Raw genomic sequence first — 72,089 nt, 5'->3', positions numbered from 1 at the left:
ATGATAGGCATCTGAAGGGAATATACTGACGAGGATGGAATGCGAATTTTATGATATAATATACAACTTGGATCGAAGGAAGGAACCTAATTCTTTATATATATAAGATATAAATCACGTTTTTTTTAAGATGAAAGATTTCTCCAGACCTAATAGCTAACGATACTATTAAAATTTGTTCCGGGGCCGCTTCGGAGTCCAACAAAATGGCACTTGCGATAAGAAGGATGACGAACGTTTGAAGAGAATATGCTTGACTCTAAAGTAATGGAAAGAGATTTTTGCGATATGATACATAGGACAGCTCAAAGATAAGAATCTGATACTTTGTATATATGTAAATCAGGTTTTTTCTTAAGACAAAAGGCGTCTTTCTCGACGCCTCATAGCTAATGAAACTATTACAAATTTGTTCCGAGATCGCTCGGGATTCGATAAAGTGATATTTGCGATAAGAAAGATGAGGGGCATCTGAAAGAAATATACTTGACCTGACGAGAATGGAATGTGATAGGAAAACAGGAATAAACAGATTTGCACTAGATGTTTTTCTAACGAATTCAGAGTTATATGCAGCTTTTATCCTATAACAAACGCAATGTCTGAAAAATGTTTTTAATATTTCGAGTTCGAAGTAACGTAGCTAGAATTAATTTTAGGTCGAAGTGAAAAGAAAATAAGAGGGACAAAGACTGAAATTTAAGTTACAAAGTCATTAAGTTTATTGTTATATCATTGTACATATTATATCAATTCATAAATAAAAGTTACAAATTACAATTTGAGAAAATAATACGAAGAATTTCATTAAATCTGAGAGAAATTAATTCCACAAATATTATATCATATCCAGAGAAATACATATCCAGAAATATTAAATTTATTTGTGTACATACATTGCGCGCAATTTCGTGATAATTTCCTTTTAAACTGAGTTTTATAATATCACTATTCATGTAACTTTTTGGAAGGTTTAATTCTATTTCTTTTATAAGATATTGCGCGCATTTGTTAACATTATCGGTCATTATCAAACTTTGTAAATGTTTTAAATGCGCGTCGACATATTTCACAATATTTTCCAATCCGTGAAAAGTACTCTTCTGCATCACAATTGCGACAGCAAAGGTTTTACGTCTCTTCGACGGTGGCTGCGCATAGTCGTTCCTCGATGTTGAATTTCAGTATTTTCCATAGCGATCTCTTCATTTTCTTTATACGTCAGCAATATGAACCGCGCACTATAAGAGATGATAAAATTGATCGCAACATTCTTGACAATGATAGGTCTCGATTTATTGTTAGCGTTTAAATACTCGCCGATGTTGTTTATTGTTGCTAGGAATCGGCGTCGAAATAAATTCCTTCTATATAATTACCGGTTAATTTAACCACGAAAACTCCTTCGTTTGTTGTTTGCAATCCAATGTATTCTTTTCGTGTGAGAGATGTTGAGTCCATATGTTGTCGAGAGTAACATATGGAACTTATCGTTTCGTTCCTCGTTACAATTTCTCTTCAGAATATCGTAGATGTACTTGCGCTTCTCGGAATCGGGGACATTGCTCGGCTCTGGAGTATCGCACTTCTCGGTACCGGGAGCTTTTCGGTTCGCCATTATTCCTGCTTTCTTCTCAAATATAACTAATAATCACAAATGTCGAAATGAGAAGTAAAAAACTACTTTATGAAGTTGAAATCTCAAAATACGAGACTCGAATGAACTGAGGCTGATAAAATCGTCGAGCTCATCGACTTATCTACTAAGAAAAAGAACTGCGTGCGCAGATGGGGAAATGAAAAAATTATAAAATTTAAAAAATTTTTAAATTTTCAAAATTAAAAAAAGAAATTTAAAAACTTTTTAAATTTTAAATTATAAAATTATAAAATTTTTTGAACTTTAGATTTGACTTTTAGATTTTTTTAGGCTTTTAAAACTTTTTTGCAAAATATTTTTTAATAAACCTAGAAACTACAAAATAGAAAAGGAGGGGGTCAGAGGTATTTCTTGGGTGGGGAGCTCGTTTTCTTTTAGCTATGTTTTAGCTGTGAGAGAATAGAAAAGATATAAGCTGTATTAAGAAAAATTTTGACCTGTCCAATAGCGCGGTATTTTTTACATGCCATCCTCCTTTTCGGAGTATATGGTAAGATTTTCAAAGTATAAATACCGCGCGGAGTTATAAAAAAGGTCTATTTCCGAGATTATACTTTCTCGAGGTGACTTGGCCGGTTTTTACATTACTGTGCCGATTCGTTCGCTGTTTTAAATTTCTAAAATAGTGAAAAAATGGCGCTTCGTGAAAAATTGAGAAAATTTTTTATCGTGTGCGCGAATATCAACCCGACGATAAACGCGGGTGTTTATATTTCATTATTAAAAGATGATAAAGAAATAAATTATAACACCTTTGACAAATTCGTACCGGAGTGCTCGGAAATCCTATTAAGCATCATGTTAGGGTATTTCAATAATAAAAAACTTTTAAATATTATAAAAGAATTTATAACCGGTGCGATGGCGGGTGTGGGGGAGGATAATGCTGGCGGACATATCGCTTATTTTACAAGGCGAATCGAAGGAGGTAAATATTTATTTTTAAGGAAATTGAAATTAGAATATGTAAGTATAAAAAATTCTAATTTAAATATTTTTTAAGCGGGAGATAACATCGCGGTTGTGCATCCTTACCAATTATGGGGATTGAGATAAGGAAAAAGTAAACGAGCGTGAGTAAAATAATAGAAAATTTATATAATTAAAAATCTAGATTCTAAATTTTCAGATTTTAAATTAAAATATCGGATTTTTAGGATGAGTGCGAATGCGGATAGACGCGCGGCCTGAGGAGGATATCCCAATGGTTGATCTGGTTTCAGATAAGAAAATAGCAAATATTGCTTTCAAAATTAGCTCACTGAATATCGAAATCAATTAATAAAAACTTAATTTTATTTCAGATGTGGAAGAAAATATTGATGATGAGGAGACGGCAAAGTCGTCGGTGAGCAAAGCCAACACCGAAATTTACACATCGAATAAGTAATTATTTAAAATAATAAAAGTAAAAATAAATAATAAAAAATAAATAATAATAAAAATAAATAATAATAAAAATAAATAATAAATAATAAAATAATAAAAGTAAAAATAAAAATAATAAAAGTTACAAAATTCGTATTAGCTAATTCTTGAAAAAAATGATAATAATAACGATGTTTCTTTTTTAATACAAATAAACGATTTGAATGAACCCAAATATGAGGAAGAAGAAAATGAAGAAGAAAATGAAAAAGAAGAAGATATAAATGAAGAAGGAGAAGAAGGTGTTGACAAAAAAAGGCAAGAAGATGAAGAAGGAGAAAAAGATGTCGATGACGAAGAAGAAACTAATGACGAAGATGAAGAAAATAAAAACAGAAGAAGAGCCTTTGAGCAGATGCGCGATAAGCTTTTAGAAGAAGAGATCGAGGTTTTTCATCAGTGCAAAACACGGTCGGACTATTCTCCAGAAAATTACGAGGGTAAATTTCATATTATTTAAAATTTTAAAATAATTTATTCTTTCCGATAAATTTATAATAAACATTTTATGCTAGATTGACATGGTCTGTAAAAAGCGAAGAGAAAACTGCTCAAGATAAGAGATATTTTTGATATGCTGGAATCTATTCACTAACATAAAAAATTGAATATAATTAAAATATTTATCATTAATATTTTTTTTGTTTCCTATTTTCAATACAGACAGGAGAAGGAGACATTTCACAAAGAAGAAGATCTTTATTTACACCGGTTTCAGAATCATTTGTCGGATCTTCATCAACAGCATCACCAGCAGCATCAGCAACAGCATCAACAGCAGCAGTACCAGTATCGCTTAACCGACGAGGACGCTGAGGACGACGACGACAGGGTCAGTGAAAGTTTCACATATATCGAATTATAGGCGGAAAATTTCGAAAATTTGAAATAGTAGACAGGGAGGCGATATTTGCGATACGTCCTCTCGCGGAAGGTGCTAATAATATCGCGAGTTATTTCGAAAATGCGAAATCCATGCGTATGCGATACGTTTGAGCAGACCGGACGATTACGTGGGGTTATTCTTTGATTCGGTAAATTTAACGCATGGCCCAGCAGTCCTTTGTTTCGTCCGGCGCGAGACTTGACTCACGAGGACATATGGAAATTCATGAGTTTGATAGCGCAAAGCGCCGAGGATTTCGATATCGCGATGGATTTCACCATACGCGTTTTTAATGTAACGGTATTTTTGGGGCGAGGGGATGTATCAAATAAATTTAACGCACGAAGGCGTCGCGAAACAGGCGTCGATTTTAAAAATAAAAAATTCTGACAATCTGTGCCTTCCTCGCTCCCTCGCGGCGAGGATTTAGCTGCGAACGTGGTACTCTGCGCACGGGAGAATTGCACGAACGGTGGGAATCGGTAAGATACGCGACTTCTTCGTTACAGCGTGAGTTGGCGATTGGTTAACGAGGAGCGCGGATATCACGATCCCCAAGGAAGGTTGCAGATGATGATATAATGAAATCGAACGTTTTCAACGGTTTCTCGCTGCCGAAAATATCACTATAGTAATTTATATTTTTAATAATTTTGGTCGAAGTGGAAAACCGAGGTACGATGATCGCGCATTACTCGCTTCCCTCGGACGCGACCTTCATATACATTAAATATAACCCTATATTAAATTTAAGAGCGGCAGCAGGTTTGCGTGGCAGTTATTGCGAAGCGTGTATACGGGCTTTCGAAACGATAGGAGACATCGTTGCGCGAAAAAATGTCCGCGTTGTCGCTACTGTGCGTAAATCACGGTAGGGAAATAATTAGGTGCGAAGCGTGTAACCGTACATTTTTTGGTAATTCTTATTTCGAGCGTCATCGAGCGGAAAAATTATTAACGGAAATCTCGCGCATATGTAATTCTATTAAAATTTGTAGTAATTGCGCTCGATTTATACGCGCAAACACGGCACATAAATGCGACACGGCCTTTTGTAAAACATATCGTTCGTTATAGTCGTCGAATTATTTGTGTTTCATGCGACCTCTTGTTCGTAAAGCTGGTGACTTCGACTAGGATATAAATACCGTAATAATGCGAGCAGAAAAGTCGTGTGAAAATGAAAATGATAATCGCGGCGATAAACGAACAAACAAATGGTCGTGTCGTGTTTATATTTTATGATTTTGAAACGCGGCAAGACGAGACGCTCGTAAGTATCAAAAACGTGAGTATCCATTCTTTGCATAGCGCAACAAATTTGCGAAGCAAATGTGCAAACGAAAATGACATGACGATGCGCTGCCAATGGTGCGGAGTGTGCGAATTCGTATTTCGTCCAACATCTCCGTGAAACAATTTGTCGATTTCGCAACGCGAACAACAAAATGTTTCAAACAAATTATTTATATCGCACATAATGCGAAAGCGTTAATTCGACGCGCAATTTATCTAAAAATATTTAGTAGAAAATTCGAAAAGCATCCATGAACCGCGCATTATTTTGAATGAAACAAAAATCATCGTAATGACGGTCGGACATATGAAATTTATCAATAACATTAATTATATGCCAATGCGTTTATCCGATTTACCTAAGGCCTTTGGTCTGAGCGATACGTCAAATAAAGGCTGTTTCCCTGTACTTATTTAATACTATCGATAACAGTAGCAATATAAGGTCGGTTCTAACTCGGGAGCTCCGAGGAGAGTAGAGGGGCAGAGTTTCATGATACGGGACACTCTATAAGCGATGGATGCGGAACAAGAGATGGAGGAAGTGCGTCACTAGGTGCGGAGTCCATGGGGCGAAGAAGTGAAATATGGCGCGGGGTCCGTGAAGCGAGGGGTGCTCGGCATAACGTCACACGGTGCGAGGTCCGCCGCCGCTGCCGCTGCCGCCGCCGCCGCCACAATGTTTTCTCTCCATTTTTTCTCTCTCCATTTTTTCTTCTCTCTTCCTTCCTCTTTTCTTAAGTTTCTCTCTCTTTCCACCAAGATATCTCGTTTTGTTTTGATATTTTTTTGTAATTTTAATTTTTTAAATTAATTATTTTATTTAAAATTAATTATTTATTTAAAATTAATTATTTTTTCAAAGGAGATTTTTTTAAATATTACTTAGTAGTTTAAATTTATTATTATGAGTGATATTATTATTCGCGACAAGATGCGTCGGCACGCGATTCATTATCGCAACGCCTGAAATCGCGAAATTGAAAGGAAGAATGGAGAATAAACCGAGTAATATTTATCATAATATACATTTATTGGTCATGTAATACATAGTGTACAATAGTATCTATTGCGTACGTTAATGATTCACATCTATAATCGAAGTTTTGTTTTTAATTTTATGGTTGATATTATTTATTTTTTATCTACTTTATATCATCATTTGATACACTCCGAAATTAGATATCACATGCGAAAATATTCCACAGGTCGACGATATGAAATATTGTATATATATATATATATTTTTTTTTTAAAGCGGTAAAATCATTTTATCACGTGTTAAAAATTACAAACTTGCAATTTTACGTAGGTCAATGAAATATTTTATTAAACATAAATAACATAACAAAACATAACGAAATATAAAAAACATTAATTTAAGAATGTAATATGATAGAATACAACATGTACAATATGTTAGAAAATAAATTCTAATGTTACGTCCTGCGTACTTCACAATTCCTCCCTTTCGAACAATCACGAAGGGCTTCAAAATATCTCGAAAAATTCGTTTCTCAGCGAAAGTTATATTGCCTATTAAATGTTTTTTCGCTTCCTTGAATAAATAATTTCGGCGTCAACAGGACGGGAAAACTTGATAAAAGAAATTTTCCTATCGGGCCCATAAAACGGGATAATAAACGATTGAAATTCCATCATGTAACGGAAATTGTAAATCTTTTTTTTTATACTTTTATTTTCCCCTTCCCAAAAGTCGGAGGCGGGAACTCAATTTAATCAACCGGAAGAGCCGAGAGACATTTTTCGAGATATGTACCACCTTAGTTGATAAGTTAGATTTAATACACCGAAAGGCCGTTAAGGCCAAAAATCCAAAATTTTAATTAGACGTAAGGAACACACCCTAGAACCTCCTCCGTATCTCCAAGATACATAATCCGTGACTCCGACCGGCTCTCTCGCTCGCTGACTCTCAACCACTCTGTCGCCGTGCAACCTCTGTGAAACTTCTCCGTCCACCCTGCCTTTATGCTCTGCTGCAACCAGCCTGTGTTCTCCAACTTTGGCAACTGCAAGGTTTCTACCATCCAAAATCCTCACCACGGACCCTTCCTAAAAGTTGAAAGTGAAAAGTTCTCGAAGTGAAGACAAGTTCTTCGTGTTTATAAATCCGAGTGAATGTCCGGCGGGCCAGAGTCTCTAGCATCTGAGCTGTCACCACATCCAAAAGTAAGTGGAACTGTTATTTCCTTGCGGTTTCCCTCCGAGCATATCTTCGCAACCCGAATTATATTTTAACATCTGTAACTTATATTCACTTAATAGTGAACAATGAGAGAATCAATAGAAAGACGGCAAGACGGCGGGAAGCTAGGTTCCGAGCGCGAAGCCTGTTGGATCAGGCCTACCGGGAATTCTTCCAATCCATCAATCGCGTCGGAGCTTCATCAATGGAGAGCAGTCACACATCACCGCCGCGAGTTCCAACGCCTCGCACTCCATCCCCCATTTTCTGCCGAACCTCCTCTTTACCCTCACGAGTCTCAACGCTTCGCGCTCCATCACCTGCCTCCTCTCCATCAATTTCGCGGGCTTCGACGCCTCGCGTTCCATCACCATCACGCCCACAGACTTCCCCTTTACCAGCGAATTCCACGTCGAGCGTGGAATTCGTTGGCGACGTTCCACCAATATCGCCCGTACTCTTCGAGGAGGAACTCACATTTCGCGACATCCTCGCACAGATCTCCACCGAGACTCTTCCCCGGGAGACATTTACAATAGGCCCCGAATCTATCAATCTCACCGCACTCCGGGATCATGTAACTCGCAACTGTCCTGATAACACCATCCCCACATATATTCCTGGAGTTCCTTATCCGTATCTAGTTTCTGTCCGATATTTCTATAAAATCTTCCCACCCTCAATCTTGAGAATCCGCGAACTCCACTAACAATCCCACCGAATCTTCCTTTCGTTTCACATACATATACACATACATAAACACACATCGAAATATGATATGTAAAAGTTCACGCCAGTATTGAATGTATAAGTTATTTTTATGTATAAGTTATTTTTATAAACATCTTTACTCGAATGTAATTTTTATTTTGATTATTTTTAATTTTTTTGGGTTATTTTTATTTTGATATATTTGTTTACCCGAATGTAATTTTTAATTGATTATAATACCCTTGCTTATTATGTTACATTAAATTTAATGTTAAAATTAAAATTCGTATATTTCATTTAGAATAAAACCTCGACCATTCCCCCGCTCCAAAAATTGCGCGAGGTCCTATCCCGGGTTAAAGAGATTCGATTCTCTGACCCAAAAACGGATCGCCGATCGCACTAGCGCAGGCACGAGTTATAGCGTCATCGACGTTGACTCGTTACACTGTGTTCAAAAGGCGCGCTCGACTCACAGGTTGTTGTCTTAGAGATGATCTGAGAGAACAAAGCTAGTTCCGTGTGTCCACCCAAGCTTACTCTTTCTCTTAAACAAATTGATCTTTCCTTTCCTTCGGAGTTCGGACATAACACTAAAATACTGAAATTTTAAAATGTAACATATAAAATATAAAATATAAAATATAAAATGTAAAAAATATTATAAAATATTATTTATTTATTAATTTAAATTTAATTTTCTTCGTCTTGTAATATATCTATCTCATCTAACCAATAATATTTTTCATTATTATTTATAAACTCTTTAATACACTCGCGACAATCTGAAACTATATTATATTCCATTAAAAGTTTTTAGCAAATAAAACATTTTTTTTTAATTCATAATTTTCTGGCACTACTTTACATAACATGTGTCAGTTTGTTATTGCTACTCGAACACGATTAAAGTCTTGCACTTCTGCATGAAAGCAGTCTTCGCATATCCTTCGAAAAGGAGCGTCACCTTCTCTGTAGATGACACTGGCAGAGTTTATAGCTTTTACGCATGTTCCCAGCAGAAGTGGCACGTAAGTTTCCGGATACTCCTCCGGGATGACTCCGTCGACTGGATTCATACTTTTTTGGCTCGTTGGCGGTTTCATCTTTTGATTTTATTTCACAATTAATATTATATTTTATTTAACTCACTTAATTTTTTTTCTTTTACAATATTTACCTTATAAGTTATTCGCATGCACTTAGTATTCAGTCAGTAGAACTTGCACTTAATACTTGATGAATCGAGTCTGAACGTCTACTGACGGTTAAGGATGACACTCCTTCGTCTTGCCGCTGATACTAATACGCTTTGCATCTTTCTTATCTTTTAGAAACACGGGTTGACACCGCGAGATTTATGTTAATGTCTTCTTTTTCCACTGACTATAATAAATAAAAACAAAAAAGTTATTTAAAATTTAAAAAATTATTATAAATTTAAAATAAATATTCATACGTATCTTTATAGTTTATATGTAGCATTTATGTGCTCCATAGTTTTAATTTACACATATAGGACACATATCACACAACATTATTTGATATAGCGGAGTTCTACACTCGGTACAAAATAGTCCTTCCATTGTGCCAAAGAGTCAATTTCATGTACGAAGAACATTAATGTGAGAATACAAGTCTCTAATTTTCATAAAACATTCTGTATAAAATCTCGAACTAGAATTTTCTGCTGAATAATAAAATGTAACGCGGCACATTCTTCTTAATTCATTTACTGCATTAATTTCACGTTGATTCAAGAATTTACGTTTGAAATTCATATTAAACTTACTCATATTAAAGTCAGTATCACTGTCATAATCAGAGTTTTTGAACATTTCTTCATCAATATTCATTGCATCATCGTCGTCATCATCAACAATATCATCAACAACATTATCATCATCACCATCATCTTCATTTTCAATGTCCATAATTTCATCCTCAATATTATCTTCATCTACCAAATCAATCAGTTCAATTTCTTCTTGATTTGCTACTATCACTTCTTCATTCATTAAATCTATCACTTCGATTTCGTTTTGATTATTTGCCATTACTTCTTCATTGTTAATTAATATAACATTATTATCAGCCATAATATCTTTAATTTCTAACAATAGATTCAAAAGTCTCGTTCTCTCTTCCGTTTATATATCTCAATTACTGACAAAAGTCTCAATCTCTTTCGTTTATATATCTCTTTCATATGTTATATATGTGTACTATCACATTTGTGACAAGCTAGCTTTTCGCTCGTCGGATGCCGGGTTCGTATCGGTATGCGCGTTGCCAGGCAACCGGGCCCGTGCGTGTACGTTGCTAGGCAACCGCTGACGCTCGCCGTGACACGTGGGGCGGACGTCGCGGGAAAGTCCGAGAACGCTCCGACTTTCGATATTTGATGGAGTGACAATACTGAGAACTCTCGGTATTGTCGGGAGGAGGAAAATCTGAGAACACTTTGATTTTCCTCAGCAGTTTTTGCATTTATACTTATATTTAGCATCTAAACTACAATATATACATGAATAGGGTAAAGGAATACAACATATTAATGTTTAAATATTTTTTATTTAAAAAATTTTTTTTCTGGCGTTGTAACCACCAGTTAAATATTTTAAATATATTTTGTAATGCGCAATGTTTCGAATGTTTTACACATCGAAAAATATTGCTAACATCTAGATTATTCTAAATCTTTATAATCAATATCCAATTTCGATGATGACATCATCCCTCGCTATCGAGCATATTTGTCAACCATTCTTTCTTCTGACATCCTTTAACGTATAGCTTAACGAAAGTTTCATCTTCTATGTCAATCACAGCTGTTATAATCAAACGTTCCGCCATGCTATACGGAATCATTCCGTCTTCTCATCGCAATCCATGATGATTTGCAATCAGGAAGCGCAAGATTTGTCGGATTTTGTAAGGAGATGCCATGGTATAAGACTTGTAAAAATATAATGAGAGAGAATTGTCCCCTTTCTCAACATAGCCACTTCCTTCACGACAAATCTCCTTCCGACGACGAATCCTTGCAGATCCGCAAACGTTGGAACGATCATGACGAAAAAACAATTCCTTTGAGACTACGCTCCATCGACAAATACGAATTATCAAATTTTTATTCCTTTCTTATATTAAAAAAAGAGGAGATATTTGCAAACGCAGTTTACATAATCTTGCGCACTACATTAGATAATAGGCAATACTCGATAACGTGCAAGATGCAATAAGCAGTAGTATTCGGCGGTACATTTTTTTTTTATCAAATTCTATTCGTACATCTACAGTCTCTTGATGGACTCGTTTTGTCGCGAACAGTCAATGACTACAATAGGTCCTTTTGTCAAAAATGTTCCTACGGTGAAAAGCATTTCGTAACAATCGTATCCGTAATATGATTTATGAAAACGTGCATACATATCAAAGAGGATGGCGTATCTATTTTTGTTAAAATCTAGATTTAAGTCGTCGTACGGAAAATTCGGAATTTAAATAAAGTTTCACATTGGTCAATTTACAGTCATCGAATATCATAACATTTTCAGACACGTTATTCTTTCGACCCGTCTGCAGAGCAAAGATAACGTACCGCGGTTTCTTTAGCTGACGTCTAGCTTCTAGTCGACGTTTTTACAGCCCACGAATGTTTGGTTATACTTTGTAATAAAGGATACTCATATAAATCCCACGAACGAAAACTCATGCTCAGATATCGCCCACTTTTCAAAGCTCGCAACAAAAATAGTTTATTGATTTCATTCAATATTACATGAGCCACTGTGAATAATTCTATTTCCGGTTTTATCATCGAAACTCCCACCATACAGTTGTTGTCGCTGCGCGCTCGTATCAGTATCAATTCGTGACGAGCGTTAACAACCACACGTTTGTAATCTTTGCAAAAACCAAACAACAGATTGAGCAATACGCAAAAATTAAAGTATCCTTCCGATATGGTCGATGAAATGTCCCATCCTGCGTTTCGCAAAATTAGCGCCTTGTCATACGTCAGCGATACATAATTCTTGATTGTACTAGTTATTCCAACGTTACTGTTGCGATCAATCTCCACATCATTGAGTTCATATCGAATTTCATCAAATATAAATGCAATTATTTCCAAGAATTGTCACTGATTCATTATTTTTCTTTTTTGTGGTCAATTTTCCTTCGACATAGAGAAAGCTTTCGCATGGCAAGGTGTATAAATCTTGCTATTGTATAGGTATTCTTATTTCATCATTATGTCCAAACGTCGTGTTTGCATACGGATTGTACGTGTGAGTCTCAATCTTGATGACGCGATCGTCAAAGACCGGCTCACTTCCAATATTTAAGATATCAATCATTTCGAACGATGAATCCTAATGATCTTAAAAATTTAACGTTGGATATGTTGAGTTTCTTTCTACCGTGTGATTTAGTACTCTTGGTCGTCGCTTCAAAAATTGTGTCCTTTATTTGTTTCATCTGCTCGTTCAATACTAGCATTTCATTCAACACCCTTGTTATCACTGTCGTCTGCGTACATGCAATCTAACGGTGATTTCCTCTCCGCGAAAATCGAGCAATCGGCCGTCTTGATCCACAATGCGTATAAATCAAATAATGTCGTTAAATCTGCAATGCTCCGTGCAATGATCGGAAGGTAAATAATTTGCGTCGACATTTCCGATATTTTATATCCTGGCGGCACGCTCGGTGAAAACTCATGTATCGTATGTACCTACTTGTCGTTGCTGTACGCATCAGCGATCATATTGCATTCTGTGCGAATAATATTTATCGATACATCTGATTCGTGCCATTGTTGCGGCTCCAGCATGCGATTCGACGAAAATCCAAGCAGCGGTCCAATATTGTCAGATTTGGCGAAATTTATTCGATAGCGCATTTGATCTCGCTCTTCATCGTATTGTTATTAGCTCGAATAATCAGTGGATACTCGTTCCCTTCATCTTCTTTTTCGAGCATCTTCTTTTTCACAACATTTGAGACGAGGATATTGTTGTAATAATGCACGTTTTAAATATCTGCTTATGTCATGCAGTTCGTACGATCCTTCGGAAATGACAATTTTTTTGTCATCTTTGTCAAAGTAAAATTTGTTATTAGACAATGTTACATTCGATATCGCGTGGTACGTTTCAAAATCTGCCAGACCGAGTTTGTAATCACCATCGCTCAAATCTATGGCTGGAAAGGACCGAGAGCAGACTACTCTTACCGGTCAACGTAAACGTTAGTGACATGTTTGATCGAATACTGACTTTATACAACGCAACGGTTCTTAAATTGATTATCAACCTCCTTCAGAAACTGCAGGCATAGTTGTCCACAATTGTTTTGATCGTTGATATGTTATGTGATTATACTCGATGTATGTTTTTTTTAGATATCGTACCAATTCCTTTGGTAGTCGAAGATTGCCAAAATTATCAAAATAAATAGCTCCCTCTTTGCATACGCTACCCAATGAGTACCTGATCCCTCAGCAATCCCTCAGCTTATCCAAATTCAAGATACCGCTCTCGTTTCGATATACTCCTGTAGGTAAGGCAGTACGCATAAAAACACCTGTAAAATACGGAATGCGCATTGCCAATTGTAGTTGTACATTGGTAATTATACCTTTAGGAATTTTTTACGTCTCTTTGACATTTTTTTTTTCTTGAAGAGGCAGCTCGTCCACGCTTGTACGGAGCGAGATAAAGTCCATGACCTTCCATAGCACGATTATGACGTTTCAATTCTTTTAATTGATGTTGCGCAGTTTTGTTATCGTTCACTGCCTTGGCGACTCCCACTCCACCAATCAATAAACCGAAAACTCCCAACAATGGCAGGATATCACCGCATTTTGCTACCGGAAATATTCTTTTATTGCTTTCTTCATCGGCTTTTTTTTCCTTTTCAAACCCATGCCGACTTTTGTCTTGACCTTCATGGCCGCCCAGACGGCTGCGGCGGCAGCTCTTTCATCCAGAGTCGAATTTCTCGCGATGATGCGTTTTCGCGCTTTCGCGGCGAGTATATTGTCGGCTACATGTCGTTTAGCGAGATCGTTGCTTTGTGAGTAAGTTATATCGTATTCGCGGCACGCAGCATCTAATATATTAATTCCTTGATCGCCTCTAACCAACCGCTTTTCTAAATGCGTTCCAGGACCGCAAAATTGATATCCGGGGATATGCAATTCGAAAGGAAATGCATTTATCACTCGATTTGACAGACCTCTGCTTCATTCTAACTCGCTAACATTCGTCACACTTCTTTATCAACGATGCTGGACCGTCGATGTGTGTGCGTTGTCACAGTTGGTTATAATGTTCGACGTAGCGATGATAGGTTCGAACCTTCAAATCCGTCTTTATATGCTCGGGCAGCTTGTCTCATAAGAGATCTATGCAGTTTTGAAATTCTCGTAGCAAAACAACTTTCGGTATATATTGTGTTCGGATGTTATATTGTAAATATCGCAGCTATCTGACACGATAAGAAACATTTGATTACTGAGCGGTTTCGCTCCTATATAAATAAATCCGCTTTTTCTATACCATTTTCAGTTATTGTCGTTATAGGGAGACAAAATGCAACTCGTGCGACAATCACAGACGATCAGAGTGATTAATTTAGACGATAAAGTACAACTTGAAAGGAAAACACGCAAACATGGAAACATGCTACCACTTCTATACGTATCATATGTGGGTCGTCAAATTGTGGCAAAACAAACGTGTTGATAAGTTTGCTGGAGAGTCCGCACGGTGTGCGCTTTGAAAACGTGTACATATTTCTAAATCGCTGCACCAACCGAAATATCGATACTTGGAAAATTTACTAACATCGATAGAAGAAATTGGTTATTTTACATTCTCCAATAATAGCGACGTTTTACCGAGCTTCCGAATTCCATCTTTATCTTTGATTGACGTGGCGTGCGACAAGCAAGATACAGTAAGAGAGTACTTTGCAATGGGCCGTCACGCTGACGTCGATTGCTTCTATCTCTGTCAGACGTATGCAAAGATACCCAAGCATTTTATACGCGATAACGCAAATCTGTTGATTCTATTTAAACAACATGATACCAATCTAAAATGTATACAACATGTATACAACATCACGTAAACACTGACATGTCCTACGAGGATTTCTGTGAATTGTCGCAGTTGTTGGCAACAAAAATATGATTTCGTAGTGACAAAGACAGCACGCTTGCTAATGGACGATACAGAAAAGACTTTAACGATTTTGCGATATTATAATGTTGTTAGTTGTTGATACATCAACTAGACAACGTTTATGAACATGGATAATAACGAGGAGATTAGAGATCGCGAGAAGATAGTAAAGCAGATTGCGAAAACGAACGATTCAATTCACAAGAAGTATCGCGCCTTAAAAATGGGTAAGATGGAAGAGGATATTGCTTTGAAAAGACAGTTCAAATCAATTGTCGAACCTTTGATTCAAATTGTTGAAAATACTGGTGGTGAAGAATTTAACTATAAGATGGAATCTAACGTGACAAGGGAGACAAAACAAAAACGGTCGCAAAATTTAGATGATTCACCGATAACTTCTACTCCACGAACGATCAAATGCTTTATCGGACGTATCAGTGATGACCTCTGTTCCGATTAATGTCACACATCATGTAACACCATATGAACAGTCTTCGAACAATATTTTACCTGTCGAAGATGTTTTCGAAATTACTAACGAGTCACTGGTGATGTTTGTTCGACGTCAGTTACAAATCTCGGAAGGTCTAGAAACAAAATCATTTCGGTTCACTAGGACAAAATCACTAATACATGCGAGCTGTTTTAATCGGAAACAAGGATATAGATAACGTTTACGGTGTTTATTTCATCAACGATGGCATAATGCTTGGTGACAAGCGTTTCGATGTAAGCAAAGATGACAATATATTTATAATAATATATTTATAAATAAGAATACTTGGAATAAGAATACTTGGGAACGGAAGATCTTTACGAGTTAATTTTTAAAAAAGTACCTGACGATAAATTACAAATATATTTTGTAACTGACAAACGCGCATAGACGTAATCATAATATGCTTAATCCAGTTATGGGTAATAAAGGATACAAATACAAGTATTTAATTGCACCCCTTCTACCCCAAAAAGTCGGAAGAGATATACCACATGTCATGACACTAAACGATAATGCCATCGATTACATGCATTGGGATGATCCAAATGAACTTGTAGATCGTCTCCGATTACTCGAGGCTTCGCGTCAAGCTGGTCACAATGTTCACGACAACGAGATACAGTCAATTATCGAGGAACTTGTTGAAGCTGGTCTCATTATAAATTGAAGCGTGTCAAGGAAATGAGTCATTTAACAAGCGTCGAAATGTCAATCAACAAGTTTGGGACATCACTTGGAAGAAGCGGAACGGAACCATACTACTAATGGAGTGGATTAGTCAAAAATTAAGTGCGCGATAACGCTCTTTGCGTGGTCGCAGCCGACTTTGACGCAAAGTCACACAAAATTTGACGTGTAGCGTTACCGGTAGCGACGTCATGAAATTCGTACAAACAGAATTTCGATATCGAGTATACACATACCCACATAAATCGGCTTGTTGAATTTCACCTCGAGTTTACGCAATTCGATCGCGATCAAGTTCTCTGAAAAAACACTTCGACTGTGGAAATTTGGTTTCGCGATCATTGCCTCCGCGCCATATCTTCCCTCCCATTTTGTTAAAAGTTTAACCATGGAGAATGTGCGCAATCACGTCGATGTGGTTTTGCCAAAGACCGCGTTGTTCATCAATTTATATAAATTTTTCTCGAAATCATTTTTAGCGAGTATTCTAAATTTCGAGTATTGAGTTCGATATACTCCCAGAGCCATGAAGATTGCGAAAATTGCAATACGCGATGTATTTTTTTGTAACGCGAAGATCGTGACGAATACATTGCTGTAGGTTGCGATAATGTATGACATAACGTTTCTTATCGTACAAGGTTACAAGGAGTTTGTCCTGTCGCTTCCCGGGTGATTTATCGCGCGTTGGACAAAACGGTAGGTTAATGTGCGCATCGTGAAGATGTTCTGCGTACTTCAAATCTACCTCGAGAATGTAACCGATAGGCGAATCCAGTGGTGTTGCGTTTACGTTAAAATTGGACACGTCAACAATCCATCGAAAATTTGCATAAGGCAATGGTTGACACATTGCCCAACCGTACAAGTTGTTAACCTCAAAGTACATAAGATACGATGGATCGATGGATCGTATGACTGCGTGTACGTGTTGACTCGCGCGTATCGGTTGGAACATTGACTTAGACCACCGCGTATACCGCGTTCGATTAATATGTCGATGTCAGTGAGCAGTTCGAAATTGACGCGAGTATGCTTCAACATTGCATCCCACGTAAAACCCGGTAGGGTATAATAGGGTATAATACGCAGGATCGAGTCCATAACTCGCGATACAACTATCAATTCGAAAATTTTCAAAGATATCAACCAACAACAAGATGTCAATCTTGAGATATAAATCGCTGTATTCGCCGAGCGTTCGGATGGAGAACCGCTGCCATACGTGCCGGCGTGCGTGTAATCACTTTCGGACACGGTGTCACCTGTAAATGAACTGTAAAATTCGCGTGATGGTAAACATAACTCCTCCAACTTTTCGACGCAGTCAATGTACTCGTACGGAAAGACGCCTTTTCGTGTCAGTAAATTAAAATTTTGTGTCGACACATTTTGAAACTCGCATTGCAATATTCGTAGCTTATCTTTACTCAAGAAGGATGCCAATTTGTCGAGACTGGTATTGAGAAATTTGAATGAATCAATAAATCATAATTTAACACAATTTTTCTGATCATTTTTGTCTTCCGTATCTTTGATATTTTTTGTAAACGAAATGTATTTTTCTTTTATTATCTGAAATAATTCTATTCGTCCTTCATATGCCGTAGTTATTTCCGTAATGATAAAATGCGCATCATAGCCGGATAAATTGTGAAAAACTACGGGAATGCAATGCGAGTCTTTGTAATTTAAATTACAATTTGAATGCGCGAGACTTCTAAATCGACCGGTTAGATGGCAATGATCGCGTACCTGCGAAGCGAATGGTTTTTCGCACACGTGACAATACGTAGTGTTATTAAATTTTTCCCAATCTTCTCGCGTAAAATCTGCCATAAGGACATTAGCGGACAAAATAGTCTTTACGCGATGCGCTAAACTTCTGAGTTCCTCAACAAACCACACGACGCAATCCTTATCGCGACGAAACCGATATGTGGATAGTGAGTTATCGTACGAGCAGCGTACATAATATTCTATGCTAAATACCCGTTGGTGCTGGTACACGTAGCTTGATATTTTCAGATGTCCATTTTCCAGGATGCATTCGAAGTCCGCGTACACGACAAACGGAACTCGTTCTTTCCTGTTATAATTGTTGAAACTGAGCCACTTGTTGTCTTCGCTCGATAATCTGATGGCACAGTTCATCTCTGTACAGTCCATGATGTGAGCCTCCAATTTTTCACTTATGCTAAAATAGTGTAAACATCTGCAAGAAACATAATTATTTTAGTTCTTTTTTTAAAACGAGTATAAAATATTTCTCAACTTATTAAAATATGTATACTTACCGGTCACAAAAAAATTTCCTGAGTTCTTTTTTGTTGAGTTGCGAACCTATTGAGGTGGGACAGATTTTTGATCCACATGAAACGTCCCGCGGATCCTGCATGTACAGCAGATTGACATGCTTTTCTTTCTTCGTATTGGTAAGACGTGTCGGAAGGATCGAAAGTTTTTTCTTTTTTTCGATGCAATATACATTTATGGATATGTTGTTGAGAAATTCAAACTTTTTAATTTGGTCCAACGTCATCGGAAACTCAATGTTTTGAAAATTGAGTACCGACGTCTAATGTGGATACAAAGATTTTCGTTCTGTGTTTCTTTCAATTGAATGCAGAGCCGCGACCACTGACCATGCAAAACACGCATTGTCTGTAGACTATACGTTGATCACCGCTCTTTTCATCATAATTTCCCGCGGTAACTGAATGAATATCCTGCGTGCAGAGGATTGTATTTGTTTATATAACAATCAAATTGAATATACGCGACAATGCCCACTCGCTATCACGTTCCTGAAATTCTTCCAGGGATGCCAAGGTAGGCTCAATAACGCGCAACTCGTACCACTCGTGTAAATTGGACGAATGAAAGAGTTCACAGTTTCTCGTGTTGACATTTTTATTTGCACGTTTGTCATTCGCAACAAATTCACCGTTAAATACTGTATTCACCTTGATATTGTTATGTTTCTGCATGATATTTTGCACGCTCAAACACAATGTTCTTCGCATCCTCGAGAAATTAGCGAGGTTCGATGTGCTTCGTATTAATGACCGCACCAGTCAAAATACGGCTTTCAAACGCCGTATTAATCTCGCGCCATCTGAGGCCTGCGCTGTATCCAGCACCCACGGTCACGAATCGTTTACGTATCTTTCGAACTTTCGAGTCGCGCTATTCGTACGACCAATGATTGTCTAATACTAATTGATAATCGCGGACGTTTAATTCGATCATGCTCTTCTAGCGACTCGATATACTTGTCGCATCGTTGCTCCCACGCGACGTACTCTTTTCTCGAATTCAATAGGATAGATTGTTCCGTGAACAGTGAAGAACACATTCGATTTGCTCCGTATTAATTATCTTCTTTGATGTACAACTCTCAATTTACAATTCGACTAATGATAGAACGTGTCACAGTCTTTTCATTATATCTTACCAATGATGGTTGTATTTCCTTTAGAATATTTTCGCATGTGGCATTTAATTTCAGAGTGTATCAAATGATATATAAAGATTTTATTCTTGACTTATGTGAAAATGCAACAATTGTGTTTTTAATACAATGATCTCATCGCAGAACACGTTGTGACGTGCCCATTGTTCTTAATATCATATTTCATACTATTAACCTACGTGAAATTGCAAATTTGTAATTTTAATACGTCCGATCTCATCGCGAAAAACATCATGTTCTTTTTGTTGTTCTTAAAAAATATATATTTCGTACCGTTGATCTATGTGGATTTGCAAATTTTAATACGTGAAGTGATCTCATTGTGACATGATAAAGATATTTACGCAAAATTCATCGCAGCAGTCATATATTGGCGCTAATATTACTGCAAATGTTGCAGTGTTTACAATTACATCATATATCGAATGATGTACGAAAACGTGCCTAAAGTAGATTTATTCTGTATAATCTCATCGCAGCTGCCATTCGTTCGTGCTTATGCAAAAATGCAAAATTGCAATTTTAATGAGAGTTATATTTCACATTTCTCGCGTAGTAGATCGTCGAAAAAAGAATAGAGAGGTATACAAATTAAAAAGAACTTCAACAATCATTATTGCATTAATCACTCTGTGAAAGACAGTCTATACCTCTGTAAAAAGAAACAGCTCTTGAAAAAATGTATAAGGAAAGCTCTGTGAATTATTACACTTCGATTCAACAGAATGAGGCGTATAAAAAACAGTAAGTTTCATTACCACAAATCTTTCTTATATATTTTATATATGTTAATATATTAATAACTTATTTATATGTATTCTTCTCTTTACAGTATATTTTCAGTATATTTACAGTATATCTTCTCATAATTCATCATCTTCGGAACCTTGTACATCTCGTATCTTGGGAAGAAGATTTGCTTTAACATTCACAGCTTATAAATATTTGGATATTAGAATCAATGTAAAACCTGTATCCTATGTGGAATTACGTATTGATGATAATCGAGGCAATCAAATATTATTGCCTTATGTAATGTAGAAAACCCTCATCGAGAAACATGTGGATATCGAGTAGCTTGTGCAATCAATTGCTCCTTCATCATTGTCGATCAGGATCTAATTATAGAACTTGTTCAAATGCGAAATACAAATATTGTAAAGTTTACATTGCACGATACATGCTTGTACATGAAGCCGTCAACCATATTCTTTCTATTTGAACTTGAACATTGCGTCGAATATGTATATTATTGGCTCTATGAGAATATACATGATGTCAGCGAAAAATTTAAACAATTTATAAACTTTTTACGGCGGAATTGTATCACAGATAAACATATTGCAATAAAAACTTTGCGCAAGAGCGACATTTTTGACAAAACTTCGATTATAGATTGTGAATTATTAGCGCAATAGATAATATTGTACATTATGCATTACATGATCAATAAATATATATTATGATAAATATTACTCGGTTTATTCTCTATTCTTCCTTTCAATTCAGCGATGTCAGGTTGCGCTGTGATAACAAGTTGCGTACCGACGCATCTTGTCGCAAATAATAATAAATTTAAATTACCAAGTAATATTAAATTAATATAAGTAATATTATTTTTAAAAAATCTCCTTTGAAAAATAATTAATTTTAAATAAATAATTAATTTTAAATAAAATAATTAATTTTAAAAATTAAAATTACAAAAAATATCAAGACAAAATAAGATATCTTGGTGGAAAGAGAGAAAACTTAAGAAAAGAGGAAGGAAGAGAGAAGAAAAAATAGTAAGAGAAAGAACATGGTGGCGGCAGCGGCGAACCCCGCGTCATATTCCACCTCCTCGCCCCCCGGACCCCGCGCCTAGTGACGCACTTCCTCCTTCCCTTGCCCTGCGGATCCCGCATCCATCGCTTATGGAGTGCCTCGCGTCGCGGAACTTCTCTGCCCCTTTACTCCCCTCGGAGCTCCAGAGTTAGAATCCTTATATTGCTACTGATAACCAATCGTATATAAGGCCAATTCCCGACGTCTGATATTATACTCTTGATCACATGTCGCCGGAAGAACGCGAAAAGTTCCTCGCATGGCACGCGGAAATGGTTCGTAAAAATTATATTTTCGACTTTCAACGTGAAATTATCCGATATTGTCGAAACGACGATATCCTTCAACGAGCATGCATCGCTTTTAGGAAAATATTTTTAGAACGTGGAAACACGTGTCCGTTTGAGGAATGTATAATTATCGCTTCCACATGCATGAGAGTTTTTTGTAAAAACTTCTTGCGTGAGGAGGAAATAAGAATTCTGCCGGACGGATACAGAAATGTTGATAGGCAATCGCACAAAGCTCTGCAGTAGTTGGTGTGAATGGAACGTGAACTCGGACATCCATGCGGGGCGGAGTTGCGAATATAAAATCGATGGTACGCCCGTCGATATGGATATTATGAAACGACTAGGGAAAATGAATCACGGCGCTATGTGCTACAATTTCACGGTCGTTCCTAACAAGGGTGCCTTTCGTATTTTAAGATAAATCGTGACAGAACGTTTTCGTCTGCGAATCGTGGGGATACGACGCGCGCTACGAACGGACGCTCGCGATGTCATGGCATCTTCGTAAACGCGGTTACCACGTGATGGAGAAATGGGAATGCTTCTTCGACCGAGAAATTTCGAATAATAAGGAAATGCAGAATTTTCTTAAAGATCATCCGTTGATAAAGAACACTCTTCTAGATCCTCGTGAAGCGTTTTATAAGGCAGAAATATCGTCACGCAATATGAAGTTTCAGGTACAGAAAAAATACGTTACGTCGACTTATGTTCTCTGTATCCGTTCGTATTGAAAACCGGTATTTTCTCGACCGGGCTAAAATTTACGTCGAGCAAGAATGTTCTTCGTTAATCGGGATATCATCAAATTATAATTTCAACTCGGTCGAAGATCTCGTGCGATATAAAGTCCCACCACGATTTCTTTCATTCGGTACTACCGTAGCGCGTATGAGGTAAATTATTATTTGCGTTACGTCGGAGTTGCTGCGAAACGTTCTCACAGGCTGAGTGTATTCACGAGAGTTCGGCGGACCGAGAATTCGAGAGTATCTGGGTATTTTGTGAATTATGCAAAACCGTCGAGAACAGTTATCTCGTGACGCATGTGAGCGAGATTTGGCAATATAAAATCGCGCGATACGATAGTGATACTCGTCAAGGCGGACTGTTTGCCGAATATATTATTACTTTCTTGCAATTAAAACAAGAAGCGAACGGATGGCTGAGCGAATGCAGGGAAGACGGTGATGATGAGCTAAGGAGTATTACCTTCGAGAATATGAGGGAATATCACGCTCGATAGGCGAAACATCGCACGCAATCCCGGTTTACGTTCGGTCGCTAAGTTCTATTTAAATTCATTTTGGGGAAAATTTGGCCAACAATCCAATTTGCCGAATACTGAAATCGTGAAATCTCATCACCAATTTATGACTTTGCTCACGAGTCCCGAGCACGAGATAACCAGTATATTTCCCGTAAACGAAGTAATATAATATATGTTTCGTGGCGACTTCGAAAAGAGGCGGTCGTATTTTCTCCGCTTACGAACGTAAGCGTTTGTGATCGCGGCATACACAACGGCGCAAGCACCATTAAAATTGTACAGTTACTTAGAATTATTAGATAAACTAGTTTTATATTATGACACGGATTCGTGTATACATATTAGTACCGGCGATCCGAACGGGACCGCATACGGGGAATTTCCTGGGCGATAGACGAGCTCGAAAGTTACAGCCGCGGTAGCTACATCGAATCGTTCGTTTCCGGTGGTCCAAAATTCTACGCGTACATTGTTCGTATTCCATCAGGTCGCACACACGAAACGTGTAAAATTAAGGGTATTAGTAAGTATACTATAGGCTGGTTCTAACCCAAAGGTTCCAAGCGGGGTACGGATGTGCGGAGTAACTCGGTGACGTGTAGGTAAAGGAGATGGAGTAACTGGTAGGCACGGGGACAGGAGAATGCTTTGTTGATGGTCCTGTGAAATGTACTTTTGAGAGGGGAAGGGGAAGGAGAGATCTTTTTTTATCTAGGAAAAGCTGCTAGAAAAGATGTTTTTTGTAGAAATTGATGTAGGAAAAAAAAGGAAAAAAAGCACCGATATTTCGGCTGCTATGTACCTAAACAAATTGCGAGTCGGAAGATTTATAATGATGTCCCGATTTAAAAAAATAGCATTGACGATTTTACGTGTCGCAGCATGTTAAGAGAAGCGTCAATAATCCGGCTGCTATAAACAAATGTACATGTTGCAACGAGTTAATTTCGAATTATCTCGAAAATCCGTTATTCAATGAAAATAATGTATTAGTCGGTAAATGGACCCTTCTCCTCTCTTAATTTTTTCCCTAATAATAAATATGAAATTGAAACGTGCTTCTGTTTGATCAAGTCCAAGTTTTCACGTAGGAGCCAAATAAATTTTGGTAGCAACGCGGAACGGAAATTATAAAAATAAATAAATTACTCCTTTTTATCGATGTTACACCGATGATAAATAATATTTCATCATAAATATCAAGTTTCTTTTTTATGTTGAAAAAAACTATTTCCGGATATCGATTGATATTATTCCAATTGTTATTTTCAAGTTATGCTGTCTTTAAAAAAGAGTCAAATCCTTTCTACCGAATTTTCTTATCAGAGAAAAAATTCGGGGTGAAAAAAACGGGGAAACTTGGGCTGCTATAAAAACTCAAAATTGCGACTCGGAAAATCTCTGACCATGCTTCGAGTTCGACAAAGGACAACGAAATTACAGACGATATATATAGTAGATTCTTGTGCACGCGGAATCACAGCAGATCTCGGAAGTCTCGAAACGAATATTGATCGCGATATTGTGTGAGAAAAATAGTTAACGGTGCGAATATTGTAATTGAAAATGTGATAAATATGGACGTGGAAGACATCACGAATATAATGGACGTGTGAGGAGACGAAGAAGAAGAAATAGAGATTAATGTTGGAAATATTGACATTGATAATGAAGATGAAGATGATGAGCATGCGTTGTCTGACGACAGTGATTGCATAAGTGATAAGAGTGAGGAGCTAACGGATTATGCAGAGAAAATTGTTACGCGTTCGGAACTCCTTACTGTACTGAATAGTAATAGAAAACATTGTACAATACAATTTTACTATTTGACAGGTGGTGCTCTAATTATATGTGCCGATTGCATGGTTTCTCTGACGGACACTGACATTGGAATAATGTATGCCGTTAGGAAGCATAAGATAAATACTCTTGATGCGCTAAATGGTCGATTTTGCTCCAATTGCAGTCAGTCCGTATATATAACAATGCCATGTAACATGTGCCCAATTTGACCGCGTAAGAAAGACGATATTGTAGACGAGTCACGTGCAAGTGCAAGTGCTCCGTGGGACGTAATATAATATATAAAAAATGGAAGCGAAATATCTCGAGCGAGTGAAACGCGAGCTGCTGGAACAATGCAGTCAGGTCGCTACTTTGGTGAAGTGTTTTGCGTGGCTGCAATGATATGACGAGTGCATCGAGCTCAAAGAACTCAGTCGTGTTAAGCGTTCTCGACTCATCATTGGAAACAGATAATCTGTGATGGCGAAAATCGCGCGACTTCCGGATGCAAAAATTCAATTAGAAAGACGTTTCGTGTATTTTGGTGGCGAGTACGCGAATAGCAGTAGAGATAATGGATCTCTCGTTTGGAGCAAGATTGGCTTGGAAATACGGCGTTTGAAAGCCATATATTGACTGATGGTGATTAACGTAGACTACATCGAGCCGTGACAATTTTGGAAGATTGGTGATGTAGTGCTCGAGCGAGTGCGAGACATTGTAGAAAGACACGGTAATGTAAAAGTTAACACCACATTCAACGGCGAGTTTGTGAAGGGCAATAAACGCGCCAATAAAAGTATAAACTAAAAATAGTGAACTCTTTCGAGTGTCAAATGTGGATGAGTGGTATGAGCAACACGTCATCAAACCTACGTTGGCATCGCTCGAAGAGTTTCAGGAACGCGACAATGGATGGGCGCTGTCACGTATATTAAATTTGACAATTAATGTGAAAAAAATATAATCTCATATATGCGGGATGTTACATCGAGTTATCGCGAGAAATTATGTTGAAGAGAACGATAATTAACGTGCAGTCAACGGACAATGCGTGTTTCGCATGATCAGTGGTCTTGCATCCGGCCGAAAGGCATACAAATCGGGACTCGTTGTATCCACATTATACGACGGTGTTGAATCTCCAAGACATTACGTTTCCGACGACGTTGAATCAAATTAAAAAATTCATCTCAACGACATCTCCATCAATATTTATCAAGGGAATCAAAGGAAAGGAGATTCTCCCGATATATCTGACAATAAAGAAGATGAAGAAACACGCAAATCTATTGTATGTGCAGGATCCGCGCGACGATAATGTGGGACACTTCACGTATATTAAAAACTTGTCCCGTCTCGTGAGCTCACAAAGAGTAAAAAAGAACAAGAAATACTTTTGTGATTGATATGTATGCATACATTTTTTAACAAATTGTAAAATATTTTATAATTGTTAATTTAAATGCTAAAAATACTAAAAAATACTAAAAAAATCATATTTTCCGTTTGCAGATGTCTATGTTATTTTAATTCATCCGAGAAATTGGAATTGCATACGATGGATTGCGAACGGATGAAACTATTGCGCCATCCGACTGCCGAACGAGGACGACAAATGGCTCAAATTCAAGAACCACTGCAACAAAGAACGATTTCCATTCATCATCTACGCAGATCTAGAGTGCATATTGCGAAGGATGGAGCCGGAGAGGGAAAACACGATATCGTACACATATCAATAGCAGCACGAGGTATTTAGCGTAGGATACTATGTGCGATGCTCATACGACGCGTTATCGGCGTATCAATTTCGTCGCGGCGAAGACTGCGTGGTTCGTTCGACAACTTTCACGTTCGAAGACTTGGCGCATCGAAAAATTTTGTTATCCGCGAATGTTCCCTATGGAAACGTTATCGAGAGAACAGTGGGAGACATACCGTAGCGCGACGCGTTGTCACATTTGTGAAAAATCATTTGCGTCGGACGACACGCGGATACGCGATCATTGCCATCGGTCATTACCGCGGACCTTCGCATTCGAATTGCAATTTAAGCTATAAAAAATCATACTGCATTCCTGTAGTCTTTCACAATTTATTCGATTATGACGCGCATTTTATTATCACGGAAATAGCTACGATGTACGAAGGCAGGATTGACGTGCTGCCTTTGTATATCGTAGCTATAGCTAAGGAAAAATACATTTCGTTCACTAAACATGTCAAAGATACTACAGACAAATCAGATTCGCAAAATTGTGTACAACTACGATTCATCGATTTGTACAATTTTTTGAATACCAGCCTCGATAAATTAACATCTTTTTTAAGCAGAAAGAAATTGAAAATTTTACATTCCGAATTTTCCACGTTATCGAACGAGGATTTTGATTTATTGACGCGTTAAGGTGTCTTTCCCTACGAATACGTGGATCGCGCGGACAAACTGCAGAACACGCGCCTATCATCACGCGAATTATTTCATAGCTCGTTGACCGGTGACACAGTGTCGGAGAACGATTACGCGCCGTGAACGTCTGGCGGTTCTCTATTGAAACCCTAGGCAAATATAAATCTATATTTGAAGACCGATGTCTTGTTATTGGCCGACGTTTTTGAAAATTTCCGTGAAAGTTGTATCGAAAGTTAGTCTCGATCCCGCGCATTACTACACTTTGCCAGGTTTCACATAGGACGCTATGCTGAAATATACACGCGTAAAATTTGAGTTGCTCACCAACATCGATATGATTATATTTATCGAGTGTGGTATATGCGGCGGTCTCAGTCAAGTTCCGGTAGATACCCGCAGGCCAATAACAAGTACATGCGTTCATACAACCTGTCGAAACTATCGTCGTATTTAATGTACTACGATGTACTACGATGTGATAATCTGTATGGATGGGCGATGTGTCAACCGTTGCTCTATGCTAAATTTCGATGACGGGTTGAAAACATCGCGAACTTTGACGCGAGCGCGAACGCTCCGCATTCGCCTACGGATTATATTTTCGAGGTCAATCTCGAGTATCCGCATCATCTGCGCGATCGACATACTGACCTACCTTTCTGTCCGACGCGTGATAAACCACCGGCACGCGGCAGGATAAACTTCTCGCGACGCTATATGACCGATACGTTATCCACTATCGCAACCTGCAGCAATGTACACGCCACGGCGTACATTCGTATCGTAAAGATACACCGCGTACTACAATTCGCTCAATCCACCTGGCTCCGCGATTACATCAAACTTAATACACAGCTTAGAATGTGTGCGAAAAATGATTTCGAAAAAAATTTGTACTTGATGAACAATGCGGTATTTGGTAAAACAATGAAAAATGTTCGGAATCACGTGTATGTAAAATTGATAACGAAATGGAACGGACGATGCGGAGGTAATGATCGCGAAACCAAATTTCCACAGCCGCAGCGTCTTTGCGGAAAATTTAATCGCCGTCGAACTGCATAAACTCGAAGTGAAATTCAACAAGCCGATTTATGTGGGTATGTGTATACTCGATATATCGAAACTCTGCTTATACGAATTTCATGACGAGTATGTGTCACCGCTGTATCGCGACAAATGTAAGATCATATACATCGACACAGCAATCTTGTATATCACATCGAGTGTGACGATGTGTACGAGACGATGAAACGCGATATCGCTATTCGATATGAGCGATTATCCGACGGACAACGCGTATGGTATGCCTCTCTTGAATAAAAAAGTACCCGACCTAATAAAGGACGAAAATAACGGTGCGATTATGACGAGATTTGTCGGATTCAGAGCGAAAATGTATGCGATGAGGATGGGTAGTAAAAAGGACACCAAAAAGGTGAAAGGTGTAAAGAGTAACGTCGTAGCGCAAACAATAACGTTCGATGATTACACACGGTGCTTGAATGAAGAGATTGAAATTACTCGTCGCCAGTCATGTATAAGATCCAAGTTACACCAAGCATATACAGTGTCCGAGTCGAAAATTGCTCTGACGATGACAAACGATACATCGTACCGGATTCGACGAAAACATTACCGTGGGAACATTGGCGGACACCTTTGTAATATACATGTATATATTTTTTTTATATATAGTTTTATACATATATATGTACGTATGCACGTATTTCTTGTTTATACGTGTATATATATATATATATATATATATATATATATATACATATACATACGTAAACACGTACATACATACATACGTACATATGTATATGCATACGTACATACATATTTATATATATGTATATACGTACATACGTATTTATATATATATATATATATATATATGTATATATATAAATACGTATGTATGTATATATGTACGTATGTATGTATGTACGTGTTTACGTATGTATATACATATGTATGTATTTCTTGTAGTTTATATGTACATATGTACGGATTTCCTGTAGTTTTATATATTTTATATATTATCTTAAGTTTCATCGTAGTTACCATCATGTATAGTTTCTTTACGAAGATGTAATGGAAGAAAAAATAAGACTTATTGTATATATTTTTTATATAAATATTTTTTTTATGTAAATATTTTTTTTATTTGTTTTTACAATAAATGAATTTAAAATTTTTTGTATACATTTATATAAATATTTTTATATTTGTTTACAATAAATTAAATCACATTATTTTTGTATATCCAAGAATTACCCATCGAATCCCAGCCACTTGACGTAAACCTTGTCTCCTTTCTTACGCAGTAGTTTCTCCACGAGATACACGTCCGGATGAGTCGCGCGATGCAACTCGTGCTCGTAGAACGCTCCAGCAACGAATTCTTTGCGATAGTCTTCGAGTAGATAGGTTACGGGATTAGTACGCTGTACTTTAATGATCTTAAACATCTCGGTGGACCAATTTAGGGTGTAACCTTTTTCGAAAGCTGTCTTATACTTGCTCACGCGTACTGAATCACCTACTTTAAATTTTGCCGGACCTGCGATCTTTATCGCGCTGCATCGTGCCCAAGAGGTTTTTGGCGATCGCGGGAATCAATGGGTCGCATGCCAATAGTGCGATGTTTGCGTGCGTTGTAATCTGACACGAGACGCGGCAGCGCGTCGACCCACTTATAAGTATCATTGAGTGTAAACATCTTCCACATGTCATTTTTAAATGTGCAATTGAACTGTTCAACGATAGATGCCTTCAATATCGAATGGAATAATGATTAACGCTATGTTTTTTCAAGAGTTTTTGCACATTAGCGTTGTAAAATTTCTTCCCCATTCCTCTATTTGCAAGTTTCTCGGGCATCTTTCGCTCTCTCGAATTATCTTGGCGATAGCGTTAGCCGTCTCGCTTCCGACCTTGCTCTTGAACGGTATGGCCCAGGCCAGGGGTCGGCAAGTGCTCGCGCCCAATGCCCGCGGGCAAGTCGAGCGCGCTGGGACTAGCGCTGGGACTAGGCGGCTAGACGCAATAAAGTGAGGAGAGAGGATAGCAGGAACGCCTATTCATTGAACGTGCTGTTCAAGGTGTAAAAAAATATTGTGTTGCACAAATTCAGACCTAGAATTAGCATAAATTAATAACTATCTATATTTTAAATAAATAATTCTTACAATAATATTAAATAAACAACTCTTATAACATTTAATTAGTGTTTGATTCATAGTTTTCCGATATTATATATGATAGTAGTATGTGGGCTGCTATGGGGCGTCAAAACAAACCTCCACCACTTTCCCACTGGCGCCAGGGGCCTCCAGCTGTCAAGATAGGGCCTCCACGTGGAAATGGAGTGTTCTGATTGGCTGAGGGGCATGGCCGGAGATAATTAGATAATTAGTGGTGCGTTCTGATTGGATTTTTCCATAATTGCCCGGTGTGTGATTGGACGCTCCCATAGTTGCCCACAGGCGTGATTGGATGCTCCCAAAGCTGCCCGGGATGTGATTGGTTGTCGAAATGCTAGACGAAAAGATAGGGGGAGGAAATGAAAGTGTCTGGGCCATTCGGGGTCCGACAAAATGGCGTGTGCAAAGATGGCGGACACCTGAGGAGAATTTGTTCGGGGGTCTAATTGGGGGTGCGATAAAATGGCGACAAGAAGGACGACGAGGTGTTGAAGGGGGCTATACCTGACTAGCGAAGAATGGAATGTGATGGGAAAACAAGAACGGACAAGTTCGCTTTAGATGTTTTAACGACCTCGGGGTTATACGAAGCTCTTATCCTGTGACAAACGCAATGTCTGCAAAATGTTTCAGATATTTTTAGCTTGAAGTAATGTAGCTAGGATTAATTTTAGTTGGAGGGAAAATAAGAGAGCTGGAATTTAAGTTACAAAATCATTAAGTTTATTATTATTATTATTATGTAATACATCATTGTACATATCATTTCATAATAGTGTTTTTTAATATTTACTTATTCTTAAAAGTACAAATTTGTATATGGCAGCATGTTATATGAGATTTATTGCATTTACTTTTTCCATGAAGAAAGATTTTATGAAATAATTGTACAATTAATCTATCATTATCTTCGTAATCCTCGCTGAATGTTTCGAGAAATTGATTAAGATTATAACCGCGGGACAAATAATAAAGAAATACGCAGCAATATTGTCCACAAGTCTGAGAAAATGTGCCCTGCAAGACGCATGATGTTCCATCTATGGGTAGTAGAGTTTCGTTGAAGTCGCAGATTGAATCTGGAATCCAAGGGAGGTAGTCCGTAGCTATCGAAATAAGCGCCTTCTCCATGCTTGTCTATGTAGAAGGCACCCAGTGTTGTCCAGAGCGATCGTGATTATCGGTGTTCGCGACGATAGCCGTCGACTTCGTCCACATCGGGATTCTGTCGGCAGGATACACACCCGCATGTCCGACACTGAGATGACGCAGCGCCCGTAAGATTTCGAGCGAATTCATCTCTCGCAGAAAGGGGAGACGGTTCGGTTATTTCCCTCTTCTCTGGTGTCGCTATATTTTTATCCTCTTGTTTGGATTTTACGATAGAAGTCTCCTTTTTTTCATGTGCGAGTTTCGATAGCTCTTCTTTCTCCGCTTTCATTTGTTCGCAGTCCGCTTGTTCTGTTTCCAAGCTCTTATTTTTCCACCTAAGGAGATTCGGAAAATTTCGTTTTATCGTAAAAACTCCGCTTTCTGTATTGGAGTCATTGAAGTTTTCATCGGTAAAATCATCGTTGCTCGAGTTACAACTGCTGCCTTCTTGCGATTGCATCCAGTATCTCAGTTTGCACGCGTTGCGCAACGCACAACGAAATTTGTTAGAATTTCGATGAAACCCATGATGACCGCAGCGTAATTCATGCTCCCCTTCCGCTAAGTTTTTGAATGCGAGAGAGATTCCTTCTAGATTATATATGTTTCTGCCGAGCGTCTTTTGCAAATAATGTACTTTCTCACAGCCTCTGCTATATATAACGTACTATATGTAACGTACTCGTCGTACAATTTCACGTAGTTTCATCGTGAATGTTCGGAATCGGCTGTTCCGTCAATCCATTCGATATCTTGAAAGTTTTGCGAGAGCCAGTTGTTTTTTTTTCTCGATTTTTCAGGTAATTCGGTGAACGGATACGGTGGTAGCACAATCCAATGATCTAAGAAAGCTTCGTTAATCCCGATGAGCGCAACTTCCTTCGATATAAATTTTCCCTCGATGTCACGGAAACCTTGTATATCGACGATTATATCCATGATGTAAAATATGCTTTTTTCCGAAACGGCGTAGTTCATGTGTCGAGTAAAACTGAAGCTGTTTTCCGTTGTAGTTCGAGTAAATATAAGAAGTGACCACAGTGGGGGGGTGAGGTTTCCCACCATTGTCTTTATCCGCTAAAATCTACAATGATTTGACGCGAAGAGTCCATTTCCATCACGTTTTCGAACTCTGCGTAAAAGATACAATTAATCGTTGTTGTAATCGCCTTTTCGAATCGTACCTCTAATCGTAAACTTCCATGTCTGACAAGATTCCAATGTCCTGCGCAATTTGCCGATAGATCGGGAGTGAGATCGAAAACGAAAAGCGTGAATCCATCAGCATAATCTTCTCTGCTTATGGAATTCCCCTCGTTTAGAAAATGGATGCCGGTTCCCGAGAAGAGAGTGTTATAAGTCTTGATGTAGAGCGGCTCGTCTTTTGAAAAATTTGGTTGCAGCGGTCTGCTCGGAATTTGCATGCCATTGGCATATAACGAGAAGAAATTTATACCGTAATTTTTGAAATTAAATGGATTTAGCTTTCTATCGCCGTTAAACGCTTTGTTATCGACGAATCCGACTATTACGCGTTTAGGAAGCTGGCCGAGTATCGCGTTATGAATCGATTCTCCTACCACTCCTGCGTGAATCGTGAACGTTTTAACTTCGACTCGTGTCAGAGGATACTTGGCGGTTGTTTTACTCAACATTCTCGCATGATCGAGTAACACTCCGGGGCTTATTTTTGCTCTTCTTATGAGCAAACTAGCATCTAGAATACGTATTTTCGATGTTGAGTTGGCTTCCATGAGACAAAACGCATCTCTCAAGCGAACGAGTCTCATTCTAACCTCTACCCCATTAATTAAAAATTTATCCTGATTAAAGACGTCGCAATGAAGATGCCTTATTAGATCCAGCGAACGACCTCCTTGGACGTATCGGGTCTTACGAGAGCTTGATTTGGGATTCCCGATTCTAATAGCGCGTCTATTTGACCGGGCTCGTCCGTGTCTCAGAGAGAAGAAGTCAGATGGGAAGTTTTTGCCGGTGAAGAATAATTTAACAATGCTTCGATGTACGCGCGGTACGCGTAGGCGTTGTTCGGGGGTGATACGAGTTTTTGATTGAAGTATACATCGATCTGGTTGAACATCGAATGTAGTAGATGATTTACAGGGCCTACTTTGTTTCCTCCTGCCGCTGTTCCAGGGCCGGGTAAACTTTCCACTCGTACGCGAAGGCTTAGCATGGTATGCGTGAGATCTAGATAATCTTCTCCGTGTCCGTACGACGAATTCTATAGGTGCGTCGTCCGCGAGCGAAGTTACCGGTTTGTAATAAATCCATTGTGAACTCTCGATACTCGTTTGAGTAGGTGGTAAACTGAAAAGATCGAGCTCAATCTTTAAACTCGCTCGAGTAAGTATGGAAGAAAAGACATATTTCTCAAACTTACGATTCACACTCGCGTCAGTTAAGCGAATATATCGGATATGGTGCGCTTTTTCCCGCTATTTCGTCGATGTTTCGTCCACTTTTTAGTTTTTTTTCGCTGCTGCTTTCCTTTTCGATGATTTTTTATTCGGTTTTTTCACGCCGATTTTCGTCGATTTCTTTTTTTTACCGACTCGTCTACGTTTACGAACAGGGCTTCTCCCGGATTTACCGGTGCGTGCGTCGTGCCCTCCAAAGGGAAACTGAGCCACGCGCATTTTTGCGGATGTTTTATATCCCAATCCCTTCATTAATTCGCTTATATTTTCTCTGGCTTTTCTCTTGAGATTTCTACCCGATTCCTTGAGTCGCGTTTTGAGAGCTTCCTTGAACGGAGTATTGTTTTCAACATCCTCTATCACACCAATTCCGGCGCGTAAAGCTTCTTTCCCGAGTGCATGTATTCCCCTTCTTAGATAAGGAAGTGCCCTTCTAAATAATCCTCCGAGGAAACTCCCGATTCCGTGGCCACATTGATAGGGTGAACCGACGAAAATTCGCGGAATTCCTCCTCCCCTACCTCCACCGTTCTGCCTTTCGTAATACTCGTCGTATTCTATAGGGTGATTAGTTTTTTCTCAAAACTCCGAAACTTTCCACCGCAAATGATAATTAATGGACATGTTTAAAGTGTAATGTCACTATCAGCGTTCCGGATTCGAATGGTATTTTTTCTCCACGATGATCTTTTATATTTCTTTTTCTATTTCAATTTTACGGAATTTCGTTTAACGCAATGGAGTATATTGCAAAGTGGGGAAATATTTTACCAGATTCGTCCCGTACGTGTAATTACAGTCGGGTGTATCGATTGAAACGATTCGAAGAAGCAGACTCCGCGTATCGCCGGTTATGTAAGGCTCGCAAATGTCGCAATAAACGTACATTTTATCAGGGATATCGTGCCATAGGCTACAGGGTTCTACAGTCCAGAAAGATACTGCGCGTCCACTACCGATGGCATAACCGAGTTTCAAAAACGGCGTTAATTCATTGGAATTAGATAACTTGTGCCGGTAAATTGTGCCGGTATCATCGATGTTGATCCTCAATATTTGAAAAATATTAGCTGGCAGATTTATATAATGAATGAGAGTACAGTTGTCGTCACAATCGATGTTTATACGGACATTACCACTTGAGCATTTTTGTAGTTCGAAAGTAAAATGCGAATCGGTGCGTCTGCACTCTTTATTAATCGCGTAAATAAGTTCCTCTGTATTTTCATAAACCCCTGCCTGTAAATGCAATTCTTTCACCGTAAACTTATCAGCATTTTTCTCATCCTTTACGCTCTTTAAATCGGCAAATCTAATCTTATTATCTCTTTGACGTACGTGGAAGAGACTAGAGGGAAATTGAATCTCGCTAAGCGCGACTTCCCATTCTCCGAATAAATATACACTGTGAGGTAATTGTGTGATGAAAGAAGAGATTGTATTTCCCGGAAAATATTTCTTACTGTTATCGCTCGGAAGAACCATGAAAAATTGTTCCTCCTCCATCTTGAAGAAAAGTTAAACTCGAAGCGGAGATCCAACTGTCGAATTTGTTGGGAGCTATCCTTGCCAGCTAACTAGCAACTGTTTATTAGCACCACGTCCTCTGCTCTTTATCATGCGCTCGACGATAAACTCTTCTTCCGCCAAGTTTTTATTGACCCGTGCTAATTCTTGTTCATAAAAAATCCCATCGATGTGTTCACCCGATAAATCGCACAATTCGTACACGCGGGGTTTTCGCTAATGGAGAACGTGACAAACTCAAAATATTTCCTCGCTCCACCGCGCTTCGTATACTTTCTCGAAAGTGCTCGAAACTTTCGCTCTACTGACGCATACGAGATCGTTAACATCGAATTTAGCTTTTTGTTCTATTACTTTCGACGCTCTCTTCTCTCTCTCCCCTCTACATCGTTCCATATTTTCGCGTGCGATGCGTTTTGCAAATGCGTGCGACATTTTCTCTCGTAACGGTCGCCGGTTGCATCCTGATGGACAAATGACGGGTGTGATTGTAAGCGCGCACAATATCTTGCAACACATCGATGTAACGCCGCGTGTTTTTATGCGTAAAATAGCGCCACATTCGCTCCTTCAACGTTCTATTGAAGCCTTCAACGACAGCGGCTTTGATGTATGGATTGCGAGCTACGCGATAACGTATGCCTCTTTCTTTCAGAAAATCTTGCAGCGGGTGTGCGGTAAATTCTTTATCCTTGTCGGTTTGTAAGTACACGAGCGCTCGTCCATCGCTTCTCGAGAGAATGTTTTGGAAGCCTTTGTCACGCAATTACTCGTTTTATCCCGCAGCGGTTCCACCCAGACGAATTTGCTAAGTACGTCGATAATCACGAGCAGATAAGAAAATCCGTCGTTATAACTCTTGAGACTACGGAGTTCGATCAAATCGGCCTCCCACAGATCGTCGATATTCATCACGTTGTAACGTAATTGTGAAAATTTTCGCTTCGAGGGGCGGTGCAGTGTGTACGCGTCTTGCGATTCGAGCCAGCGAGCTACTTCTTTACGAGAGAAATTCGGTTTAGCGGCGCGCGACAAGTTATCCGTTGCCGAATACCCCGCATAGTGCACTGGATCGTAATACAAATTTTCAAGTCTGGTTATTTCAATTCACTCCAATCGAGTAAGCGTCTCTTTCTTGCCTGTCGAGAATCTTTCACGAAGGTTATAGGGATATCGTCTTTACGAAAACGCGGCGAAAGAAACAATGCGCACTTCGCTCGCTCTTCTTCTTCGGTCTTGCGTTTTTTTCCCTTTCTCATGCGTCGTACCCTCCTCGTCACCGTCGTCGTCGTCGTCGTCGTCGTCGTCGTCGTCGTCGTCGTCGTCGTTGAAAGTTTTCTTGGTATTTTCGGGGTGGAACTCGCTCGTGGTGGTAATAATATCTTGACAAATGTGGTTGCTAACAATTCCTTATTTCCTACGAGTACAGGGGTGTTCGTCGTACGCAGTAATCGTGCAAACTGATCTCTTCCTATTGCTTTCACGGTTTTTCTTTCGCGCATCGCATCGTTTATCAGTTCCGTGATATTCGAATCTTTTATAACGTTACCCTCGATAGTCACGATTCCTTCTTCATTCCAAGTAATTCTCGCGATTACTGCTTTATCAATCAAATGTTTCAAAAGTGTCTTGGCACGAAAACTTTTCGGCACATTTTCTAATATTTTTTCGACGCTTTGCCGCTCGTGCCTACGCAAAGACTCGGTCCGTAGTGTATTACTTACATACTCTTCGAGATGAGGAGATTTGCTCGGTGATTCGCGCGCCTGTTCCGCTACGTCTCCCTCCCGCGCATCTGAATTGTTCTCATCGGCGTCGTTACGCGTCGAATCTTCCTTTTGCGTTTTATCAAAATGAAGATATCGCCAAAGTACTTCCTTATACAATTTCCATTTCTCGCTTACATCGCGCGGAGTGGGTGAATTAAGAATCCTGCTCATATCTGAATCGAGTCGTGATAAAGGCGTACCGGGTGTTTGTACGGAATTTAAATTTTCTCCTTGTATCATCTCCAAATTCTGTCGTGCGACGTTTTTCGTTGTGCCTATTACCGGATGTTGTTGTTGGAGCCGATGCTGCATTCTTTCGAGATTATCTGTGGAAATCAAGACCATCTTCTTTGCCCTTTCCATAACACGATTTCTTTTCTCTCGAACTATCCTCCGATAATTTTTGAAAATAGGAAGGATAGTATAGGCCCGATAAGATACGATAAAAATCTGCCTCGCTGTAGTAATAGCTTTTTCTTACTTTTCCAATTACAACGTTTTCTCGCTAAGTGACGCAAAGTTGTTTTATATTTGCTTAAACGATTTTTTTCACTGCGTTTGAGCGGAACGTTACCCTTGAGAGTATTGAAAACGCACTGACAGATACAGCGAATGAATTTTTCGTCTACCCAGCATAAGAAAGAGGCGCGCTGATTTTTGTTCGAATAACACAGCGCTTCGAGAAGACAGATATTTTTCTTACCGATCGAGCATTCCGCGATTTTTCTCGCATTAATCGATGACATTCTCTTCTTCATCGCGAGGAACTTGCGCGACTGCCGCGAGAGAATGTGTGGACGATACTTTTATACGAAACTTCCGGAAAAGGATCTGCGCGCTACATAAACGTAATTCGTATCATCGGGAAATATGCTCGTGCGAAAACGATACTCGTCCGGAGTCGATTGGTTTAGATCAAGCAATAAATATCCGTGAGGTTGGGACGTGGCACGCTTCCTCGAGAAACTTTGGATCGTTCGGATAGACTTGACGAGCGAGATGACGAATTTGCGCGCGATCCCGGGGATTTTTGAAAACCACAAAGTAATTCGCGTTTAGAGATATGTCGCGTTGTCCGCGCCCCTGATGAAAGAGATTTTGTGTGATGAGAATTACGCTGAGATTTTTATGATGACTTCCCTTGGTAAACAGATCTACGATCGCTTCGAAGACGATTCCCTCATAAGATCGTCAATTATTATCAATTTCGGACGAGCTGGATCGTTAGAATAATCTTCCGGATGCGGTAATCCCTCGTGAAATTCGATCTCCGCAACGAAATCTCGAGTTTCGTATTGTAGCTGTTGATAAGCATCCTGCCACTCCGCGTAATAAAGCAAAATTCTTTCGAAACGTACATCGGCCATTTCGGATAAATGACGAAGAAATCTCTTCACAAAAATCGTTTTCCCACGTTTTCCCACATCCTGTGGGACCGCACACAATTGACATCCACAGATGTTTTCACCGTACATCCATTTTACGAAATACCAGATTCGCGTCTGTGCGCGATTTCATAAAGGCTGATGGTTGTGAGGGAGCTGTAAACTTATCCCAGCGACCGGGGAGCCCATCGCGGCGAAGATACGCTCGCGCCAGCGTTCCCCCGCGGGGGCTAGCGAAAAACACCGCGGGGCGAGCTGATTCACCCCCGCGGTGTGAGCAAGCTTATCCTCGAAGATGCTCGCGCCAGCGGAACAGCGTTATAAGCTAGCCATATAGGTTGCGTTAAAAAATTAAAGATAAAATCATTTTCCTTAAATATAAAATATTTTTATATGAAATAAAAAATCTTTTTTATAATTTGTTCTATATATATTTTTTTATCTTCTCTATAAAAGGTATCGTTTTTATAAAAAATACAGCGAGAAAAGGAAATTAAAGAAATCAAATTTTTTTCTGTGCATGTAAATATATTTATTTTTTTAAAATGGCGGAAGGAAGGCGGAAAGGAGTTACGGGAAAGAACATATAACGACACCCAACTCATCCCCCTCAATTATTAATAATATTAAAGCGTCCCCGATCGTCGGGGCGCCGACATGGCGATCTTTCCGCGATCCCACCGTCGTGAAAATCCCGTCGAACAACGGACGCGGCAAACCAGAGATCACGCGGCTTCACGTGCGCGCTGCGTGGACAAATACGCACACGGTAAGGCCACCGCCGCCGGCCCCGCTACCGACCGCGCTACCGAACATCCTCGCGGAATTCCCGAGCGCGTTCGGCGAATTATTGCGAGGATTCCGGCAAAGGCATCCCCCGGAACTACCCCGACCCGAGTTCGGCCGACCCGTACCCGACGACTCCCGACCGACGGCCGGCTCGGGTATATTAGGCGACTTCGAGAGATAATCGAGACCCTATCTCCGGCGAGACAGTAGCCAGTTCAGTACTGCTCTCGATACTCCCAGTCATCTCCAAAAGCGATCTAGGGTGCTACCTATCGTGCCAGGAGCTTCTGGCCGATCGCTCCACAAGCGCACAAGTTATTCACAGATTGAGGAGCTTCTCAATCTGGGCTCCGAAAAGTAAGCCCTTGTGCACACCTTCCTCTGACGATCGAGAAGCAGGGAGCTTCCTGCATTCGAAGCGTCATAGCACGAATCCCTGACAAACCATACACGCAAACAGCTGATCCGTCACAACAAGCCGACCGAAAGCCCGAGCACCGTCACGTCCGCGCCGCGCCTACCGTGAACGCGCCGAATTCGGAGTACCGACCGCGAGCCGAGCGATTATACAATACATAGAAACCGCGCGTCTTTTCATCGTACCAACGGCGAAATTCCGAAAGATACTTGTAAATATTGTACATACAAAAAACCGCCGTCAGTCGGAACTGTAAATATAGACTTAGATATATATAAACTAAAGAGGCTCACGATATTTTATTTCTCTTACCGAATCCTGACCATATCTGACCGACGCTATCCTGCGAAACCCGATTTACGCGAAACTAGAGACATTTTAAATATGTTTTAAGAAATATAATTTTTATAGATTTATTTAAAATAAATCAAAAATCAATTTTATAAAAATAAAACTTCTTAATTTTAAAATTACAATATTTACTTAAGATATAAATTAATATTGGCACATGTACACATTTACATTATTTTTACATCTCGTTCTCTGAAAAATATATTTTACAAAAATTTCTTACAATCTTTGACTAGGAGCGGAAAACTCGATTATTTAAGAAAGATTAGAACGAGAAAATTTATTCCGGTGCTTAACCATACGGAACCGAATAACGGTTATTAATAAATCTACGTTTCAGCAATACCGGTGAGCATATCTTTGTTTCATCTCGCGTAACAACGTCGTGAAACGAACGCGAAACGCTGCGCGTCGAATAGCACTGAAATGTAGATTTAGCGATGGACCGGCTTCGTCTCGTCTTGTTCTTTCCTTTTCTATTAACATATTCTTAATATTACTAAAATTTATTAACCCGCTATTCGATGAATTTAAAGTAATACCCTTAATTTTACATGTGTGTGCACCCCGACGGAGTACGAACAATGTACGTGTAGAATTTCGGACCACCGGAAATGAACGATTCGATGTAGCTACCGCGGCCGTAGCTCTCGAGCTTCTGTCATATCGCCCAGGAAATTCCCCGTACGCGGTTCATACTCATTCGGTACTAACATATACACACGAATCCGTGTCGTAATATAAAACCCGTTTATTCAATAATTCTAAGTAACTGTACAATTTTAATCGTGCTTGCGCCGTTGTGTATGCCGCGATCACAACGTTCGTAAGCGGAGAATGCACGACCGCCTTTTTTCGGAGTCGCCACGAAACATATATTACCTCGTCGTTTACGGGTAATATACCGGTTATCTCTTGCTCAGGACTTGTAAGCAAAGTCATAAATTGCTGGTGAGATTTTATAATTTCGGTATTCGGCAAATTGGATCGTTGACCTAATTTTCCCCAAAATGAATTTAAACAAAGCTTAGCGACCGAACGTAAACCGGGATTGCGCGCGATGTTTCGCCTGTCGAGTGTGATACCCTCGGTTTCTTCATATTCCCGAAGGTAACACTCCTTAGCATCATCGTCAGCGTTTTCCCTGCATTCGCTCGGCCGCTCGCTTCTTGTTTTAATTGCAAAAAAGTATTAATATATTCGGCAAACAGTCCGCCTTGACGAGTATCGCTATCGTATCGCGCGACTTTATATTCCCAAATTTCGCTCACATGCGTCACGAGATAACCCTTCTCGACGTCTCTGCGTAATTCACAAGATACCCAGGTACCCTCGAATTCTCGATCCACTGGGTTCTCGTGAGTACACTCAACTTATGAGAACGTTTCGCAGCAACTCCGACATAACGCAAACAATAATTTACCTTGTACGCGATACAGTAGTACCGGATGAAAGAGATCACGTGGTGGGAGTACTTTACATCGCACGAGACCTTCGATCGAGTTGAAATTATAATTTGGTGATCCCCCGATTAACGAAGAACACTCTTGCCTTACGTAAATTTTAGGATGCCCGATCGGGAAAACCGGTTTTCAATACGAAAGGATACAGAGAACATACGTCGATGTAAACGTATTTTTTCCGTACCTGAAACTTCGTATCGCGTGACGATATTTCCCGTGCGTTCACCATAAAACACTTCGCGAGGATCGAGAGGAGTGTTCTTTATCGACGGATGATCCTTAAGAAAATTCTGCATTTCTCTATTATTCGAAATTTCTCGGTCGAAGGAGCATTCCCATTTCTCCATCACGTGGTAACCGCGTTTACGAAGGCGCCATGACATCGCGAGCGTCCGTTCGTAGCGCGCGTCGATCGTATCCCCGCGATTCGCAGACGAAAGCGTACTATCGCGATTTACTTTAAAGCACGAAGGGCACCCATGCCAGAAACAACCGTGAAATTGTAGCACCCAGCATCCCATTTTCCGTAACCGTTTCGTAATATCCATCAACGGGCGTGCCATCGACTTTATATTCGCGGCCTCGCCCCGCGTGGATAATGGGATGTCCGAGTTCACGTTCCATCCATACCAGCCACTGTAGAGCTTTGTGCGATTGCTTCTGTAATTGTCAACGTTTTTGGAACCGCCCGACGGAATGACTCCTATTTCCTCCTCACGCAAAAAGTTTTTACGAAAAACTCTCATGCATGTGGAAGCGATAGTCATACATTCCTCAAACGGACACGTGTTTCCACGTTCTAAAAATATTTTCCTAAAAACGATGCATGCTCGTTGGAGGATATCGTCGTTTCGACAATATCTGATAATTTCGCGTTGAAAGTCAAAAATATAATTTTCACGAACTATTTCCGCGTGCCATGCGTGGAACTTTTCGCGTTCTTCCGGCGACATGTGATCGGGAGAATAATATCTAGCATCAGGAATTGATCTTATATACGATTGGTTATCGATAGTATTAAATAAGTGCGGGAAACAGCCTTTATTCGATCCGATTATCGCTTAGACCAGAGGCCTTAGGTAAATCGGATAAAACGCATCGGCATATAATTAATGCTATCGATAAACTTCGTATGTCCGACCGTCATTACGACGATTTTTGTTCCGTTCAAAATAACGCGTGATTCATGGGTGCTCTTCGGATTTTCTACAAAATATTTTAAGATAAATTGCGCGTCGAACGCTTTCGCATTATGCACGATACAAATAATTTGTTTGAAACATTTTGTCGTTCGCATTGCGAAATCGACAAATTGTTTCACGGGGTCGAGACGGAATACGAACTTGCGCATTCCGCACCATCAGCATCGCACCGTCATGTCGTTTTCGTTTGCACATGCTACGCAAATTTGTTGCGCTACGCAAAGAGTCGGTACATGAATTCTCACGTTTTCGGTACCTACGAGCGTCTCGTCTTGCCGCGTTTCAAAATCGTAAAATATAAACGCGACACGACTGTTTGTTTGTTCGTTCATCGCAACGTTATCATTTTCATGTTCACATACCTTTTTTTCTGCTCGCATTATCAGGGCACTTGTACCCTCGCCGGGATCATTAGCTTTACGAGCAAGAGGACGCATGAAACATAGAAGATTCGACGGTTGTAACGAACGATATGTTTTACAAAAGAGCGTGTCGCATTTATGTACCGTGTTTGCACGTATAAATCGCCCGCAATCGCTACAAATTTTAACGGAATTACATATGCTCGCGCGAGATTTCCCGTTATATGATTTTTCCGTTCGGTGACGCTCGAAACAAGAATTACCGAAAAACGTACGATTACACGCTTCGCACCTAATTATTTCTCTATCACGATTTACGCACGGAGGTGAGGCGCGACAACGAGGGCATTTTTTTGCGCAACGATGTCCCTTATCGTTTCGAAAGCCCTCGTTGCACGTTTCGCAGTAACCACCGCGCGAACCGCCTGCAGCTCTTAAATTTAATATAGGGTTATAATAACGCGAATTCTCGTAATACATTATATTTAATGTATACGAAGGTTCGCGTCCGAGGGAGGCGAGTAATGTGCGACCGTCGTACCTCGGTTTTTCACCTCGGCCAAAACTACTAAAATTATAAATTATTATAGCGATATTTTCCGCGACGAGAAACCATTGAAAACGCTCGATTTCATTATATCCGCAACCTTCCTCGGGGATCACGATACCTGCGCTCCTCGTTAACTCAATCGCCAACTCACGCTGTAACGAAGAAGTCGCGTATCTTACCGATTCCCACCGTTCGTGCAATTCTCCCGTGCGCAGAGTACCACGTTCGCAGCTAAATCCTCGCCGCGAGGGAGCGAGGAAGGCATAGATTGTCGGAATTTTTTATTTGTAAAATCGAGCGTTTCGCGACGCTTTCTCGCGTTAATTTATTTGATTCCCCTCGCCCCAAACGTATCGCTACGTTAAAAACGCGTATGGTGAAATCCATCGCGATATCGCGCTCCTGGCGCTTTGTGCTACCGAACTCACGAGTTTCCATATGTCCTCGTGAGTCAAGTCTCGCGCCGGACGAAACGAAAGACCTGCCGGGCCATGCGATAAATTTGTCGAATCGAAGGATAACCCCACGTAATCGCCCGGTCCGCTCAAACGTATCGCATACGCGTGGATTTCGCGAAACGCGTTTTCTAAATAATTCACGATATCACTAGCACCTTTCGCGAGAGGACGTATCGCGAATGTCGCCTCCCTACCTAGTACTTTAAATTTTTGAAATTTACGCGAGTTTTCCGCCCATAATTCAATATAAGTGAAATTTTCACTGACCATGTCGCTGTCGAGGACCGCGGCATCCTCGTCGGTTAACCGGTGCTCCTGCTGTTGCTGCTGCTGCTGCTGATGCTGCTGCTACTGTTGCTGATGTTGCTGTTGGTGATGCTATTGAAAATCCGTGGTTCTGAAGCCGGTGTAAATAACGATCTTCTTGTTCTTCTTCGCGTGAAATGCCTCCTCCTGTTTATACTGAAAATGAGAAACAAAAAATATTAATGATGAATATTTTAATTATACTCGATTTTTATGTTAGCGAATAGATTCCAGTATACCGAAGGTACCTCTTACCTTGAGCAGCTTTCCTCTTCGCTTTTACAAAGCTTTTATAGAGCGTATTAATCTAGCAAAAAAAACATTTAATTATAAATTTATCGGAAAGAATAAATTATCTTAAAATTTAAAAATAATATTAAATTTACTTTCATAATTTTCCGGAGAATAGCCCGTCCATGTTTCGCACTGATGGAAAACCTTGATCTCTTCTTCTAAAAGCCCATCGCACATTTGCTCAAAGGCTCTTCTGCTGTTTTCATTTTCTTCGCCATCGTCTTTTTCCTCATCATCGTCATCGTCATCTTCTTCTCCTTCTCTATCTTCTTGTCTTTCTTCGTCAACTTCTTCTCCTTCTTCATCTACATCTTCTTCATGTTCTTCTTCGTTTTCCTACTCATTTTCTTCTTCTCCATATTCGGATTCATCCAGGTCGTTTGCTTGTACTAAAAAAAAAGAAAGAAGTCATTGTTATTATTATTATTATTATCTTTTTTTCAAGAATTAGCTAATACGAGTTTTATAACTTTTATTATTTTAAATAATTACTCACGCGGTGTGTAAATTTCGGTGTCGGCTTCGCTCAGAGTCGACTCCTCATCGATATTTTCTTCCGCATCTGAAACAAAATTAAGCTTTTATTAATTGAATTCGATATTCAGTGAGATAATTTTGAAAGCAATATTTGCTATTTTCTTACCTGAAACTAGATCAACCGTTGAGATACCCTCCTCCTTAGGTTGCACGTCTATCCGCATTCGCACTCGTTCTAAAAATTCGATATTTTAATTTAAAAATCTGAAAATTTAGAAATCTAGATTTTCAATTATATCAATTTTCTATTATTTTACTCACGCTCGTTTACTCCTTCCGCCTCATCTTCGGTGTGGCGTCTCAATCCTCGTAGTTGGTACAGATGTATAACCGCGATGTTACCTCTCGCTTAAAAAATATGTAAATTTAGAATTTTTTATACCTACATATTCTAATTTCAATTACTTTAAAAATAAATATTTATCTCCTCCGGTGCATCTTGTAAAATAAATAAGCGATACGTCCGCCAGCATCATCCTCCCCCACGCCAGCCATTGCACCGGTTATATATTCTTTTACAATATTCAAAAGTCTTTTGTCCGCGAAATACCCTAATCTAAACATAATGCTCAATAGGGTTTTCGAGCACTCCAGTACGAATTTTGCAATTGTGATGTAATTTGTTTCTTCTTCACTTGTTAATAATGAAATATAAGCACTCGCGTTTATCGTCGGGTTGATATTCGCGCACACGATAAAAAAATCTTCTTAATTTTTCACAGAGTGCCATTTTTTCACTCCTTCACTATTTTAGAATTAAGACAGCGAACGAATCGGCGCAGTAATGTAAAAACCGGCCAAGTCACCCCGAGAAAGTATAATCTCGGAAATAGACTTTTCTATAATTCCGCGCGGATTTATACTTTGAAAATCTTACTCGCACACTCTGAAAAGAGGGTGGCCCGCAGAAAATGCACCATTGGACAGGCCAAAATTCTTCTTAATACAGGTTACACCTTTTCTATTCTCTCACCTTTTCTTTTCTTTTCTATTTCTCTAGCTAAAACATAGCAAAAGAAAACAAACTCCTCACTCAAGAAACATCTCTAACTCCCTTATTTTGTAGTTTCTAGGTTTATTAAAAAATATTTTGCGAAGAAGTTTTAAAAATCTAGAAAATCTAAAGTTTAAAAGATTTTATAATTTTACAATTTAAAATTTAAAAATTTTTAAATCTTTTAAAATTTTTTAAATTTAAAAAATTTTTTAAATTTTATAATTTTCATTTGCCCATCTGCGTGCGCAGTTCTTTTTTCTTAGTAGATAAGTCGATGAGCTCGACGAATTCGTCAGCCCTCGGTTCATTCGAGTGTCATCCTTCGAGGTTTCAACTTCGTAAATCCGAAGTAGTCTCTCATTTCGACGCTTGTGATTATTAGTTACATTTGAGAAGAAAACAGGAACAATGGCGAGCCGAAAAGCTGTTCTCGATACCGAGAAGCGTAATACTCCAGAACCGAGCAATGCCCCCGATTCCGAGAGGCGCAAGTACATCTGCGATATTCCGAAGGGAAATTGTAACGAGAAACGAAACGACAAGTTCCATATGATCTCTCGACAACATATGGACTCAACATCTCTCACACGAAAAGGATATACGTTGGATTGCAAAATGACAAACGAAGGAATTTTTGTGCCAAATTTTTGTACCGGTTAAATTAACCGGTAATTATGCAGAAGGAATTTATTTCGACGCTGATTCCTGGCAACAATTTCTAAACAACATGGGGCTTATCGACGAGTATTTAACGCTAACAAGAAATCGAGATCGGACCCTATCATTGTCAAAAATGTTGCGATCAACTTTACCTCCTCTTATGGGACACGGTCCATATTACTGGCGTATAAAGAAAATGAAGAGGCCACTATAGGAAATATCGAAATTCAACATCGAGGAACGACTACGGATTCGCAGCCACCGACGAAGAGGCATAAAACCTATGCTGTCGCAATTGTGATGCAGAAGAGTACTTTTCACGGTTTGAAAAATATTGTGAAATGTGTCGACGTGCACTTAAAACATTTACAAAACGTGACCGATAATGTTAACAAATGCGCGCAATATCTTATAAAAGAAATAGAATTAAACCTTCCAAAAAGTTACATAGATAGCGATATTGTAAAACTCAGTTTGAAAGGAAATTATCTCGAAATCGCTGCAATGTACGTACGCAAATAAACGATTTAACATTTCTGGATATGTATTTCGATATAATATTTGTGGAATTAACTTCTCTGAGATTTAATGAAATTCTTTTCGTATTATTTTCTCAAATCAAATAATTTGTAACTTTTATTTATGAATTGATATAATATGTACAACGATATAACAATAACTTAATGATTTTGTAACTTAAATTCCTGTCTTTGCCCCTCTTATTTTCTTTTCACTCCAACCTAAAAATTAACGCGCTACGCTGCTTCAAGCTAGAAATATCTAAAAAAATTTTCAGACATTACGTTTGTTATAGAATAAGAGCTTCATATAGCTCCGAGTTCGTTAGGAAAACATTTAGTGCGAACTTGTTCGTTCCTGTTTTCCTATCGCATTCCATTCTCGTCAGGTATATTTCCTTCAGACTTTCCTCATCTTTCTTGTCGCAGATATCGTTTTATCGAATCCTGAAACAGCGATCTCGAAACAAATTTTTAAGTTTCGCTAGCTATTAAGTGTCGAGAAATCTTTCGTCTTAAGAAAAACTCGATTTACATCCCATATATACAAAGTAACAAATTCCCATATATATACAAAGTAAATTCCTACTTTCGGGGCGTTCTGCGTATCGTACCGCAAAAAATCTTTTCCATTAGCGCTGGGGTCGAGTATATTCCCTTCAGACGTTCGTCATCCTTCTTACCGTTGGCACCATTTTGTCGGACCCACGAGCGGTCCCGGAACAAATTTTAATAGTTTTTCGTTAGCTATTAGGTTTGGAAAAAAATCTTTCGTCTTAAGCAAAATGTGTGATTTGTATCTCATTTATACAGAGAATCAGTTTCCTTCGATCTAAGATGTGTATCATACCATAAATTCGCATTCCGTTCTCGTCAGGACAGGCATATTCCCTTCAGACGCTCGTCATCCTTTTTATTGCTGGCACCATTTTGTCAGACCCCGCGAGCAGACCCGGAACAAATTTTAATAGTTTCGTTAGCTATTGGGTGTGGAAAAATCTTTCGGCTTAAGAAAAAAACGTGATTTGTATCTCATATATACAGAAAATCAGTTTCCTTCGATCTAAGCTGTGTATCATACCATAAAATTTCGTTCTCGCCAGGACAAGCATATTCCCTTCAGACGTTCGTCGTCCTTCTTATCGCTGGCATCATTTTGCCGGAGTCCACGAGCGACCTCGGAGCAATGCAAAGAATCAATTTCCTTCCTTCAATCTAAGTTATAAAGTCATTCATATCATACCATAAAGTTCACATTCCATTCTCGTCAGTATATTCCTTCAGACGCCTGTCATCTTCGTAGTCGTCATTTTATCAGACCCCAATCAGCCTCGGAACAAATTTTTAATGGTTTCACTAGAGTAGGAATATAAGGCGGGTTCTAACTCAGAAGCGTTGAGGGGGGTGCGGGTGTGCGGGGGGAACTGTGCGCAACCGAGGAGCTCCGGGGAGAGGGGAGGGGGGGACGGCGCGTGTTGGGCGACCCAGTGCCATTGAATGTAAACAGCGTCGACGATTGATGCCTTCAGAGCACCGTGATAAATAATTACCAAAAGATAAATAACGAATTGGACGCGTGGACATGACGTCAGAGGGGGGAGGGGGGAGGGGGGGGGGTCGCCGCCGCCGCCGCCGCGCCCGCCGCGCCCGCCGCGCCCATCGCCACCGCCGCCGAGTAAAAAATAAAAAAAGAAAAAAATTAAAAAAACTCACCAGGTTGAGGTAGAAAGTCACAAAAAAAAGTACAAAAGTCAATACGAAAGTCACTTAAAAAGTACAAAAAAGAAATGTCCAAGAAAAAAAAATGTCGTACAAAATACACACAAAAAAAAATGTTTAACAAATCCAAGAAAAAAAAGCACTCGGTCACTGTAACAAAATGCACACAAAAAAGAAAAATGTTAATAATCCATGAAATAATTTTACTCCCTCCGGATTATTCGCAGGAGGGAGACTTCATTCACATATCGCGAGATTAACCCGCGGGGGGGACTTCTAAATAATTATTCTCCTCTTCTTCCTCCTCTTCCTCCTCTTCCTCCTCTTCCTCCTCTTCCTCCTCTTCCTCCTTTTCCTCCTCTTCTTGTGCCAAAGCCAATGCACGAATATGTTCGTACAAAGGTATTAGCCTAGGTATGGCAATTGCGTGGCACCAATGAGAGGGTTATTATCAATATAATAAATACGTTGTTCCTCCACAAATACTACAAAGTTACCACGGTACTCTACTCCGTTGAATCTTGCGCGGAGAATGACGCGTGGTAATTCCATTGCGTTGCACTCAAAGTTCTTCACGCAAAAAGCAATTGTTTTTTTTCACGCACCAGTGCTTCTTTGCGCACAAAAATTATTATGGAGGCCACGTTTCAATGCCTCCACAAGACTCATTGCATGAGACTGAACGCGGCGTGTCAAGAGAAGCACCGATACTCCGGCTGCTATAAACAAATCGGGGAGACCTATGATGGCTTTTTTTCGTAGAAATCGACGTACGTGTCGCGGCGAGTCAAGAGAAGCACCGATACTCCGACTGCTATAAACAAATCAGGAAGACCTATGATGATGATGATGTTCCGATTTAAACAAAGAAATTGTCGATGATATATAATGGGTCATGGGGTGTGCAGGATCACAGTAGATGGAAGTCTAATGTGAGAGAGAGAGAAAAGCGTGCATACAAAAAAACGCAAAAGTATCGCGTAGTGTCTAACGAGAAGAAATGGCAAGTGAAAAGACATCACAAGAATTCGATTATTTGGCGTATATTAGAGATTTGTTAAAAATTACTTATCCAACTGAAGCAGTAAGTATATTTATTCACATGTATCTTTCTAATGTTTAAAAATATTATTAAACTCAATATTGTAAAAAATATTAAACTCAATATTTTTGTAATTTGACAGACATTATATCTCGATGGTATCTCAGTCGTGGAAACTGTGCAAGTACGAAATCTCATAAAAATTCAAATACGCCACCCGAATGGAGTACGTAACTTTTTCTCCTTTTTTTTTCTTTTTCTCTCTTTTGTCTTTTTTCCTTTATTTGATAATTTGATTTATTTGATGTAATGAATTGTGTGAAATTGAGATTTTTTATTATTTTTTGCAGTACTTATGCATATATGATATCAAGATTAATGGCTTTATGAATATTAATCATCGGTGATGGATACGATATCAGCGTCGCCAACACAAGGAATATTTATACTTTCTATGGGAAGAAAGTACTCGCGAGGACGTATTTGATCTGCAGAGACTCTTCGGTTTACGTCCATATGAAGAGGATGAAGAAGTGTGGTGAACAGTGTCTATAGGATATTCTCATTATTTTATAATAATTACATAAGTAATAAAGATCCACAAATATATATATACAATACAATACAATATATACAATAAATATTATAGTATATACAATAAATAAAAGTGTATGAGTTATTCTTTTGCATTAAATAAATATTAAAACAATTTTTCATTTTTTTAAATCGTGATTCAATTTCTTTATCATGTCCATGCCCGACACCCTGACCTACATTCCTGCTCGACGCGCGCGAGTCATCCCGGCAAAATAAACTTCTCGGCGTTATATGATAAGAAGCGGTACGTCGATCGTTAGAATTATCAACGCATGGAAAAGAAATAAAAAACGTAATTCGTATATCATATTTATTTTATTCATGGTTATCTGACCACCAATTAAATAATTTGAATACATTTTGTAATGCGCAATTAGTATAGTGATATCCGCATCGCATAGTATTATCAGCGTCCAGATTGTTTAGAGAATCTACGTTTTCGTAATCAGCATCCAGAGTCTCGATGTACACGCGCTCATCATCCAGAAGCAAATTCCACAGCCATTGTCGTTTTTCGTGTCCCTTGACATATACGACAGCATCGCTGTCATCGTCGTCGTCGTCGTCGTCGGCGTCGTCGTCGTTCCATGCACAGCCTTTGTAATCAAACTCTTAGCTTTGCTGTATGGAATCGTTCCGTCGTCCCATCGTAGTCTATGGTGATGACGTATCACCCAACGTGCGCGAGACTTGTCGGCACTTGCGAGGAAATGCCATGGTATAGGGCTTGCGAAAATATAGTGAGAGAGAACGGTCCGTTTTCTGAGAGCGGCAAACTCCTTTACAACAAACTGTCCTCCAACGAGAAAACCTTGCAGGTCTACGAACGTTGGCACGACGAGCAATTTTTCGAGACTGCGGTCGATTTCGATGTATCGTAGATTTTATTGTCTCTCTCTCTCTCAGTGCCAGCGATGCTCTTAGGTGATCTTGCGTACAACATTGGTCAACGGATTGTAGTGAACCACGCGATCGTGTATAATGAGACAGTACGCGGTGGTATTCGGTACGTTCTCCTTAGTCTCAAATTCCAATCTCACGTCCACGGTTGCGCTTTTGACCGATTCGTTTTGTCGAGAACAATCGATGATTAAGAATGAACCGTTATGTAGAAAAGACGTGACGGTGAGACTCGGCTCCGAGATACTCGTATCCGTAGTAACCCTTGCAGAAACGCGCGTACGTTTCATACAACACGGACCATCTTTTTTGTCGAAATCAAGATGCATATCGTCGTACGGATAACATTCCGAGTTCAGATAGAGTTTCACGTTGGTTAAATTGCAGTCGTCGAATCGGCTCGTGTCCTCAGCCATGACATTTTTGCGACCTGTTTGCAGAGCAAAGATGACGTATCGCGATTTCTCGAGCTGAGTAGCGGTCTTGATGGCCCACGAATGTTTGGTTGTACGCTGTAACAGCGGAAACTCGTACAGATCCCACGAGCGAAAAGCCATGCTCAAGTATCGTCCGCTCTCCAAAGTGCGCAGCATCGATAGTTTTTTTATCTCGCTCAATAACACGTGCGGCATTCGCCATTGTATCTTGAATAAGTCGATCACGGGATCCAACGCCGAATTTCCCATCAGGCAATTGTTGTCGTTACGAGATCGTATCAAGATCAATTCGTGACGAGCGTTGATTATCACGCGTCTGTAATCCTCGCAAAATCCCAACAGTGCGTAGAGAGGTACGCAAAAGTTAAAATATCCATCCGCGCTGGTATGCGCATCCCAACCGGCATTCCTCAGAATCACGCTTCTGTCGGATGATGTCGTTACGTAATGTTTGAGCGTGCTGGTTACGCCCACGTTTCTGTTACGATCAATCTCCACACCATCAAGCTCGTATCGAATCTCATCGAACAGGAACGCGACAAAATTATTTCCCAGCACCACATCAGATCCCTCGACAACTCTGTTCTTCGTTAGTTTTCCCTCGATATATAGAAAGCTTTCGTACGGCAATGTGTACAGATCCTGTTGCTGTATAGGTATTCTTATCTCATCGCTGTACCCGAACGTCGTATTGGCAAACGGGTTGTACGCATGAGTCTCAATCTTGACGATGCGATCGTCGAAGATTGGCTCGTCTTTGATGTTTAGGATATCAGTCATTTCACAAGTTGCGCACCGCGAATCCTAAAGCTTGTAAAAATTTAACGTTCGACGCGTTAAGTTTCTTCCTCTTCTTGACGCAGCCGGATGAGCGAATATTGTCGATCGATGTTTTCTTTGTAAAAGATGCGTTATCTCTCTGCGTATGCTTCGCTTCGTTCAACACGAGCATCTCAAAATGTCACGCTCGCGTTATCGCTGTCGCCGTCGTACGTGCAATCTGACGGTGATCTCTTCTCCTCTGAAATCGAGCAATCGTCCGTTCTGGTCAACAATGCGTATCGTTAGCTCCGTAATGCTCCGTACGATGACTGGCAGGTAAATGATCTGCATCGGCCTTTCCGATATCTTATATCCTGGCGGCACACTCGGTGAAAATTCGTGTATCGTGTGCACACTTTTGTCGTTGCTGTATGCGCCCGCGGTCACGTTGCACTCTACACGGATAATGTTTACGTTCATTATGTTGATCGACACATCCGATTCGTGCCATCTTCGCGGTTGCAGTATACGCCTCGAGAAACCCAGCAGCGATCCAATGTTACGAGGCTTGTTAAAGTTTATTCTGTAGGCGCATTTAATTTCACACCTCATCGTGTTGTAATTTGCGCGGAGCACTATCGGGTATTCTCCAATCTCGTCATCGCCGCGCGCGGTGTCACCAGCGTTACCCTCGGGCGCGTCGCGTCGCGGACGTTTCCGTAAAATCTCACGTTTCAAAAATTCATTTATGGCATGCAGTTCATACGACCCCTCGGGAATCGTAATTTCTGCATCGTCTTTGCCAAAATAAAATGTATTGTTCGAAGCGTTTACATTTGGTATCGTGTGATAAGTCTCCAAAATTGTTAGACCAAGCTCGTAGTCATCGTCGCTCAAATCTATGGCTGGAGAGTAATTTGTCGCGAGAACGCTGCTCTTCCCGCTCAGCGTAAGCGTCAGCGACATGATGGAAAAAGCGTTCGACGAATACTGAGACGCCGCGACATTTTGTCGGACTTTATAAATTCACGCGCGTCGACCGTTTTGGAGAAGAAACCACAAGCACAGCTGTCCGCAGACGCTCTGATCGTACGTCTGATAGGATGTTCGATTGTACTCTATCGTAGCATCGTCTCCGAAATATCGTATCAGTTCCTTGGGCGGTCGAAGATTACCAAAACTGTCAAAGTACACAACGCGATTGTTTCTCTTTGCGTACGCTACCCAATGAGTACCGGGGCCCGTCGTGTCGTCCAGATTTACGATACCATTTTCATTTCGACGCGCGCCGCTAATCGGTAATGCGTCACGCATGAAAACACCTCTAAAGTACGGTACGCGCATACGCTTCGCCAGCTGGTCCAATTGTACATTGGTGGTTACACCCGTAGGTATTTTTATCGTCTCTTTGGCGTTTTTTTTTTTTTCTTTTTTTCGCTGTTACGCCTCGTCCGCCTTTGTACGGAGCGAGATACAGTCCCTGTCCGTGCGTTTCCATCGCGCGACGTTGCGCGACTTTCCTGTCATTTATCGCTTTCGCCACGCTGGCCGCTCCGCCGATTAAGGACCCGAGAGCGCCCAAAATTGGCAAAATCGGTAACACACCACCTCGTTTCGCCGTTGGAAATATTCGTTTCTTTTTTTTGCCGGTTTTTTTCTTCGCCTTCATACCCATGCCGATCTTGGTCTTGGCTTTCATCGCTGCCCAAACGGCTGCAGCTGCAGCTTTCTCGCTCAGAGCCGAATCTCTCCCGATGACGCGTCCTAAGGCTTTATCGGCGAGTACCTTGTCCGCCGCGTGTCTGTCGGTGAGATCGTTGCTCTGAGAATACGCAATGTCGTGTTCACGGCACGCCGCGTCCAGTGGATTTATGCCCGTTTCATCTCTGGCTAATCGCTTTTTCAGCCGAGTACCCGGACCGCAAAACTGATAGCCGGGGATATGTAGTTCGAAAGGAAGCGCGTTTATCGCTCGATTGAGCAGACCTCCAATGTAGCCTTCGTTTGACGCTGTTGCTGGCATAGGCCACAATCCTTTATCTTCGGTGCAGGACCGTCTATATAATCTCGATCCCACGATTGATTATAATGCTCGACGCAGCGACGATAGGTTTGAACCTCCAAATCCGCCTTTATATACTCCGGAAGCTTGTCCCACACGTGATCGATATAATTACCGCACACGCGTAACAGTACGACCTTCGGTATATATTGCAACTGCTCAGCGCTCAAATCCCGAATATCGGAGGGATGCGACAGCGCGAGATACATTTTTGCTACTGAGCGATTCGTGGTTTCGCGCGCCTATAAATAGGCGTTCGATCGAAGCCTAGATAACGCAGTGCGAACATGAAATTTGTACGGCAGCCGCTGACGATACGCGTCGCGAATTGTGACGAGAGAGCGCGAATGATGGGAGACATCGCGACGGAGCGCAAGCACGGTGAAATGTTACCGAGTACTATACGCGCCATCATTTGCGGGCCGTCGAATTGTGGTAAAACCAACGTTCTCATAAGCTTGCTCGAGAGTCCGCACGGTGTACGTTTCGAGAACGTGTACGTATACTCGAAATCGCTGCAACAACCGAAATATCGATACTTGGAAAATTTACTAACATCGATAGAAGAAATCGGCTACTTTACGTTCTCCAACAACAGTGACGTCATTCCACCGAGCGAGGCACGTCCCAATTCGATCTTCGTCTTCGACGACGTTGCGTGCGATAAGCAAGATGCTGTGAGAGAATACTTTTCGATGGGTCGCCACTCGAACGTCGATTGCTTCTATCTCTGTCAGACGTACGCGAGGATACCTAAACATCTGATACGCGACAATGCGAACCTGCTGATTCTGTTCAAACAGGATGGTACCAACTTGAAACATGTTTACAACGATCACGTGAATACCGACATGTCATACGATGAATTCTGTGCGTTATGCCGCGATTGTTGGCAGCGCGAGTATGGATTTCTAGTGATAGATAAGGACAGTCCGCTTATCAATGGGCGATACAGAAAGGAATTTAATACGTTCGCGGTACCGTAACGTGGTTAATCGATGTCGATACGTGGAGCAGGCAACATGGATAACACCAAAGATCGCGAGAAAATAGCGAAACAGATTGCGAAAACGAGCGATTCGATTCGCAAAAAATATCGCGCTTTAAAAATTGGTAAAATAGCTGAAGATACAGCGTTGAAGAAACGCTTCAAGCCCATTGTCGAACCTCTAAAACAGATTGTTGAAAAAACCGAGGAATCTCAATCGATTGAAAGAGAAGCAAAGGATCTCGGTATTAAGAAAAAACAAAAACGTGAAGACAGCGATGACGACAACGATAACGATATTATTACTACTACTGACAAGGATTCATATTGGACGGATGTTGGATGGTTGAAATTAACGCCGCAGTCTAAAAAACAACGTACAACGAAAGAATTGAAAGCCGCGTCAGATTCATTCGTGTTCGAGTCTACACCGATACAACCATCGAAAGACCCACCGAAAGAACCACCGCTGTTCCTGCAAAAGGAAGATGTTTTCGAAACAAAAGACGCCAGTGAACCGTCATTCGAAACAACCATCAAACAGAGTCTGCAAACGCAACAAGGTCGAGAAGCGTTGCATAATCAGCTGGGACCATTAGGACAAAAGTACGTAAGCCCTCTTCTCGATGATAATGGAAAAAACGATACATTTGATCGCGTATACGGTGTTTATTTCGATAAAGACAGTGGTGCGATGCTTGGTGACAAGAAATTTGACGTTGACAAAAATGACTCCATAATCATAGACAATGTGAGATACAATGGTACACCAGGATTGTAGGAATCTTCAAGAGACTTCCCGATGACGCGGTTTTTACCGAGGATGACAAACAAACGTATAAAAGTATATTGTTAACAACAAATGCTCACAGACGTGGTCACAGCGCCCATAATCCCATCAAGGGCAATAGGGGATCTAAGTATATTAACATCATCGCTCCGCTCGTATCTACGTATGGAAGTAGCGGGCGTAAAAAGGGTGCAGGCGTGAGCAATATACCAACCGCCATGAAGTTAAACGACAACAAGATCGATTACGTGCATTGGGACGAACTGGTGGATCGACTCCGATTGCTCGACGCTTCGCACCGAGCTGGCACGACAACGAGATGCTGTCGATCATCAAGGAACTTCGCGAAGCCGGCATTATTATAAATTAATCGCGTATCGACGAAACGAGCCAGTCGATTAACGTCAGTGAGGAAAAAAACAATTTTAAATTGTATATCTTATTTACTATTAAACATCGTTGAAACATGCGATCCGATGGACGTGAAAAAAATGTTAGCTCCGAGAGGCGACGACTCGTTGAGGAATTGCACGCTCCGGCGAGGAGAAATTTTCCACGAAGACGTGTCATAATTCGGGGATACGACGATCTGTGGCAGGCTGACATCGTCGAGATGCGTCCGTACTCGAGTTTCAACAGAGGTCATCACTACATACTCACCGTCATCGATGCGTTGAGCAAGTACGCCTGGGCCGTACCGCTCAAGAGCAAGGTCGGAAGCGAGACGGCTAACGCTATCGCTAAGATAATTCGAGAGAGCGGAAGATGCCCGAGAAACTTGCAAACGGATATGGGAAAGGAATTTTACAATGCCGATGTGCAACAACTCTTGAAAAAACACAACGTTAATCATTATTCCACGTATACGGTGTTGAAGGCATCGATCGTCGAGCGATTCAATCGCACGCTTAAGAACGACATGTGGAAGATGTTTACGCTCAACGGCACTTACAAGTGGGTCGACGCGCTACCGCGTCTCGTGTCAGATTACAACGCGCGCAAGCATCGCACTATCGGCATGCGATCCGTTGACGTAACTCCCGCGATCGCCAAAAGACTCTTGGATACGGTATACTGCGCGATAAAGATCGCAGGTCCAGCAAAATTCAAAGTAGGCGAATCGGTACGCGTGAGCAAGTACAAGACACTTTTCGAAAAAGGTTACACGCCAAATTGGACCACCGAGGTGTTTAAGATCGTTAAAGTGAAACGTACTAATCCCGTAACTTATCTGCTCGAGGATTATCGCGGAAAATCGGTCGCGGGCGCGTTCTACGAGCACGAATTGCATCGCGCGACTCATCCGGACGTGTATCTCGTGGAAAAAGTACTACGCAAGAAGGGAGACAAGGTTTACGTCAAGTGGCTGGGATTCGATAGATTGCATAACTCATGGATAAACAAAAGCAGTGTGATTTAATTCATTTTTTTATTTTTATAATATATTTAAAAAAATACATATACACTGTATACATGTATACAAAGAGTTTTTATTATTTTTTTCTTCCATTACATTTTTTAAACTATACATGTATGTAACTTACGAGAACACATGTAAATCTGCATGTATTATAAACAATATATGTATTAAGCTGAGTATACATTAAATAAATCGAAGAGAGAATTAAAGCTAATTCCTCAGCAAGCAGGATCTTGGTTGCTATTATAAAGTATATATAAAATAAATTTGAACAACTAAATTTTATTGTAAAAACTACATATAAAAACTACAAAAAATACATACATCTATACTACATATATAACAGTATAAAACTACAAGAATACATACGTTCATACATACATAGATATGATACATAGGTACGTACATACATACGTGCATATATACATATAAACTATATAAAAAATATAAAAATATATGTACATTGTATAAACATGTATATATATTACAACGGAATCCGCCAATGTCCCCACGGTAACGTCTTCGTCGAATCCGGTACGATGTGATCGTTTGTCGTCGTACGGACTCAGAGCGATTTTCGACTCGGACACCGTGTATACTTGGTGTAGCTTGGATCTTATACACGACTGGCGACGAGTCATTTCGATCTCTTCGTTCAAGCACCGCGTATAATCGTCGAACGTTATTGTTCGCGTTACGACGTTATTCTTTACACCTTTCGCCTTTTTAATGTCTTTTCTGCCGTCCACCCTCACCGCGTACATCTTCGCTCTGAGTCCGATGAATTCCGTCATTATCGCACCGTTATTCTCATCCTTCATTAGACCGGGTACTTTTTTATTCGCGAGAGGCATCCCGTACGCGTTGTCCGTCGGATAATCGCTCGTATCGAATCTAGCGATATCGCGTTTCATCGCCTCGTACACATCATCGCACTCGATGTGGTATACGAGACTGTCCGTGTCGGTGTACATGATCTTACATTTCTCGCGATACAGCGGTGACATGTATTCGTGGTGAAATTCGTACAAGCAGATTTTCGATATGTCGAGTATACACATACCCACGTAAATCGGCTTCTTAAATTTTACCTCGAGTTTACGCAGTTCGACGGCGATTAAGTTTTCCGCAAAGACGCTGCGGCTGTGGAAATTTGGTTTCGCGATCATTGCCTCCGCGCCATACCGTCCGTCCCATTTGGTCAAAAGTTTAACGTCGACGTGATTGCGCACATTTTCCATTGTTTTACCGAATACCGCGTTGTTCATTAATTTGTACAAATTTTTCTCAAAATCATTTTTCGCGTACGTTCTAAAGTGTGTATTGAGGTCGATGTAATCGCGGAGCCAGGCGGATTGAGTAAATTGTAGTACGCGATGTATCTGTGCGATACGAAGACCATGGCGCGTACATTGCTGCAGGTTGCGATAATGGATGACATACCGCTTCTTATCGTATAACGTCGCGAGAAGTTTATCCTGCCGCGTGCCGGGTGGTTTATCGCGCGCCGGACAGAAAGGTAGGTCAGTGTGTCGATCGTGTAAATGATGCGGATACTCGAGATCGACCTCGAAAATATAACCCGTAGACGAATCCGGAGCGATCGCGCTCGCGTCAAAGTTCTCAACGTCTTCCATCCATCGAAATTCGGCATAGGACAGCGGTTGACACATCGCCCATCCGTACAGATTATTTACGTTGTAGTACATCAAATACGACGACGGTTTCGACGGGTCGTACGAATGCATGTACTTGTTATTGGCCTGCGCGTATCTGCCGGAACATTGACTGAGACCACCGCGTATACCGCGTTCGATAAACATAACCATATCGATGTCGGTGAGCAACTCAAATTTTACGCGTGTATGTTTCAACATGGCGTCCCACGTGAAACCTGGCAATGTGTAGTAATGCGCGGGATCGAGTCCATAACTCGCGACGCAACTTTCGCGGAAATTTTCGAAAACGTCGGCCAATAACAAGACATCGGTCTTGAGATATAGATCGCTGTATTCGCCGAGCGTTCGGATGGAGAACCGCTGCCAGACGTTCGCGGCGTGCGCGTAATCGTTCTCCGACACCGTGCCACCGGTCAACGAGCTATAGAACGATTCGCGCGGTGGTAGGCGCGTGTCCTGCAGCTTGTCCGCGCGATCCACGTATTCGTACGGAAAGATACCTTTGCGCGTCAACAAATCAAAATTTTCGTTTGAGACCGTGGAAAATTCGGAACGTAAAATTTTTAATTTTTCTTTCGTTAGAAAAGATGCCAATTTATCAAGGCTGGTATTTAAAAATTTGTACGAATCTATGAACCGCAAGCGTACGCAATTTCGTGAATCTGACCTCTCGGTGGTATCTTTAACGTGTTTTGTAAACGAAATATATTTTTCTTTTGTTATCGGCAGCACGTCGATCCTGCCTTCGAACGCCGTAGCTATTTCCGTGATGATAAAGTGCGCGTCATAACCGGATAAGTTGTGAAATACTATGGGAATGCAATACGAATCTTTATAATTTAGATTACAATTTAAGTGCGCGGGACCACGGTAACGACCGGTAAGATGGCAATGATCGCGTACCCGCGTGTCGTCCGACGCAAATGATTTCTCGCAAATGTGACAACGCGTCGCGCTACGATGTGCCTCCCACTGCTCTCTCGACAACGTTTCCATGGGGACATTCGCGGATAACAGAATTTTTACTTGATGCGCCAAATCTTCGAGTTGCCGAACGAACCACGCAACGCAATCTTCGTCGCGACGAAATCGATATACCGATAACGCGTCGTCGTACGAGCATCGCACGTAGTATCCGATGCTAAATACCTCGTGCTGCTGGTAGGTGTACGATGCGTCTTCCCTCTCTCGCCGGTTCCGTTCGCCGTAGTACGCACTCCAAGTCCGCGTAAACGATGAATGGAAGTCGTTCTTTATTCGTGTGATTCTTGAATTCGAGCCACTTGTCGTCCTCGCTCGGCAGTCGGATGGCGCAATCGTTCATCTTTTCGCAGTCCGTTGTATGTGACTGCAATCTTTCAGACGAACTGAAGTAATGTAGACATCTGCAAACGGAAAATATGATTTTTTAATAAACAATTTTATAAGAGAAATAATAAAATTTGTTAAAATACATACCGGTCGCAAAAGTATTTCTTGCATTTCTTCTTGTTTATTTGCGAGCTCACAAGGCGGGACAGATCTTTGATGTACGCAAAGTGCCCCGCGTTGTCGTCACGCGGATCCTGCACGTACAATAGATTTGCGTGTTTCTCCATCTTCCTTGATGTCAGCCGTATCGGGAGAATCTCCTTTTCCTTGATACCGTAGACGTTGATTGAGATGTCGTTGAGATGTTCGAACTTCTTAATTTGGTTTAACGTCATCGGAAACGTAATGTCTTGCAAATTTAACACTGTCGTATAATGCGGGTACGACAATTCCCGATTTGTATTTCTTTCAGCCGGATGCAGAGCCGCGACCACCGACCACGCGAAACACGCATTGTCATTGGATCGTACATTGATCACCGCTCGCTTTAACATAATTTCCCGCGGTAATTCGATGTAACATCCCGCGTGCATTGGATTATATTTGTTCACGTTTATAGTCAAATTTAGAATTCGCGACAACGCCCATCCACTGTCGCGTTCTTGGAATTCTTCGAGCGACGCCAACGTGGGTTCGATGACGTGCTGCTCGTACCACTCGTCCACATTTGACACTCGAAAGAGTTCACTATTTTTAGTGTTTATACTTTTGTTCGCGCGTTTATCGCCCGTCACAAATTCGCCGTTAAATGCAGTGTTCACTTTCACACTATCGTGTCTTTGTACAATGTCTCGCACTCGCTCGAGCACTACACCACCAGCATCTTCTAAAAATTGTCGCGGCTCGATATAGTCCACATTGATCACCGCACCAGTCAATATACGGCTTTCAAATGCCGTATCGATTTCTCGCCAAACGAGAGATCCATTGTCTCTACTGGTGCTCGCGTACTCACCGCCAACGTGCACGAAACGTCTTTCTAGTTGTACTTTTGCACCCGCGAGTCGTGCGATCCTCGCCACCGCAGATTGTCTATTTGCAACGGTGAGTCGAGGACGCTTAACACGGCTAAGTTCCTCGAGTTGTTCGATGCACTCCTCACATCGTTGCAACCACGCGAAACACTCCACCAAGGTAGCGACTTGGCTGCACTGCTCCAGCAGCTCGCGTTCCACTCGCTCTAGGTGTTCCATATTGCAAAATCGTGATTCTTTTAAATTGTTGTACTGTCTCATCAAAACAATTTTACATTTTTTTACTTTCTTTTTTTCTTTTCTCTATAGCTGCTTTAACTCGAAGCCAGTATACAAAGCGTTGTATTTCCGCCATGTCCGGAGATTGATGGGAATAGAACAACCATATATGATTATCGCTTCTTGGAATTATCTCTGCTACTTTTTGCCGCGAGAGAGGTAGTAATATATTGTATGCGTGTCCTCTATAATGATATGTGCACGCTTCCAGAATTATTTCCGCTCTCTCAGAAGAAGCGGAGAAGCAGAGAGTCGAATTGTAGCGTCCCTTAACTCTTGGACGAGAAATCGGGAAATGGGGAGTTGAGGTATAGTGTCTCTTTATAAAATACCGCCACGTTCACTGGTAGATGAGAGATTGAATCCCATAACGGAGAACTTGTTAATTCTTCCAATGACCTTTCCATATTGTTTTTATATCACATCACACTCTTCCACTTGCATATGCCTCGTTCACAATGTTGTCTTTTTTCAATTTGTGCAAATTGGGCACATGTTGCATGGCATTATTATACAGACGGACTGTTGGCAATTGGAGCAAAATCGGCTGTTTAGCGCATTGAGAGTATCTATCTCGTGCTTCCTAACGGCATACAATACTCCAATGTCAGTATCCGCCAGACGAACCATGCATTCGGCACACAGAGTTAGTGCACCACCCGTTGAATAATAAAATTGTATTGAACAATACTTTTTATTATTATTCAACGCAAGGAGTTCCGAACGGGTGACAATTTTTTCTGCATAATCCGTAAGGTCATCACTTTGATCACTTACGTAATTGCTATCGTCAGACAATGCGTGCTCTTCGTCTTCAATATCAATGTCAATATTGTCAATCTCTATTTCTTCTTCATTTTCAAACACTTCGTCCACTATATCCACAAAGTCTTCCTCATCCATATTAAACACATTTTCTATATTCAACACATTATCCATTTTCTCCTATTTTTTCACACACATTAGACTTCCATCTACTGTGATCCTGCACACCGCATGACCCATTATATATCATCGACAATTTCTTTACCCCTTTGTCGGAACATCATCATCATAGGTCTCCCTAATTTGTTTATAGCAGCCGGAGTATCGGCGCTTCTCTTGACACGCCGCGACACGTACGCCGATTTCGGCGAAAAAAACCATCATAAGTCTCTCTGATTTGTTTATAGTAACCGGAGTATCGACGCTTCTCTTGACACGCCGCGACACATACGTCGATTTCTACGAAGAGCTATCTTTTCACGGGCTCTTCCTAGAAAAAAAATTTGAACGTCATCGCGCTCCTTTGCGAACATGTCGCTACATGTTTGATTGCAACAATGAAATTCTTAGAAAAAAGGGGAGGGGAAAGGTGGGGGGATTAACGGTTTGCCATGTCAAAAAAATTTATGCGATCAGTCCTCCTCCATCGAACGATCTGCACGACAAAAACGGTACTCCGCTCCTCCATCATTCGAACAACACGCAATGTATTCCGTCAAAGGAAGCAGCGCACCGTACAATGGCGAAAAACAAAAGAAGGAATGTAACGCGTAAGTTTCACCTGCATTTTTTTTATTTTTTTCTCTTTTTTCCAATATTGTGCAATATTATATATTTAATTTCCACAGTATTTCGGTGGAGCGTCGCGCAGTGCGCTTACTGAGCAGACGTTACACTCTGACGGCTACGGGTTACAAATTTCTGGAAATTGGAATCAACGTTGGTCCACCGAGCTACGTGGAGATCGCTCTGGGAGATCATCGGGGACAGGAATTGATACTGTCTCTCGAAACGTGGAAGGGACTCTACGAGCAGCGATGGAATATCTATAAATTGCTGCTAAACGATTACAAAGACAATTTTATAAGCGTCGGACCATTAACCGTCAGAATTTGTCTGATGAACGACGTTACACTCGTACGTCTTGAATCTTTGAACGTACGCGTAACGATGATCGAATCGACGTTACGTCGAATGTTTGCTCTGAACGAATGTATCGATGTGACGTTCGATCGACTCGTCAGATTCGTCGATACGATCGATACCAAGTATACGCGATTCTCCAACATCACGTCTCTGTTGTAACAGATCCCGAGGAAGTGCCGAACGCGATACGCGATTGCGATACATTCGATAGACGTCAACTCGTCGATTGCGAGCTGTTAGCTTTAGTTTTTAGTGTATAAGAAAAAACACATGTGAATAAAAAAATTTCACACTTAAAAATGTATTCAATTTGTTTAAAAATATAAACATATATAATATGCAAAAAACATGTATTTCTTTCATTTCTTTCTCTTTCTCACCATAAAATAATTAGAAAAATAACATTCTCCATAAGAGAGAGAGCCGCAACGGAAGAGATAATAGATATATAGAGAGAGAGATATTTTTTTTTTTACTCGGTGGTGGTGGCGGTGGCGGGCGCGGCGGTGGCGACGGTGGTGGCGGGCGCGGCGCCCCCCCCCCTCCCCCCCTCTGACGTTATGTCCACGCGTCCAATTTTTTATATCATCTTCGTTATTTATCTTTTCGTAATTATTTATCACGGTGCTCTGAAGGCATCAATCGTCGATTCAATCGCACGCTGTTTACGTTCAATGGCACTAGAGCGTAAGCTAAGAGCCATGGCACTAGGGCGTAAGCTAAGGGCCCTGGCACTAGAGCATAAGCTAAGGGTCAAGAGCCCTTGTTGAAAAAATCCTTCAGAATCATTCTGTTCCTCGTACGAGACGGACTCATTCTACCATACCATACCAAACCAATATATAAAAATGCAAAAGGAGGAAAAAGAAATGGAAAATTATAAAAAACAAATACACGATCCAGAATTTGATTGTACTGTAAGTAACTAAAAAATTATTTAATAAATAAATATAATAAATATAATAATAAATTTTTATTTTCTTTTTAAGACACAGAAAGAACAAAACCAAAAAATAAATTATACCACAATGCTGGGAGATCCGGAACTAAGATGCATTACAGGCCCAAACAAATTTAATACACTACGAGTACAATACTATAGTTGTATATTTTACGAAACTATACCATCTAAACGCAAAATATGTGGAGACTGCTTTAATCCAGCCGAAATAGGCGCAAAAAATTTTAAAAGATTACCCCTTCCAAATTGGCATAGCCACGCGAGTATTAATGATAATAATATACATGAGAAAATACAATGTATAAAATGTCATAAAACACTTTTAAAATTAAGAAAACTATTAGATTGCGAAAAATGTATTAGAAATTATATACTAGAAAAAAAACCAATAACGGAAGAAATGTACTTGTTTTAACATATAATATATAAAATAAAATAAATATTCAATAACACAATAATCACTCAATAAAATAAACAAAAAAAATACGAGACAGATATTTATTTTTTACTCGGCGGCGACGGTGGTCACCCAACACGCGCCGTCCCCCCTCCCTCCCCCTCCCCCCTCCCCGGAGCTCCTCGGTTGCGCACAGTTCCCCCCGCACACCCGCACCCCCTTCAACGCTTCTGAGTTAGAACCCGCCTTATATTCCTACTCACTAGCTATTAGGCCTCGAGAATCCTCTTGAGAAAAATCCGATTTATTCTCCTCATATACAAAGAATCAATTTCTTTTCTTCGCCACGTCCTGTCTATCATAAAACCACATTCCATTCTCCGCTAATCAGGTATATCCCCCTTCAACACCCCGTCATCCTTCTTGTCGCAATTTTATCGCACCCCCGATCAGACCCCGGAACAAATTCTCCTCAGGTGTCCGCCATCTTTGCACACGTCATTTTGTCGGACCCCGAACGACCCAGACACTTTCACCCCCTCCCCTATCTTTTCGTCTAGCATTTCGACAACCAATCACGCCCCGGACAGCTTTAGGAGCATCCAATCACGCACGTGGGCAACTATGGGAGCGTCCAATCACACGCCGGGCAACTATGGGAGAATCCAATCAGAACGCACCACTAATTACCTAATTATCTCCGGCTACGCCCTTCAGCTAATCAGAACGCTCCATTTCCAAGTGGAGGCCCTATCTTGACAGCTGGAGGCCACGTCCCTGGCGCCAGTGGGAAAGTAATGGGGGTTTGTTTTGACGCCCCATAGCAGCCCACATACTACTTATGATATATCAGGTGTTATCATTTTGACAACTTAAACAAATTATTGCAAAATTTAAATGTGAATCTGTTAACTGTTCGCGTAATCGCGATTTATTTAATTTCATAATAGAAAATAATTGTTCATATGAATATGTAGAACCGAACATACTCATTATTTTTGCAGCACAAGCATGTAGTCGAGGAAAACGTTCTTGAGATATATATATGAATAAAATTGTACGATGTCAGTCATTGTATAAAAACGATTTTTAAGAGCAGTGTCACATTTTAAATCTATTAATTGTATATCTGCGAGAACAATATTAACATTAACAGTAAAAGGTGTCATAAAAATAAGTAAATCTTCTTCTAAAACATGCATTTCTCTAAACCGACAATCGAATTCATTATGTAATAATTGAAGTGAATTTATATTTATATATTCTTCATTTCTATTGCTTATCTTGAATGTGCATGGCAACAGATAATAAATTTGAAAAATGCAATAACTGTCGAGATTGAAATTGATTGATCCATAAATTAAGTTTCATTTGGAAATGCGGAACTTTATCCCAAGGTACTAAAAATATTAGATACGCTCTTGAGATGTGCACAACAGACGGACACTCGCGGGCGCTCGCGGGTGCCTAATTTCAGCATTTTGCCAACCTCTGCCTTAATATGTGCCACGTGATACTCTGACGCGGGGCGGTTGATTTATTTTCGCATTCGCCTTTTTTATTTTTATTTTTAAAATTTTTCACGGAAATTTTTTTTCGCAAATTGGAAAAAAATTTTTCTGGATTTCTACCACTTTTTTCCATTTAATGTCCAGCATTCTTGGCGCAAATGTCCTATCTTATGGCAATAACTACATTGCTTTTCCACCGTGTTTATGCGAGGTTGCCTTTCTGGCTTAGCCAGAGTGAACTTATTTGCGAAGCGACTAATCTTGCAATCGCGCCCATAGTGCCCGATTTTTCCGCATTTATCGCAACGCGGGCTTCGCGCTTGTGTCGTATTAAAATTATACGTGTTTCGGTTTTTGTATGTGGACACTCGTGTGGGTCCTCGCGTTTTCTCCTTTGCATTAGCCCTTGCGATCGCTTTTTGTAATGTTTTATAGCGTTGCGATCGTACAAGTAATTTAATGTCTTCATGCAATCCATTCTAATAATTATGCAACTTGTTCTTTTATGTTTTCCGAAATTGCGCGTTGCTGTTCGACAGTGTGGCTCTTGCTCTTTTCCATGGCTAGGTTATCTATTCGCCTGCCGAATTCTTGTGCGTTTTTATTCGGTTTTTGTTTGAGCGAGTTAAATTCAAATTGTAGATGAGCAGTGCTTCGTTTACTCACATATTCTTTCTCTAGTTCTCGCTTTAATTGCTCGAAATTTACTATGTTTCGCGTACGGAAGTTCATCATGGCTTTGCCCTTAAATTTGATGCAAAAGATGACCTCCAATAAGGATTGTTCATCCGCAGAGGATGTTTTTTATAGCGTTTGTGCTTGTATTTAGAAATTCGTACACGCGTCCTCGTGACGTGCCGTCGATCTCTGAGATCATGTTACGCGCATCCTTCAATGTTAGAAATGCCAACACGTTTCCCGATTGGTTTCGTATGTCCTGATACGAACGTCCGTAAGTTAAATCCAACGAGTGGAGCAGAAAATCTTATGATATTCTTGTTCGCTCTCCCATAGGTAATTGTGTCTGTCGGCTTAGTTCGTTTACTGCCGGCTTAGTTACTTGTACGTGGAGATCGCGTATTTCGTCCATTAATTCACGGAGTATGCTATTATCTGGCGATGCGTCGATCGTGACGTGGCGGTTCGTCTCGGTCGGTTCTCTTGTGGACCGTTTCTATCTATTGAATGCCGTAGTTGCAAGATTTCATTATCAATTTCGTTTTGTTGATCGGCGGGCAAGTGGGCCATTTTGTTTATTAATGATTAATATACGCCAAGAGAATCAAATATGCTTCCGTCTTGTAAATTTGTTAATCGGTATTGTATGGGTGAATCCGTCGCTTTAGTTTGGGAGTCGGAGTGAACGCGAGCAAATTATAATCCTCTTCATTGTATGGAAATTCGCGTTCGGTTATGACATGAACGTCTTTGTCGCTTTCGTATTTTAGTACACAGCGCATGTTGTCACGTATTATTAACATGTTTCTTGCGGTATTTATCCCGGAAATAGTGTTCGGAAGCCTTACGTTTTTATTCGTTGGCCGCGGCTTTGGCCAGGTCGCATACGCTATGATGTTCTTCGCTGTGGACATTCGCTTTTACAAAATATGGTTTCTATGACTTATATTAGTAGACATATCGGATACGCTCGCATGGTCGCTGTTGCTTGTGCTAGTGTGACGGCTGGCTGTGCTGATAGTAGTGCGTGTTGATGAAGCGTCCTTGCTGCTTGATGTCGGTGTACACGGTTGGCACTGGCTGGTTCTCGGTGGACTCTCATCATGACTCTCCGGTCATTGCTCTGCTGCCATTGGACACTCGTTGTCTTAGGTCGGCATTCTGTTGTTGAATTTTCACTATTCCAACAAAGTTTTGTAGACGACTTGTTTTCTGACGGGTCTTCTCCATCGGCCTGTTTTCCACTGTGGCGGTCACCGCCACTCCGGCCCTGCACCGAGCGCGCCGGCGCGCGCCGCCGCGCTGCCACGCGCCGACACCGTGGGCCCGCGCACGGGAGTGACACACGCTCGCCACGAGATGGCCAGCCGTCCGACCGTCTGCTCGTGCGCGAAATGCCGTAAGGCCCGCCCGCGCACGAGAGTGATCCACGCGCTCGCCGCGAGATGGCCACCCGGACAACCATCAACTCGTGCGCGGAAGACCACACGGCCGCTATATAAGAGCGGCCAGCACCAACAACCGGCACTACCCTTCAGTGCGCTCTGGGGCCCGTACACGGCTAAGGAGACACTGAGGTCCGACCGCTTGCGGTCAACTACACGGCCCTTTTTGCCGGCGTTACCGACCCTTCACAGGTCGTACTCTCCCCTCGGTGGCCGTTCACGCCATAGAGGGGCTCCTCACCTTTCGACGCGGCCGTTCACGCCGTGCCTCCTCTCGCCGAACTCTTCTCAGCGGCCGTTCACGCCGTTGAGTGGACTCTAGGCATTCCTGCCGAGAGGCACCCGAACGAGCCACACCGCAGACATTGGAGGAAGGCCACGCCGCAGAGACGACGCCGAGGTACGCCGCCAAGGATCGGACTCCGCCACCACGTCGCAGCCACCGCTACACAGCCGCCGACCCCGCAGCCGCATCCGCCCGTGCCCTAGCGGCCTGCTGGCCGCCATCTCCGCGGGGAGGACTACCCCCGCCGCCAGCGCAGAGCGGACACACGGCTGGGAGGACGACGAGACGGCCAGGCACCTCCAGCGCGGAGGAGCGAACATCGCCCCACGGCCTCCGAACGAGACCGTCTAGTCGAGCTATTTGGCGCCCTCTCGACTTCTTCCTCGTCGGCCGACAGCCACACATCCGGCTCAACATCGCGGACGCCACCGCGGCCGAACGCAGCAGCTCCGCGGACTTGTCCGCCTACGCCGGGCCGCAGCATCCATTTTCCGGCCCGCAGGGACGCACGCGGTGAACCACTCACCCCGCAACGGGCGAGGTTTCCGCCGCAGATCGCGGCACATCACCGCCCATCCGCCCCGAGCTTCACAGGACTACGACCGGAGCCCACCATCACTCCGTGGCGCCTCATACCCCTTGACTTGGGGAGCATCACGCGGGGAACGCCCCGCCGAGACCACCGGCAGTCTTCGTTCCACGCCGCCTCGCAGACCGAGGCCTCGCCATCCATTGAAGCCGCTCTAACTACACGAGCCAGGACGCCTCATCACGGCGGAGCCGGTGCCCGCGAGCGACGCACGCAACGTTTCAGAGAGGAACCACGCGCCCCGGCCACCACCGGAGGCACCTCGTATACGCGGGGGACTCAAACTCTCACGCCGCGCCATTAATGTACACGACGCTTTTCTCCATTAAAAATGTATGAAATATACTCATGAGAATCGCCTATTTCTGGGAACCAGCACGAACAACCTTCCATTCCCCGTTGCCCATTCCGCCTCGTACTTGAAAAGCGGACAGCGGACTAGCAACGTCGGAGACTCAGCAGATTGACAACATTTTCAGTGGTGGATATACGAACCACCACATTAGTGTACACACAACACACCATACCACAAGTCTTGAAGTTTCGATTTGAGAGTGAAAGGAAAAAATTATTTCTTCTGCTTGCAGCCTTTAGTCTGTTACCGCAAGTCTTATCACTTGAAAATTTTTCCTCCCTTTTTGCCCGTAATTTGATACGGCAGGGCTTACACTTTGATTCTACTGGCTTGGTCAGTAACAATCTTTTCAAGCTACTGCTCTTGGGAATGATTTTTGACAATCCCATCGCTGCCAAAATGTTGTACCCCAGATGGGCCATCATCTTATTATTAGGGATAATCGAGTTCGCCAAGCCTAAGGGGTTGGAATCTCGAGCAGGATCGTTGGGTGAAGGGTTTCTTCAAAATCACTGACACACACTTTCCTTTAAATTAATCAATTTATTTTTACAATGTCACAATGGTTAACATTTCACTTGCTATATCTCGCACACGATTGAATGTCGTCGAGCGGTTCGATGTGTCTCTGACGGCTGACGACCGGATATGACACTCGAGATTTTCTGATATCGCGGCTCGCGTGAACTTGGCGATCGACTTCGTTAATATCTCGCGCGATTTTTATTAGCTTATAATTTTGATTCCGTATGATTCCGCATGTGACCGATTATATAATAATAATTGATGCCCGATTCTGGTCAGTTGCATCGATTGATCGCGCAATATTGATTGATGAATATCATGCTCGATTTGATCAGCAAATTGAGGAATTTGCTGATCGGCTTTGCGCAAT

At 40.9% G+C, this 72,089-nt stretch overlaps 2 protein-coding genes, 1 long non-coding RNA gene and 4 pseudogenes across 5 annotated transcripts; 4 read left to right on the top strand and 3 right to left on the bottom strand.

Moving 5' to 3' along the window:
- The first annotated feature begins 2,954 nt into the window (after positions 1-2,954).
- On the top strand, positions 2,955-7,793 carry LOC148935682 (uncharacterized). Its single transcript, XR_016140114.1, has 2 exons — positions 2,955-3,528; positions 3,752-7,793. It is a non-coding gene; the product is annotated as an uncharacterized LOC148935682 (long non-coding RNA).
- A 7,717-nt stretch (positions 7,794-15,510) lies between these two features.
- Positions 15,511-16,558, top strand: LOC148935681 (uncharacterized; annotated as a pseudogene).
- A 2,313-nt stretch (positions 16,559-18,871) lies between these two features.
- Positions 18,872-19,936, bottom strand: LOC148935680 (uncharacterized; annotated as a pseudogene).
- A 787-nt stretch (positions 19,937-20,723) lies between these two features.
- On the top strand, positions 20,724-29,314 carry LOC148935679 (uncharacterized; annotated as a pseudogene). Its single transcript, XR_016140113.1, has 2 exons — positions 20,724-20,797; positions 20,908-29,314. The product of XR_016140113.1 is annotated as an uncharacterized LOC148935679 (transcript).
- Positions 29,315-29,701: 387 nt separating this feature from the next.
- LOC105423004 (uncharacterized) lies at positions 29,702-47,404 on the bottom strand. 2 transcript variants are annotated; one of them, XM_089081297.1, is made up of 6 exons: positions 46,128-47,404; positions 45,973-46,041; positions 45,826-45,891; positions 45,422-45,718; positions 45,291-45,342; positions 29,702-45,191 (listed from the first exon to the last, which is right to left on the bottom strand). In XM_089081297.1, exon 6 carries the CDS (start codon positions 38,112-38,114, stop codon positions 37,080-37,082), a length of 1,035 nt encoding a protein of 344 aa, XP_088937423.1. In that variant the 5' UTR covers positions 38,115-45,191; positions 45,291-45,342; positions 45,422-45,718; positions 45,826-45,891; positions 45,973-46,041; positions 46,128-47,404; the 3' UTR covers positions 29,702-37,079. The 2 variants fall into 2 exon arrangements, with proteins under 2 accessions (XP_088937423.1, XP_088937424.1); XM_089081298.1 differs by having other exon boundaries at positions 29,709-45,191.
- Positions 33,085-33,804, bottom strand: LOC105423006 (uncharacterized protein F54H12.2-like). The gene has a single exon (XM_011632624.2). The coding sequence runs from the start codon at positions 33,802-33,804 to the stop codon at positions 33,085-33,087; it is 720 nt and encodes a 239-aa protein (XP_011630926.2).
- Positions 47,272-49,216, top strand: LOC148935678 (uncharacterized; annotated as a pseudogene).
- The last annotated feature ends 22,873 nt before the right edge of the window (positions 49,217-72,089 follow it).

Source organism: Pogonomyrmex barbatus, unplaced genomic scaffold (assembly GCF_055798465.1).
Source record: "Pogonomyrmex barbatus isolate J1 unplaced genomic scaffold, ASM5579846v1 scaffold4, whole genome shotgun sequence".
NCBI lineage: Eukaryota > Metazoa > Arthropoda > Insecta > Hymenoptera > Formicidae > Pogonomyrmex > Pogonomyrmex barbatus.
Note: the sequence above shows the minus strand (reverse complement) of the source record. Positions and strands in the feature narration are given on the sequence as shown.

Excerpts from the sequence above, each read along its gene's own strand:
- LOC105423006 (XM_011632624.2), bottom strand. The coding sequence starts at position 33,804 with ATGAGACTCGTTCGCTTGAGAGATGCGTTTTGTCTCATGGAAGCCAAC.
- LOC105423004 (XM_089081297.1), bottom strand. The coding sequence starts at position 38,114 with ATGGAAAGGGCAAAGAAGATGGTCTTGATTTCCACAGATAATCTCGAA.